The 69,710-nt window shown below is 46.7% G+C and overlaps 4 protein-coding genes across 8 annotated transcripts; 3 read left to right on the top strand and 1 right to left on the bottom strand.

Annotated features, from left to right (window-relative positions):
• Positions 1-16,924: 16,924 nt before the first annotated feature.
• On the top strand, positions 16,925-22,773 carry smu1a (SMU1 DNA replication regulator and spliceosomal factor a). Its single transcript, XM_053879273.1, has 12 exons — positions 16,925-17,036; positions 17,408-17,618; positions 19,084-19,236; positions 19,304-19,414; positions 19,482-19,610; positions 20,796-20,915; positions 20,999-21,115; positions 21,181-21,308; positions 21,372-21,498; positions 21,576-21,743; positions 21,899-22,051; positions 22,123-22,773. The coding sequence occupies exons 1-12, from the start codon at positions 17,011-17,013 to the stop codon at positions 22,219-22,221; spliced, it is 1,542 nt and encodes a 513-aa protein (XP_053735248.1). The 5' UTR covers positions 16,925-17,010; the 3' UTR covers positions 22,222-22,773.
• Positions 22,774-23,739: 966 nt separating this feature from the next.
• Positions 23,740-32,993, top strand: LOC128767311 (probable carboxypeptidase X1). The gene is made up of 13 exons (XM_053879265.1): positions 23,740-24,272; positions 27,657-27,766; positions 27,834-27,973; positions 28,034-28,118; positions 28,189-28,348; positions 28,408-28,499; positions 28,859-28,982; positions 29,587-29,783; positions 29,838-30,017; positions 30,603-30,897; positions 31,238-31,377; positions 31,431-31,533; positions 31,592-32,993. The coding sequence occupies exons 1-13, from the start codon at positions 24,047-24,049 to the stop codon at positions 31,876-31,878; spliced, it is 2,139 nt and encodes a 712-aa protein (XP_053735240.1). The 5' UTR covers positions 23,740-24,046; the 3' UTR covers positions 31,879-32,993.
• elp1 (elongator acetyltransferase complex subunit 1) lies at positions 32,788-41,709 on the bottom strand. Its single transcript, XM_053879264.1, has 36 exons — positions 41,614-41,709; positions 41,017-41,192; positions 40,803-40,955; positions 40,645-40,726; positions 40,504-40,584; positions 40,171-40,256; positions 39,915-40,105; positions 39,734-39,851; positions 39,587-39,671; positions 39,274-39,504; positions 39,038-39,208; positions 38,895-38,973; positions 38,682-38,837; positions 38,350-38,456; positions 38,176-38,279; positions 38,032-38,085; positions 37,855-37,960; positions 37,675-37,790; positions 37,539-37,612; positions 37,393-37,471; positions 36,682-36,761; positions 36,486-36,623; positions 36,339-36,424; positions 36,130-36,278; positions 35,949-36,072; positions 35,709-35,806; positions 35,454-35,655; positions 35,109-35,170; positions 34,609-34,671; positions 34,486-34,546; positions 34,312-34,425; positions 34,141-34,240; positions 33,940-34,067; positions 33,722-33,870; positions 33,143-33,242; positions 32,788-32,903 (listed from the first exon to the last, which is right to left on the bottom strand). Exons 2-36 carry the CDS (start codon positions 41,164-41,166, stop codon positions 32,836-32,838), a joined length of 3,945 nt encoding a protein of 1,314 aa, XP_053735239.1. The 5' UTR covers positions 41,167-41,192; positions 41,614-41,709; the 3' UTR covers positions 32,788-32,835.
• Positions 41,710-42,510: 801 nt separating this feature from the next.
• Positions 42,511-63,026, top strand: arhgef37 (Rho guanine nucleotide exchange factor (GEF) 37). 5 transcript variants are annotated; one of them, XM_053880059.1, is made up of 17 exons: positions 42,511-42,593; positions 43,691-43,775; positions 47,791-47,853; positions 48,152-48,227; positions 50,269-50,705; positions 52,175-52,304; positions 52,434-52,581; positions 52,647-52,846; positions 52,912-53,042; positions 53,600-53,704; positions 54,478-54,591; positions 54,681-54,850; positions 54,915-55,062; positions 55,137-55,265; positions 56,700-56,895; positions 57,829-58,004; positions 60,276-63,026. In XM_053880059.1, exons 5-17 carry the CDS (start codon positions 50,271-50,273, stop codon positions 60,489-60,491), a joined length of 2,298 nt encoding a protein of 765 aa, XP_053736034.1. In that variant the 5' UTR covers positions 42,511-42,593; positions 43,691-43,775; positions 47,791-47,853; positions 48,152-48,227; positions 50,269-50,270; the 3' UTR covers positions 60,492-63,026. The 5 variants fall into 5 exon arrangements, with proteins under 5 accessions (XP_053736034.1, XP_053736033.1, XP_053736032.1 ...); XM_053880058.1 differs by having other exon boundaries at positions 47,984-48,227; XM_053880057.1 differs by having other exon boundaries at positions 47,976-48,227.
• The last annotated feature ends 6,684 nt before the right edge of the window (positions 63,027-69,710 follow it).

Here is a 69,710-nt window from a genome sequence, read left to right as displayed (position 1 = left end):
TGTTAGACGTGGCTCACTATTGGAGCTCATCGTCTCTTTCAAATGTGATATTCCAATTATGTAAACACACAACAGTCAGTCCTCACGGTGCTCACCGGGAGAGAAAGGATCAAAATCCACATGGAAAATTAAATGGCTTGATATGAAAACAAAAGAAAATATTTTAAGAATACAAAACATGCACATAAAGATAAAGCTGTCAAAACAGACTATGATGACGTAGCTGCCCTGTAGGAAAGACAACAACCACAAAAATAAACTGACAGTGTGCTTAACTATAAATAGCTTGATAGAAATACATTTATTGACCAAATGAAATAAACATATAAAAGAACCACTTCTTAAAAAAAGAGGGATAACATAAAGTTGGTTTGCAATTATATATATATATATATATATATATATATATATATATAGTTATAAGATTATTATATAATTATAAAAAGCAATAACACAAACAGAATTCAGTTTCACTGACACCAAGGGCCCCCAGTCCAAAAAAAATAAATAAATAAAATTGGAGTCACCAGACTCAAGAATCTAGATGTGCAGCAATATATAGTTAAAAAAGATGCATGGAAAGCCATGACAAGCTTGTGAGGCAAACTCCAGTTGAAGCAGCCGTCCAGCGGTGCAGTCTCACGTGCGACGGCCTCGCCCTCATTCGGACTCCACGTCCGCAGCAATAAAACGTGTGCTGAGATGAATCACCTCTTCTCTTCCCTTCTATGAAACAGGTTATAAAAACCTGACATTTGGTGCAGCCACATGGCGCCGCGGCGCCCGGCGAGCGCTGACATTGAGAAATGCCACGCTGGTCTGACCAGAGATGCGGCACCTTTTTATAGCGGCTGAAGGAGCTGCTCGACACGTCCTGTCAGTGAGGCGCAGCGCCTGCGGGAGAGAAGTTCCTCCTGGAAATGAGAAGTGAAGCTGGTCTCTTGATGTGAGGAGATGGAGACTGACAGCTGCTCCTCTCTCACCGGAGGATCGCTTTGGGAGTCACACTCCCATTTTTCATTTTTATAGCCCTGAAATGTTGCTCAGACTGGAGACGTGTTTGTTCAGCATGGAGAACAGATTCTTCTGACAGAGCCAGGTCCTCGGTTCTAAACATTTCATTGTTTCATGACCTGGCAGATGGTTGACCTTCACATCTGCGGAGCAGCTTTTTAACCCCCAAATTTGACCTTCTTCATTCATCATTTTTTATTAAAAACCTCATGTAACATCACTGCATCAATGTGTGATTTATTTTCCTCATTCTTGCATAAATCTTTACTTTCAATACAATTATTTTAGTGTTAATATGAACCTCTTTTTTATTTCCATTTGACTGTAACTCATGAGTGAGTTAGTGATTTTAACTTTAAATAGAATGTAATTTTCACTCCAAATACAATGCTTTCTGAACTCTGTTCATAGCTTTTTATTTCCTCATTTGGACCTTGACCTCTGACTTCCATGCATCCTCACAGACGTTTGATACCATTGTGAGAATGTCCCACTACAGGTGACGGAACATCCTCGGTGGGACTCAGCAGACGAGTCAAAGTGAGTCACATCAGATGACTGGTCAACCGTCAGTCTGGTCATGAACAGGCTGCTGGTTCTTCAGCGTCTCCAGAAGAGGAGGAGTGATCATTAAAACGCTGTTTTTACAGAGTGTAAACAGGAGAACATCACAGGGTTGCATCTCTGCCTCGCGCCCCGGAGCAGAGGGTAAACACTGATTAGTCTCCGGCGCTTTGCACATCAAAAGTTTGATCAAAGAAGAGACACGAGATCCAAGCCAAGTCCTGGAGGCTCCCTGAGGTGTGGAGCTTTCATCGCAGCCAGCGCAGATAAACACTGATACCTGCTCAGGTTACAGCTACCTGGACCCGTCGGGACGCTGGCCTACTGAAGATGCTGGAGGTCGCAACATTCTGTTGCATGGACTCTATTATATATTATATGTATAATATATCATATATTATTTTATATATACTATTTATATCATGGTTTTGTCTTTATTTCACTGCTGTTTTCGTTTGTTTTTATATCAACCCATGTTAATACCCAAAATATTGAAAATATATTGGGGAAAAAATCCAGAGGATTTTACCAGAGGATGATGAGCAAATGAACTATAAAAATAAATAAAATGGCATCAAATGAGAGACATGAAATACAAAATATATATATAAATAAATAAATAAATAAACTTTTCTAATCAGAACAAACCTTTGACCATCAAAATGATTTAAAAAACAAAATATGTATAAAATAAGTTTTTAAATGTGATACGCTGAGAATGCGGCAAAGGCAAAATGTGTGCGAATGAAAAAATCGAAATAACAAAGAAATACCATTTAAAACATCTGAACTCTGAATATATCTGAAAAGAAATCTTGACCAAACAGGACGCTGGACAACAAAACACATTAAACTCAAAATAAAACAAAGCAAAACATGTCTAAATTATTGGGGAAAAAGAACAAAAGTTGAAGCTCAGTTTCGGTTAATCATATTGTCGCTGACATAGCAACTTTCCTAGTGTCCAGAAAAGCAATCGGCTTCAGAGTGGAGGAAGGAAACTCCTCCGTCTCACATCAGAGACAAGGAAACCGCGACAGCAACATGTCAGCCGCCACTCACAGGAGAGGAACCCTCCACTCCTGCCAGGAAGTGGCCCTCCAGCGACTGCCTCAGACTCCAGATAACTCCATCACTTCTCCAGTGTGGGGGCGACGGCAACTTTTCTGGGGCGACGTGAGGACGTGCGGCGGCACTCACTAACTTCCCCAGACTCTCATTTCCTGTCTGTGAAGCTAATAATTTGAACGTTCACTGAACTCAGGATTGTTTGAATTGTAAATATTTGTGATGAGACGACTTTCTCCATCAGCAGAGGCAGATAAATAAAGCATTTCCATTTCCACCCCGAAATGATGCAAATATATGCGCCGTAGAATCATTAGCTGGAGCGACGCTGAGAAGTTTGGTGTCTGACATCGACATCGCTTGTTCTTCTGAGGGGAGCTTGTTAGTCTGCGCTGAGATTGACGGCTCACAAGTCCCCAAAACTGGAGTCTGAACACTCAACAAAAACAGACCCGCAGTGGGTGACGCTTGTTAGCGCACATGCTGCTAACACGTAGCTCGGGGTCATTGCTGTCTATCTGAAGGGAAACCTGTGCTGGTGTCCTGAACACATCTGGTGGTTCTGATCCTGCTCTGGTTCACATCTCTGGTATCAGGTCTGACTCCAGTGAGGGGTAGAGGACCGTCTCTGTCCTGTTGGTCCCCTCAATCCAGGACCTTCAGTTCTCTGAACCCCTGGTTCTGTGTTGGTGGAGGGTCCAGATGCATCCTCAGTATCTTGGGGTCTTGTTCAGGAGTGAAGGATGAGGATGTCTTCACTCTTGAGGACCCAGTGGGGAAGAAAGAGCTTAGCCAGGAGACAGAGCTCTCCACTGACTGCTGGGTTTCTCCCCTCGCCTGTGGTGTCCAGCTCCAGTGCAGAAGAGCAAGAGTTTCTCTGTGTGGACTCTCTGAGAGAGAGAAGCTCAGTCATCCAGGAGAGACTCAGAGGAGAACCTCTGCCCAGGAGAAGACAGTTGAGAAGGTCATCTTGTCGACCTGTAGCACCTCCGTTTTCCTATTGGAGAACTGAGTATTCTTCTGGAGAAAGGGAGACTGGATCTCTCTGCTGACGCTGCTGCCCCCACGTCCATACCTGAACCCATGAAATGGATCTTCTACAGTGGTGTGAGTACAAGAGTCTACGACTAGGTTTGCTGTCTTAGAGAGAGAAGCTCAGTCATCCAGGAGAGACTCAGAGGAGAACCTCAGCCAGGAGAAGTTTAATTCACTGTCACACCTCTTTCGTGTGGTGCCAGACTGAGAGGAGGCCCCGGGTCAGACCCAGGACAGCGAGCTGTAGACTTGGAACAGAAACAGTTTGAATCTCTTTGTTTCATCTTCAGCATCTCACACATCTGAGCAGGATGGTTGTCCAGTCAAACTGCATGGTTGATGATGAAGAGCGCTTCGTCTGCGCACAGCGTCAGTGAGTAACACTGGTCTCTGTCCGCACTCTATAAATGCCCCCTAATTTATCTCCAACTCCATTAGAGACGTGCAGAAGTCCATTGATCTGTGTCGGAGGAGCACTTCACGTCTCCCACTCGCAATCGTGTCCTGCATTAGGAGGAAGGTTTCAACACGATCCCAGAGTCACGGAGACTAATGGACTGAAGGTCCGCGCTCTAATCGTGTTCTGGGTGCAGCAGCCGAGGTTTTTCATACGTTCAAACACACTCGTGTCAAGATGCTCAAGCAGGAGCCCTTCACCATCCAGGAGGCCATTCCTCAAGTGTCCGTGGACGATGATGTTTGCAGATGACATGTGTTGTGAGAGGCAGGAGGAGAAGCGAGGACGGAGAAGAGGAGGTGAAGAGGAGAGTGCAGCAGGGTGGAGATGACTGTGACGTCAGAGGAGCAGCAAGCCTGAGGGAGAAGCTTCAGTGGATGTTTGTTCAGAGGAAGCCCCCCCCCAGGACTCGATCCCGGAGTCACCTGAGACACTGTTTGTCACGAGTCTGATGGTGGATATGAGAACCCTGAAGAGCTCTCGGCTTTCAGATAGCATCGGTTTGAGCCGCGAGAGGCAATTTGTCACACTCCTCTGCCGCTTGTGTTTCTGCTTCCAGAGCGATGAGCTTGTTCTTCACCTGAATATTAAGCGTCTCCCTCAGAGAGGGACGCGGTCGCTCTCCAAGTTTCTAGTCAGAAAGTGAACAAGGGTGTCGACAGGAACAATCTGTTCATTAGCAGTCGACGGGGGAAACCACTGAGGGGCTATTAGCTTCTGCACGTCACTGTTTCCAACAAGTTCTGCCTCTTCATCTCATTTACTGCTGATCTGTGCTGCGCGAGATCCCCCTTCTGTTTTTAATCTTTTGTTGTACATCTTTTTTTTTTTTTTTTTAATAGATCACAGCGACATTGAATTACCCAGAATTTTATCTTAAATAGAATTACCAAATGATTTTCTTTATAATCTTTCACTTTATTTTTTTTTTGCTTTGTTATATTAGAATTATATTAATAAAAAATATATATTTCATTGATCCAGTTCACATAAATGTTCTGCACTCTTGTACTTCCAACTTTATTTGTTTTTATTAAGGCCCTTGAACACTGGATCCAAAGTTGCGGCCCGTGGGCTATTTGTGGTCCACAAGATGCAAGATGAAGGTCCTCTGTCATATATGAGATCCTTTGAAAATCCTGTAAAACACCGTAAATGGAAGAGCAACACTAGGGATAAATTCAACTTAATATTACTTCAGCCTTTATTTCATTCATTTTTTTTACATCATGATTTTGATTTTTGTTACATTATTGACTTTTATGATTGTCTTTTTTTTCAGTTCTACGTCATTGTTTAACAATCATCATCTTCAACATTCAATTCTTTTACATCGTCTTCGGCAAAACAAAAATATTTTTTAGTCATTTTTAGTCTTACTACCGCCAGACACATTTTTTAACACAATGTGTCTGTTTACGTTTCATATCATTGTGAGGTTTAAAACAAAACATTTTTAAGCAGCTTGTCATAAACCAGCTGCTTTCAAAACACTCGTTTTGTCAATTTTTTTTCATTTTTTTTTTTATCAACTGAAAAAAAAATTATGATCCATGTTACTGACACACTTGTCAAGTCTTGACAAACGACGACTTGACTTGACAACTCACAACCCTCCTCCTCCCTGGATCCTCTCTGTCATGGAGGGACACTTGCTTCTTGCACGGATGCCAACCGAAGAATATGAGACAGATGGGAGCCAGATAGTGAGTTCAGGTGTCACCTCAGAGCCCGGTGAGTTCATCGGTCCAGTCCATGATTGATGAAGCTCACCCCTCGAAGCAGCGTCTGACCCGGGAACAGTCCAAATGTCACTCGTGTTAATGATTCACCCTGGAAAGGTCAGCGAGAGCGTCGATGTGCTTCTGCCCTGACGGAGATGAAAACATGGGAAAAAAATGGAAGTGAAAATTAGAAGCCCCGAGAAGAGGCTTGGTGTCTGACTGGCGGAGGCTCCGGTCGGTGGCGGGGGACCAGGTCTGGCATGCTTTAACAGCAGTCAGAACAGATCAGTGTTCGGTGTCGACCTGGAGCGCTGGGAAGCTCCGGAACATGAAGAGGAATATGTCTGAGGAGCACTCTGACCCCCCTGTGCTGCAGAGGGAGCTCCTGTTTTGGATGTATTCTACGCTATACTGTCCAGCAGGGGGGACATACCGCCACTGAAGTCATACCCGGAACAGCGCAGTGCAGCTCCTCTACATCTCTGTCACAAAAAAAAATACTATTTTATGATTCATATTTTTCTTTTCATGATTTAAAAACAGAGATTAAAGTATGTGTCTTGCAGCACAGTCACAGAAATGCTGCTTTTTTTCAATTTTTTATGAATAATTTATTCTTGTTAAACCTGGTCAACAATCTGAGCAACTCATGGAGAGTCAGCAGAGGAGTGCGATAAGTGCAGTGCGACCTCATGGAGGCGCTACAGAGCCCACGCCTGTTGCCATCCCTGAAGAGGACTCGTCTGCAGTCTGCCTGGCGAGGTTGAGGTCCTCACAATGTTTTTGTAAAACAGTTACGTTGATGCTGCCGAGCAAATTATTCACTTGACATTCTGAGCGAGCAGCACAACAATCCTCTGAATATATCGAGGACAAAAACAGCACAATCATTCCGGCACTGCGACCCCATCGCCTCCGTCTGTGACGCTGCTGTCAGGCAGGAACCCAAAACGGCTCCATCACGAGGAGTCGGAACACGATGAGAGTCATCCATCTCAGCCGCTACTGGGTCGAGGAGGCAGCAGGCCACATCAGCAGGCCCCACCAAGCTAATGTTCCAAAGACTGCAGGAACACAATTTTCATATTCCTTCTTGTCTTTCCTTTTCTTTTCACTTCAGCAGAGTCAAAGGTGACATGAAATGTACATATGTAAAAAATAATATGGTTTTTCACATAAAACGGATTCAATTGGTATATAATTATGAGGCAAATTTATGATATATTTGTCTGACTATTGTCAGACAGACTAAAAAAACACTCACTTTTTTCATTATCATTCTTGTGTTTATTTTTGAAATCATTTTTTTGTAAAGCTATATATTTCTTCCTAATTTTGGATTCTTTATTGCTGTGTGCTCCAATATGATACTTCTTCATTATTTGTTTCTATGTTTATGTTATGTTTTTTTTAATAAAACAGTGGCTATAAAATATGAAAGCACTGTATTTTTTTCACCAATATTTACTCCATTAAATAAAAGAAAATATGAATATGATTAGTTTAGATTTTCTTTTGAAACAATTCATTTTAATTTATCTATTAAAAGCAAATAAATCCCATTTTCTACAGACATTATGATTAAAAAGATTTGTGTTTAATATGTTTAATGTAGAATACTGTCAGCGATCATCAGATATTTATATCCGTTCACGTTATAACTGTAAGTAAATAAATGAAGTTCAATATCCTCAACTTTTTCGAGGCAATGAAAGATATTAAAAGATATATTTTGACATTTAATATGCTCAGATGCAGCGGTGAATATTAGAGTTCGTAGGAGGCGCGCAGCAGGAAGGAGAACTTTTTTATTAAGAACTTTCTCATCAGATTTGAACTTCCAGCCGTGTTTGGGTTTCACGCCAGAAAATCCTTGAAGTTTCATTCAAAGTTGAGATTGAGGTTTTCACACGTGGCCTCGGCCTTGAAGTCGGCAGAAAACCGGCTCCCGCTGCAGCTTTATGCTTCGCATTAAAGGCTCATCCGCTCGCTGCGTGGGCTTCATTTCTGGTATCAGCTTTTAGCGCTGAATAGAGGTTCACGCGCTCCTCTGACACGGCGCCTATTCAGCCCAGCCATAACCGACGTCAAGTGTTGTGTAACTGCTGCCATGGACACAATTGGAGTCCCACATTCCGCTAAATCATCTAGTGCCTCAAAATGAATCACCCTAATGACTCACGATAATGACTCATTCATAATGATAATAAGTCCGAACCCCATTGCAGTCATTTATTTACCTCTGACTCCTGCGGTTTGTATGACTCACCCAGATGTGTGGGATTTGCCACTTTTGACTCCCAACTTCTTGTTTCTTGTTTGTAGTTCCATTATTTCCTTTAACTTCCTCTCTAGCGAGTCTCATCACGGGGACTCACTTAGATGTGTGGGATTCTGTGATTGCTCCAGTCAGAGTTTCTTCTAGTCAGTCATTCACTCTGCACTATCAGAGGCACCATGACAGCAATGTGCAATTGCATGAGTCCAGCTCACCTTTGGGCTAGTCATTTGTGTGACTCAGGCATAAGTATGGAATTTAGTATTTTTTACATTTTGAAATTCTATCATTTAGTAATCTTCCTCTGTAGAGGAAGACTCAGTTAGATATGTGGGATTCTGTGATGATTTGAGTTCTGACTTTACTGTCTTGACAAAACTTGCATGTGGGTCAGCAATACCACTCAGTTCCTGGTGAACAAGGACACCGTCCCTGCATCTGAAGCTCAGCCAGGACTCACTCAGAGATGTGTGACTCTGTGGTCACTTGGCTTGGGTCCCTTCCAGCTGCTTGAGCCGCTGTGTTATTCAGCGAGTCCGACTCTCTCTCCGTCTAGCGGCGCCACTTGAGGGTCAGTCCAGGTGTCCATCAAAGACACTCACACATCTCCCAGAGATCATAGAGGAAGCATCAGCCCTCTAACAAGGTCCATCAAAACCTCATTAGAATTCATCAAAGGACCATGGAGACACTTCCTCAGATTAAAGAGGCTTCATTTCGTCCCCATGCTGTCGACTTTTGTCATCTTTTGTGACGAGCTGTTTCCCTCAATAGCTGAGCGTGTTGATGGCGCTCGGGTCATCGAGGCGGCGGTGGAGGATTTGTTCTGCTAATTTTATTCCGCCGCTTCATGAATCACTAATCACAACCTTTGTCGCCGTCTCCACCGAATAACAGCGGCTTCATCCGAGGGACGGATCAGACTCAGACGGATTCACTCTGTTATTAAAGGTGTGACCCACATCGGGGTCTCACGTGCGCTCACTCGGGCTCCTCAGGTTCTTGACTGAAGCAGCATTTCTCATGGCTAACTTGGATGGTTTACTTGTTTTACAGGTATGGTGATGTTCATGGCCACCAGGGGGCGACATGATCCTGTGATGTGTTGCTGCTAAAGAGACTTGAGATGAGTCTTATGTCTGAGTCTGAACACATATGGGTTGCCATGTGACTCATAAATCATGATTCATACTGGGCAGATCTTTGATGAATCATACATCTGAGGGCTCCCTGTGACTCGAGCTGCTCGGATCTGACTCACATTATCCCACCTTTTTCAAGAAAACTTGTTCTTCCCCATCAGGAAGTGAGTGAGACTTATGGCGTCATTGAATCCCACACATCTTGTGAGGCCCACTGACACTAGTGGCTGGACAGGAAGTGAGGTGGAATCGTGTGAAGCAGGATTTGCCGTGCAGCTGAACGACTCAAAAGCAGAACAAATTCAATCAAGCAAGTCAGACTCATAATCAGTCAGATGAGTCACACACATCTGGGGGAGTCCCCACAACAGACATTGCTAGACAGGAAGTCAGTCACATTCTCATTTCCTCCCCAATAACTCCACTCAAGTGTGCAGCGTTCGCTTGAGTAAGCACCATATTCACGAGTCATGTCAGCTTGCATGAGTTCTGCTCTGCTCAGTGAGGCCCCCTTGTGGTTACTAAAATTACCAGGTATACACAACATAATAGTAAAAGGTGACTCGACAGTAAAAGCCTGAGGGAGATTTAAATCCTCCTAAAATAACTAAAGAAAGTCACGTTGCATTGTTTTTGCGCGGCATGTCGTATCGTGCGAAATGAATCATCGGTGAAGGCAACTCGTGTCTCCAATTAAAACCACAGGTTTAATCACCAGATTCAGAAGAAAGCTGGTTCCTATAGAGACGGAAGTCCAGCCGCCAAGAAGGAGAGACAAAGGGAGGCAAAGACATTTCATGTATTCTTCTGTGGTCGCCCAGGAGAGAGAAGTCATTAGGGTTTTCAGCATTATCTGAGGGAGAAGCGAGTCTGCTGGTCCCGTGGAGAGTGGGTGTCATGGGCCCATTAGCACGCCTGACGCCAGGCCCTCACGTGGACCTCAGCTGGACTGAGAAGAGAACAGGAGAAGTTTTACCGTTCCACAGACACACAGGCAAATTGAACACGTTGATTTTAGAAGTCCAACACATATGAGTCAGTCCCAGTCAGTCAAGGAGCTCAGGTTAATTTGTGTCCTAGTCAGTGTATGTTAGCAGCTCAACGGGAAGCCTTTCTGACTCATGGACTCGAGTAAGTCCCACATATCTGGGTGAGTCTCTGTCAGTCGAGGAGCTACAACAGAGGTGGGGGAGACAACTGGAATCAAATCGACTCATGTCAAAGTCAGTGTCAGTCAGGCAGTTCAACAGGAAGCCTTTCTGACTCATGGACTCGGATAAGTCCCACACATCTGAGTGAGTCTCTTCACTCATGCATGTAAGTCAAGCAGCCCAATGGTAAGCATGTCTGACTCATGGACTTGGGTAAGTCCCACACATCTGAGTGAGTCTTTGTCAGTCGAGGAGCTACAACAGAGATGGGTGAGACAAATGGAATCAGGTCGACTCATGTCCAAGTCAGTGTCAGTTAGGCAGCTCAATGGGAAACGTGTCTGACTCATGGACTCCAGTAAGTCCCACACATCTGAGTGAGTCTCTGTCAGTCGAGGAGCTACAACAGAGATGGGTGAGACAACTGGAATCAGGTCGAGCCATGTCCAAGTCAGTGTCAGTCAGGCAGCTCAATGGGAAGCGTGTCTGACTCATGGACTTGGGTAAGTCCTACACATCTGAGTGAGTCTCTGTCAGTCGAGGAGCTACAACAGAGGCGGGTGAGACAACTGGAATCAGGTCGAGCCATGTCCAAGTCAGTGTCAGTCAGGCAGCTCAATGGGAAGCGTGTCTGACTCATGGACTTGGGTAAGTCCTACACATCTGAGTGAGTCTCTGTCAGTCGAGGAGCTACAACAGAGGCGGGTGAGACAACTGGAATCAGGTTGACTCATGTCCAAGTCAGTGTCAGTCAGGCAGCTCAATGGGAAGCGTGTCTGACTCATGGACTCAGGTAAGTCCCACACATCTGAGTGAGTCTCTTCACTCGTGCATGTAAGTCAAGCAGCTCAATGGGAAGCGTGTCTGACTCATGGACTTGGGTAAGCCCCGCACATCTGAGTGAGTCTCTGTCAGTCGAAGAGCTACAACAGAGGCGGGTGAGACAACTGGAATCAGGTCGACTCATGTCCAAGTCAGTGTCAGACAGGCAGCTCAATGGGAAGCTTTTCTGACTCATGGACTTGGATAAGTCCCACACATCAGGGTGAGTCCCTTCACTCATGTATTCTGTCCGGCAGCCCGGCCTAAGTCCTCCAGGACCTGCTGGCGTGTCAGACTGTTGGTGGCAACAGTGAGTCCTTTTCCTTCAGCTGTGCAGCTCTTGGTCCGCCCTGACAACATGGATCTGTAACCCTGGCCTGTTTTCCGAAGCCATTTGTGGAGTGACAGAAGATGGATTTGCTTATTATCAGGCGTGTGCATGCCAATGACTGAGTCAGGAGGAATCAATAAATCCTGGAGGAGTGTGAGGTCCATACTAATGCTGGGTCACAGGGAAGACAAGCGAGCGGCGGCTCAAGACCTGAGTTATTAGACAGTAACTAAGGAAATTACCACCTTCAATTGCGGCAAATAGCCTCCCTCTGTCTTCTGTGTTTTGCATAATGCCCTCGCTCCTGCTGGATCGGACGCGTTTGGGAACACAATTAGGTTTTAATTGAGCGCCTGAATAGAAGGATCAGAGGTTTTGTGCGAGGCTGCGCCTCAGCCGCCGTATTGCGGCGGGTGGGAGAACGTTTGCTGGAGAAGCTCACAGGAGGAACTGTTGTTCCACTCTGACCTGACCCTGGAACAAGCCACGGGACTGCTGGACCCCATTAGCCACTTAGCATTGTTAGCCTGTTCATGAGCGTGAGAAGCGTCATATGGAGGCTGAAGTCTCTCAATCCAAGACACCAAGTATTGACTTGCAGAGCTGGAGCTGTAACCAGAGCAGACGCAGGGCTGCACCAGTCAGCTGCGCAGATCTCAATGATAATAAATACAACTCAATGACTGAAGACTTAACTAGTTCCCCTGAGGAAAATAACACTCAAATATATTTCCAAGAACTCACAACTGGTTTGGCACCTCAGCTTGTTTTTTCCATTACAGCCAAATTTCCCTTTTTTTTTTCTACTTTATTTTTAAGATTGCATTTTGAGCTCTGCAGATGGTGTGTTAATATTTGTAAAAACAAAATGTCTTTTTTAAATGCTCAATTCTAAAGATATGTGTAATATTTATATTTATATGAAGTTATTTCTTTGAAGACCCATGTTTTGTTTTTTATGTTTGCAATTGGTGACGTTTTGTGAAGTTCAGTTCCAATTTTTACATTTTTGTTTTTTATGTTTTTATTATTTATTTAGAATTTTTTGCATCATCGCAGTGTCAGTGTTCATGGACTTAGCTTTCATTAGAAACTTACCCACCAACCCGCAACAAACACACTGCTTACGTTGTCATGTTTTTTGGTTTTTTGGGGGGGGGGACTTTTTTACTTAAAATGAAGATCCATGTAATTTAATAACTGTAAAAACCAAATGTCTTTTGATGCCAAGATTTAATTTCTAATTTAAAATGGTGAAAAATAGTTTTTTCTAAACTATATTTAGAAATTAAATATATATAAATATATGTATATTTATATACTTTTTAAAGCTATTTTAGTAGATAGTTAGTTTTTATTGCATTTTTTATTTATTATTCTCACTTTATTTTATTATTTTGTTTTTTGATGTTCAGATCCAGTTTCATGTTTTCTACTGACATCCACCAAATTCATTCACAAGGCTTCAACTTCAGTTTCATCAGAACTTAACCGAACCCATCTGTGAGCTGCAACACTCTTCACTTTGTCATGGCTCTAATTTAAAAGATGAAAAGTTGCCATTATAACCATAACCATTACAATGGTTAGTACCGTTAGCATTGTGGCTGTGCAGTAGTGAACAGTGGTTCCTGGTTGTCAGTTTTCATGTTTTCAGGCTTCAGTTTTCCTAAGTTTGTTGGTCGTGTTGGCGACAGTAAACCACAGATGCCGTGCTTTAATGAATGGACTGCTCAGAATTTTGCATCTCTGTTAGCCTAAAGCAGCTCCATGGACATGGACGCCTGTAAAATCCTCCCAAACTGCTCTTTCCAGGGAGGATAATTGCTTCTGCGGATATTAATGTCGGCCGAAACAGCCCATTTTAGCATCATGATCCATGGAACACATCACGATCTCTGCTTTATGTCCCGCCCAAATGGCTGGGCTCCTCGGAGCCAGCATTCCGACACCAACCCGCACAATTGAATAAGCCCAGATAACGTGAACAGAGGGAGCTCGGCCTCTCCAAAGCATCCACTTGTGTCAGCGCGCTGTGGGTGTTCTTTTTTTTTGGGGGTAAATACAACACAGCCCTGGAAGCCTTTCAGCTGACGAGACACGGCTGCATTCAGCCGGTAAGTGGATCGCTTCTATTTACATTGTCACGCCGGCGTATCTCTCTCATCCAGCCTGCTGACGGATGTGAGTCCACATGGGTGCTGACTGGAACAGGCCCAATCCAATTTCCCCTTCAGTGCTTTATCACCTTGATAACTCCTAATATTAATGGCGCAGAAACAAGCGGGATTCTCCACTCGGCGCCTTCGACGACCATCTTTTTGCTTGTTTTTGTGTCAAGAAGATTAAAGGTATCAATAAAGGTTTCTTCCTTGGCTTTGCGCTAATTCGTCCGCTGGGAACAGCCGGCGTGGAGCGCCGCGGCTCCAAGCAGCCATCAGGGGCAGATCCATCAGGATTTATCGCCCGCGTCCCGGCGCTGCTTCCTCGCCTCCTTCACTACCGTCAATACCTCATGCAGCCAAACAAACACCTTCCACCCACCAGCACTTGTGACGGCGGGCCGCGCGCTGACGCAGGAATCGCCCATTAACACGGAGCGGCGAGCGCTTCTCGCCAGCACATTAATGGCGCCTTTGATGGCGGAGCGGGTCGGAACTGGAGGCGGAGTTTTCGAATGGACGTAAAGCAGGATCATCAAACACATCACACGAGCGGAGAGGCTCTAATTTAATTTGAACCGCTGGGTTAATGACCCACCTGTTGCGGGGAACCTCCACCCTCTCGCTGCAACATTCCGGCTGCAGCTCCAACAACCTTCTTCTTCAGAGCAGAGAGGCTACAGAACAGAAGAACAACCTTCTCTCATCCCAGCTGTTTTATGGCCCTTATCCTCGGAAAGCTCCGCGAGGAATCACAACCATCTCTGTTAACCTTCAGCTGATTTTACTCAACATTCTACTCTAAAATCCTCCTAAACACAAGAGTATGACTGCTGTTGCTGTTGCTTTTTTGCTGCTTGAGTTTATTTATGATTATTTTTTCTTCAACCAGGAGTTTTCTTTTTATATGTAATCTATTTTCCTATGTATGTATCTATTTAGATTTTCTCTTCTACACTCTGTGTAATCTTTTATTTATTTCATTAAAATATGAATAGAATGTAGCACTCTACTTTAAGCTCTCATCTAAAATTCATCATTAGTCTATTCATAACTCTATCGCAATCAACTCCATTCATCATGCTAACAGGAAGCACTATCACAGTCATTAGGAAACACACCTTTGACTTCAGTCTTCAGCGATACATACTGTAAGAAACAGCAGGTTCTGAAACTGATACACAGAAGGTGGCTGGATCCCTGATCAATCATTTGTAAATATTTATCAAGATACCTAAAACAACTGGAGGACGGTTTGTTCACACGCTACGGGGCTAAACATGTTCTTGATCCAGGACAGAGAATCCAACCAAGAAAATAAAGAGAAATGTCACACTGTTGGACATGGTGTGACACTCACAGCTCCACTGGACCGTAATCCTCTCTCACAGGTACAATGCTTATCATCAAGTGTCCAGAACTTGACTTTCGGGGATCAGATATGTACATAAGGCCAGTAGAGGAGCAGGAAGTGATAGGAATCGCCACTCGTCTTTATGCACGCTGCTGCCTCCATTCAGTCTGCGACACGTTCACTGCTCTTCACACCATCTTCTACTCATTAGCCAGTTTTGGGGTGATCCCGGATTATAGAAATAATCTCATCAACAGGTCTTTGGTCCGTTCATGTATTCGCGCCTCGCACACCCACTTGTTGTTGTATTGTTCCCCTTAGTAACTGTAATTGCAAGTCTATACAGGCGCTATACAGGCACTATACAAGCGTCTTGTTTCTCCCCCCACAGTCTGCATCACAGCCTCTCTCTGTCTGTAGTCCAATCCATAACCTGTGTTGCGTTCAGGTCCACGGGAGCGGCAATCTGAAAGTTCAGCCAATGAAAAGCCATCTATGAATCCCGACTCGGGGCTCATTATCCTCGCCGCGTTCTCGGCCAAGCATTTGTGCATCGACACATTTCCATCCGTTCACACTGTGCAGCGCCCACACGCTGCCTCTAAAACATGACTTGCTGCCATGCAAACCAACAATCCTGGGCATTCAAAGTCATAAGACAGAAACCGAATTATATATTAGCCGTGCAGTTGCGTGTGGGTGTCCAGCTTTCTGTGATGAATCCGACACAAACCCCTGTGGCCAAAGTAGCTTTGGGTCAGCTTGGCTTACTTCATGAGCTGATGAATGTGGCTCCACCCTTGTTGCTCTCTGACTCACACATGTTGTTAAAAAAAAAAAAAAAGCATTTTGCTGTTGTAGCTATCGACACTCACGGCGCGGTGAGCCGGCCGCCTCCCATTCCTTTGTGTTTTGTCTCAAAGGAAGCAGAGAAGATTACATTCTTTTATGACGCTGTCATTCAAGCGTTTCCTTGGTCCGTAGTGGTTTGCCAAACAGTGTGCGCTTTGTCACGCCGGAAGACGAGGAAATTACTCTGACGTCTCCCTCGGGGGTCGATGCTAATTTATTCAGAGGGACTCCAGTGCTGCCCAGCGCCTCTCAAGTCCCCCTGCTCCTCCTCATCTCTCCCGATATATATGGGCTCTATCCGCAAAGGCAAACAAGGCCCAGCCAGCAAGCTTCTTCGCTCCAATTGCATTTCCAATATGGCCGTGCTCACGCTGGGATTGTCTCATGATGGACCAAAACAATCTCAGGGCCGGTCGAGGCTGCGGAGCGGAGTGGCTCTGCACTGAGCCTGATCATCATTCTAACCTTGAAAGACCTTCACTAGCAGAGGGAGAAGACATCAGCCACTGAGACAAGGCTGGGCGACCAGTGCCCCCTGTTGGCTGGCTGCTGGTAATGCAGTAAACAAACCTGCTTACCTGGAGAACACGTTGTTATTGTGGCATTTATTACAAGACAAAACAAGATTACCAACAAAAAATAGGACAAAAGAAAAAGACAGGAAGCTGGTGTTGAGTCATCAATTGTCAGGCTTAATTTCACAGTTGATTCATGTATTATATTGTCACTTGTTATTATCAATCACGTCTTACAATCATAATAATCTACAAGTACGAGTATAGTGGTCAAGTCAGTTCATTGAGTAATTACTTCCTGATGTTAAATTATTTTACCTAAAAATTCAAACAAGACAAAAAAATTATCAATTTACACATGAAATACAGGCAAAAAAAGTCTTATAATAATTGTAGTTGTTATTTTATTTTATTTCTACTCCTCGAGTTTGGACCTTTATTTTGAAATGCCATTGCTCCAATTTGACTGTACATCCGGGGTCGTGGCTGCGCTGCGCGTGTGAAACTCGTTCATTCAGCTGTTGATTTCGGTGAAATAATCATGTCCCTGGAAATAGAGTCAGCAGAGTGAGTTGGAATTGTTTGTCACTGTATAACTAAGTGGTTGCTTTCGTCAGTATGTGTCTCATTTCTATGTTTTGGTGCCAGTTTGACCCGGTGAGGCCTCCAGCAGTCGAGTCTGCAGCGTTAGCTGATGCTAAGCTAACAAGCTACATTTTTCACAATAGTGTCGGTTCGCCATTAGTTTTTCAAATATACCCAGATTTGTGTTCGATATTACACGGGGTTTCATCGACATGTAACGGTTAACTAATATTTACATATATGGGTCAATATAGCGCCTGGTATTTTGGTGGTACACAGCGTTAGCCTGCTCGATACTAACAGTGTTGCTGGTCTGCAGTAAACGTACTTCAAGCGTATCTTCCTCTCTCCAGCGTGATCCGTCTGATAATGCAGTACCTGAAGGAGAACAACCTGCAGCGCACCCTGTCCTGCCTCCAGGAGGAGACCACCGTGTCCCTCAACACCGTGGACAGCATCGATAGCTTTGTGGCGGACATCAACAGCGGCCACTGGGACACTGTCCTGCAAGCCATCCAGTCCCTCAAACTGCCCGATAAAACGTTGATAGATCTCTACGAACAGGTCAGTTTTGTGATCAATATGCTTGTTCAACTCTCCTCACAATTCACTTATCTGTAGGTGGTTTTCTTTGGTTGTGCTTTTTACTGTGGATCCCTATGCTTTGCTTTAAAGTGTATTATGGTACTGGGAATAAGAGAAGAGGTAGAAAGTCATACTCCATCTGTAGTCCATTGAATGTTAAGGTGTCGCCGACATCTACATCGACCAAAGCACACGTAGAAGAAGCAGAGTGTTCATTCAATAGAATTTGGTTTCTATATACTACTGTAGAATACATTGTGATTCTGACAAGGTCCTCAGAAGTGGGTCAAACACAGCAGCCATCTTGTGACGTCACTATAGGTACCAAATACTGGTGCGCTTTTCACTGAAGCAGTGGAGGAAGTGGCAATATCAGCCAATAATGAGGGATGTAAACCAAGGACTTGTTTTTATTCAGACCATGTTGCTGTGGAAGCGACGACTCTATTGCGAGAGGATGAAGTGTCTGAACGGCTCAGAGATATCTGGGCTACACGAACTGAATGCTAGTGTAAATGTAATGTAAAACTCTCTTAAGAGGGGTTAGCAGTACAAAACACACAGTGCGTTTGTGTAATCCTGCAAAGCAGCCAACACAGATGGTTGCCACTCGTCCCTCATTCTTTAAAGTTGCTTCAGGATCCATCTCTGCTGACGTCACAAAGCCTTGGTTCCGGTTCTTGCTCTGTGCAAAACTGCTCAGAGTTGTACACTTATTTAGTGTTGTAATTCTGCAGAACTACCTTTGTAGACCACACACGATCATCTCATGCTGCATATTTATGCATTGTTCCTGTGGCGTGTCGGTGACGCTTAAAAGCCACGAATCAAATCATACAGTATCTCTTCAATCCAATAAGAATTGAGTTACATTGTGCTGATCATTGACAGATTCAAACCATTATTCAAAAGCTAATGTCATGATTCCTGAACTCTATTTATTGTGGGTCTGCTTTAGCTTCGTCTTAACCTGCTATGTCTTCTTTCACTACATCTTTTGGTTGTCTTCTCCCTCTTCATCCCGCAAACCAGCTCTCCTCCCTAACTTTGCCTCCAAACGTCTCCACGTGTCCCTCTGAGAGACTCATTTTTGATCTTGTCCTTTCTACTCGAACCTGATGACAGCTTCAGTGTCTTCATCTCTGACTCCCCTTCAAAAGTTGCATGTGTTATGTGGAGTCTATTCCTTTTTGGCTGCTAACATAAGTTTGCCTCATTCTTCATGGTCTCACATGAGTGTACTCTTCTATTGGAAGCAATGATGATGAGCTGACTGACATTTCGTCAGATTTGTTGTAAATTACTGTAGTTAATTCACCTAAATGGAATTGTTAGTCAGATTCAGAGGTGAAATTTTAAAGTTTGAAAGAGATTGTTTGACATTGATCATTAATAGTTTCTGTGCTATTTTTTTAATCATTGTCTGACTGAAAATTGCTGGCAGGTGGTGCTGGAGCTCATCGAGCTGCGAGAACTGGGCGCCGCTCGATCCCTCCTGCGACAGACGGACCCCATGATCATGCTGAAACAGACCCAACAGGACAGATACATTCACCTGGAGAACCTGCTGGCGCGATCCTACTTCGACCCCCGAGAAGTGAGCGGGATGCTGTCCATGTTGATGATGTGGACTTGTTTTCCTGAGCTTTATTTTCCACCCTCAGGCTTACCCCGACGGCAGCAGCAAGGAGAAACGCCGCGCTGCCATCGCTCAGGCCCTGGCTGGTGAGGTCAGCGTGGTGCCGCCGTCCCGTCTCATGGCGCTGCTGGGACAGGTGACAGATCATACCTGTGGTCTCGTGTACTTCTGGCACTTTTTTGATGAGCGTGCTCTTCTCTCAGTCCCTCAAGTGGCAGCAGCATCAGGGACTCCTGCCCCCTGGCATGACCATCGACTTGTTCCGAGGCAAGGCTGCCGTCAAAGACGTGGAAGAAGAGCGCTTCCCTACGCAGCTCAGCAGACACATCAAGGTACGCAGTTCAAAAGCTGAAGCTTGGCCCTGTGTGCCTCAGAAGAGATGAGAAGGTCTTTAACTGCTCTTTCTCTGTGCAGCTGTTTGAAACCAATCTTACAGAAGCGTGCTGCTTAATGAATCTTATCTTGATTTGTAATCCCTGCACACGAGGATATGTTCAACTGAACTGCTCTCAACTCTGCTTCCCAAATGCCTATGCAAGCTAGTGAGCGCGTCAGAGCTTCACAGGAACTAGGGATGGGCGATAACTTATGGTACACGACATGCCGCCAAACACAATCTCCACGATGACAATTCTGCATCTCACGATAGGTTCGATAAACACGCGGCTCACTCGCTGCATTGGACCTGCATACGTGAACATGACAAGATCGCGGCCGCGCTCTCCAGCTCTGTGGCGTTTGACAGCCGACCCCGGGGTGTGACAGTTGTGGAGAGTAAGGTGGACTTTGGTTCACCATCGTGAATTTTTAATACAGGGAACCTTTGATAATGACAGTAGTCGACAGAGTCTCTCGATCCGTGTTTATTTCATTAGATGGAGTGGTCCTCATAGGTTCTCTGACGCAGTTGTCTGCCTTGGTTCACATCAACACATGCAGCTTTCCCGCTGTGCTGGCACCTCGGCGAAACACAGTGGTGAAAACAGTTGGATATTGGACAGAGCTCTGCTCTGGTATTGGTGGCTGCGTTCTCTTCCACGTCCCCATTAGGGTTCACTGATCGAGGACACACTCTCACAGGCAGCGCTAATGCTACGACCCGGCATCAGTTAGGGACCGTCAACAAATTCTAAAGCGGTCAAATTCTTCAATAAGTCAATGAAAAACAACCATTTTAGGAGAGAGAATTGTAAAAAGGTTTTTCATCACACAAGACAAAGGACTGACAGTTTGTATAATGATTTTGAGAATGGAATATGACTCTATGGTCAACTGTTAAGAGACATGAGATGCAGCAGACAGACGGCTCAATAAGTTTAATCATAAAACAGTTCCAAGAGAGACTGTAGTGTGTCCAACATATGGAATAGAATGAAAAGGTATCTATCCTGATAAATATCGTTATCGGCGAAATTACAACATTTATCGCGATACGTTTTTTTGGTCCAAATCACCCATTACTAGCAGGAACAGTTCACTCTGAAGTGTTGCAGCTCATGTGGTTTTTCCTCTCACAGTTTGGACAGAAGTCCCATGTAGAGTGCTCCAGATTCTCTCCGGATGGTCAGTACTTGGTCACCGGCTCGGTGGATGGCTTCATCGAGGTGTGGAACTTCACCACAGGAAAGATCAGAAAGGTACATGACCAGTGCAGGAGTGATATCAGGAAACCATGTGGGGAGAGAGGCAGATTGAAAGCAAGTTGATGTTGCTCCTGCAGGATCTGAAGTACCAGGCCCAGGACAACTTCATGATGATGGACGATGCCGTGCTGTGCATGTGCTTCAGCCGGGACACGGAAATGTTGGCCACTGGCGCTCAAGACGGGAAAATCAAGGTAGATGAAGGAGACGTGGTGCCTTCACTCCAGCATGCGTGTCACCAGACCACATTCCCCCGCAGGTGTGGAAGATCCAGAGCGGTCAGTGTCTGCGGAGGTTTGAGCGAGCCCACAGTAAAGGAGTCACCTGCCTCAGCTTCTGTAAGGACAGCAGTCAGCTGCTCAGCGCCTCCTTCGACCAGACCATCAGGTGAGCCCTCGACAACTCCCTCCACCCCTCTGTCAGTCTGATCCGAACCCTTCCGCTCCTCAGAATCCACGGACTCAAGTCTGGGAAAACCCTCAAGGAGTTCCGCGGCCACTCCTCGTTCGTCAACGAAGCCACGTTCACACCAGACGGTCACCACATCATCAGCGCCTCCTCGGACGGCACAGTGAAGGTGCTCACCAGGACCCAGCTCTCCCTCCCCCTCCTCACCGCTCCTCACTCACATGCTTTCCTCTGCGCCTGGGACAGGTGTGGAACATGAAGACCACCGAGTGCTCCAACACCTACAAGCCTCTGGGCACGTCGGCAGGCACCGACATCACCGTCAACAACGTGATTCTGCTGCCCAAGAACCCGGAGCATTTTGTCGTGTGTAACCGGTCCAACACGGTGGTCATCATGAACATGCAGGGACAGGTGAGCTCCTGTGAGCTTTGCTCTCTCTCGACTCTGCTTGCTACGTGGGCTGGTGGTGCGACCGAAGGCTTGTGTGTTTTTAAAAAGTCCAGTTATGTAACGCAGGTGAGCGGCTGCTCTCGCACAGCTTTGATGCCGTCGGCTTTATTTTCCAGATCGTGAGAAGCTTCAGCTCCGGTAAGAGGGAGGGCGGTGACTTTGTGTGCTGCACTCTGTCACCCCGCGGCGAGTGGATCTACTGTGTGGGCGAGGACTTTGTGCTCTACTGCTTCAGCACAGTCACCGGCAAGCTGGAGAGAACGCTGACGGTGAGTCCCCTCGCCCCGCCTCTGCTTTCTGCACCTGCCCTCCCATGGAACTCACATGCTCTCCTCGCCAGGTCCACGAGAAGGACGTGATCGGCATCGCCCACCACCCACACCAGAACCTGATCGGCACCTACAGCGAGGACGGCCTGCTGAAGCTCTGGAAGCCTTAAACCCAGCCTTCCATCCTGGACTCTGCTAGGCTTGTTTTTTTTTTTTAATTCCATTTTATACACGTCTGTGTGCTCTATTTTGTGTTCCAGCTTCACAAATCTAGACATTTCAACAATTTGGATTTTCATCTCTGTTACAAGACACATGAGGCTTTCTCACATTCTACTGGTCCAAGTCTGAAAAGTTTCGACCGCAGAGGTTCTACAAATTTGTCCCTGCATTAACAGTTTGGTTGCTAACTTGACGGTAACAAAAGCCCATCTGACATTAGCTAACTGACGCGTCCAAGTCGTCGTGTATTCCGCCGGCTCTCACGCAAGGTCGTCACATTTTTCTCACTGGTTTCGACGCATCACCTGGATGTTGACGGTGAAATCCGCTCGGATGGATCAGTCATCCGTTCACACATATTCCAAATGTACTTCCTGTTTTGCTCTGTTGGAGGACGTCTCCAGAGGAGCTCCCCACTGGCCTGAGTCGGTGGCCACCAGATTTGTTTTGATTTGTAAATATATTTTCTACAACAGTTCCTGACTTTTTGTAATTAAAAATTGTCTGTCAATGTTGGGGTCATGAGGGCACATTCTTCCAGGGTTTGTGGTGTGTAGACCCAGAGGAAGCCTTGTGTGAATGATGTGTCCGAATTGTGTGACGATCATGGCAAGCCTCTTCTGTGAAGGCCACCGAAACACTGTGGAGGCAGATGTCTCCGGTCAGCTGGGATCTGGAGACTGCATCGTCATGGATCTACTGGACCTGGACTGGAGTCCACTGAGACTGAACATCCTGATCCGATGAGACAGATACCAGGCGAGACGTGGACCTCAGCATAGAGCTGTCCCCTGACTTCTTGCCCCAAGGACTGCTGTCACTGCTCAGAGTCGAGGTCCTGAGCTCCGTCAAACGCGGTTGGTGCTTCCTCCCTGGGTTTCAGGCCTGAGGCCCTTCCATTTCCAGACGGGGAACTACGGGTCTCCCTTGTATTGCTGCCTGTGTCACACCAGATTGCCAGGTTCTGCTCTTCATTCCCATCGTGTCCATGCCTGAGAGTACGCGTCGCAGGTCGGATCCAGTAAAACCACAGAGCTAGTTTGAATCCAGGAGCAACGTTTGTGCCGTTTTAGTGGATCATGCGTGACGGTTCAGAGTTATGAGCTCGCTAGCGAGTTTACGTAACGTAGTAAGACTGTTTGTCCACTAGATGTCAGCAAACATGGTCCTAACCCGTGGCGTTTCTGCCGATAGTCTTTTCAAATTAAAGGTCCAGAGGTTAAATATGTTTTGATATTATATATATATATATATATATGAACGTTGAAATTCAAATTAGGAGGGTAAATAGAAAACATTTTTTATGTTAATCAGAATCAGAGAAACTTTATTAAATTGTGTATATTGCACTGAAGCAGATGCAACTCGCGATTAATGGCAAATTAATCCCACATTGTGTATCTGCTGTAAATGTAACTCAAAAGAGAGACAATTGTTTACTCAAACAACCCACCATAATAGTGTCAAGAACATTCTTTAGAATAACCTCAGAATCACTGAACACCACTCTGGTGTTGAGAACACGCATCTTTAAGTTACATTTAGAGCATTTTTAACTCTTTTAAAGCTTTCATGGGATTAACCGAGGTGTTCATCGATTGACAAACCTCATTCAACTGTCCGGACATCTTCCGCCTCTCTCTTCCAGGAGCCGCTTGCTCCTCTCTTATTGTGTGTTTCCTGACAGGAAGCAGTTGCGGCGGCTGCCTGCTTCACAGAGGATCAGAGCAGCAGGTCAGCGAGTCTGCGGACCGTGAGAGTCGCTCCTGCACCATGGCTGAGCACTTCACCCTGCTGTCACTCCTCATCTGCGGATCCCTGGTCTTTATTTCAGCAGATGATGGCGTCACTCCTGCAGCTTCTTCACCGGTGAGTGGAAGCAGTGCTGAGAACTGCAGCCGCTCTACAACAGACACTCCAAGAACAACTCGGAGACCTGTGGAAGGAGCTGCTGGTGACCTTCCCAGGAGTGAGGAAGGCGAGGGACCAGTCCAGCTGGGTGAGTCTGGGTCTGCTCTCATTGTTGCCATGAGGAAAGGCTTGGACCAGTGAGGGATGTGAGCGGTTTGACATCAGAGGCACAACTCCACAGGTGATACTGTTGAACTCCTCGGCATCTGTCTATAGGGTTATAACGCACTGTAAGATGTGTGTTGTTGGCGCCAAGGTTCCGTCATTTGAACTTGGTTCACTTAAAGAAAAATACAACATTACGAAAAAAGCTCATTGAACATAAGAAGGTAAAAGAAAGCAGAGAAAAGCTTAATATTATTAGGCAATTAACACCATTGTGATAAGCTTCTGTATTTTGCGTGGAAGAAAAAATCTTTTAAAAAATGGAGTGAAGAAAAGCAGATATCTTTTCAAGAAGAAAAAGTCCAGATTAGAAAGAAAAGTCTGAATTGTCTCTTAGCAGTGCGACCCCCACGTTGCTAGTGGCGAGGTTTGTGGAAAACTATTCTCAACCGAATCTCAGAACAGGTTTGTTCTGCTATTATTGACTTCAGAGGGGAAAAAATCTACAAAACAAGAAATGTATCCAAAAAAATGAACGCCGGAAATTAAAATCAACTTCAGACAAACGATTTAAAGAATCAGAAAACCTGCTAAAAAGTCGCAAACAATCCCAGCGTAAAGGAGAAAATGATTGGCAGAATCACGTCAATGCTAATGGCTAACATTTCTGATATTAAATTACAGCCTCATAAAACACTTTTTAGTGAGGAAAAAAACATTGCTTTCTAAATCTGGTGCTGACTCTAATAAATGGAGTAAACTGAAAGAAAAAAGTGACCGTCAAACAACAACATTAGGATTAAGTTACCGGTTGTTTTTGCCAGTGGTAGCAAATATTCACCCGCCACTTCCAACTCACCCAACACGTGTCAAAAGCGTCCTGTCCATCACGGATCATGGGTGATGGATGGATCAGTATCGGACTGAAACTGTCGCTGCGGCTGCCAGTGTGTTGAAAGGGTTAACGGTCCACATCCTCTAATCTCAGAGGCTCAGCGGACTCAGCACAGACTCGCTCTCTGTTCGTGTCTGCGGTCAGAGTCGCTGTCCGAGCCTTGGGGGAGCCCTGTGTTCCTCAGTGATGGAGTCCAGATGTTGGTGCCAAGCCTCCAGGAGACCCCCACCTGAGGAGGTCCGGCTCTGAGTTGAGCTGTGCAGAAGTGTTTCCTTCATTGTTATTGATTTTTTTTTCATTTTTTTTATATTAATAGTCATTTCTGCCTATTCTCTATTTTGTATCAAACACTATCATCATTATTTTATTCAGCAGCATTATATTTATTCTTGATATTTCACACGTTTTGTTGGTGCCTCCTGTCTGCTGGACTTGAGGCGAACATGATTTTAAAACACTGCCGACTGGACGCTGGTGTTAGAGCGTCTGCTACCTGGTTTCTTCATTTAGATCTGTAGAGTTGAGTCTAGCTTTCAGCTTTCCATCTCCTGACTTGATCACTGGAGGAACATGTTCTCATACGAGAGGGAAACTTCCAGCTGTGGTTCCCTGCAGCATTTTTCAGGCATGACGACTGGATTCCTCTTGATTCAGTCCAACTAGTCAGATTATAATCTGCCTGTTTCACTCTGCCTGCTGAGACAGTCTGTATTCTGTAGAAAAGAGGCTCGTGAGGAGCGTCAAAGCCTCCAAGAAACCAGACACGGTTCTGAAGAAACCCAAGAGTGTTGTCCAGAAGGTCAAAAAAACCCCGGTCAGAAGGAGCCAATCAGAGCCGGGCGGCCCACGTAGGTACCCTGCGCCGGAGGTGAACGTACGGTCTGTTGACTTCTCACACTGTAGAGGCAAATAGTTTTGTGTGCTTCCGAGGACTTTCCCAGAGACTCCCGTGAATCTCTCCATGAAGGAACACCAAAACAACTTGCTGATGAGCAAATCACGCGAGACCATGCTAGCATGGATGTTAGCTCTGCTCAGGTGCTAACATTTAATGTGTAATCCGCTGTAGTCCAGAGGCATCTAGTAGTCTGCCAGGAGTCTACACTCATATCAGCAAGGCTTCTTCTCGTGCACCCTGCAGCCTGACTGGGATGCAGTTGTATTCAACTGTGCCGCCTCCCCAGACCTTCCTCACTGTCTCCTCCAGGCTGGTCCCCTTGCTGCCTTTACCTTCAGCATCTCCTCCTTTTGGTCGAACTACAGAGAAAATCCTGTAGCAACCACCACAGTTTTAAAAGCTAGCTAGCCCCTTGTGACAATACAGCCGAGGCTAATGGGATGGATCTCATTTTGGCGGCCTCCTCGGGGTGGTTCTGTTGCAGACCAAAACTGCATGTTGTTCCCTTCAAAGATGGTACAGAAGGCCCTGGATGGCTGTCTCCCCAACGTTCTGTGGCCATTGTGGGCCAGAAAACCCAACGTTATCCAACTGCAACCAGTACGCAATGGAATGCCCCTGATCCCGGTAAACACACCGGAAGGGGAATGGCGGCGTTTGCAAGACACCCACATGGGCGTTCTTAGGTCGTGACCGCTGCAGCTGGACCTTTCTCAGAAAACCACTCATCACGGTCCTCAGCTCCACTTTTATTGCACTCCTGGACTCAAATGTGTTGGCGACACAAGGACCTCGTGTACCCCCTGTACATCACTTGCCCTTGTCGTATGTCTGTGTGTCTGGGAACCAGTGAGTCTTGGACACCGCTTCCTGAAACTTCATTTATCGGTTCTCTGATCTCTTGTTTCGACTGTTTTTGTTTCAACTGTTGTCCCTTAAACCTGCTGCGAGTTCTGGGGCAAGGCTATAGCTTGATCTTCAGCCTGGCAGGCAGAAGCAGCGTGAACCAGACTGAACCCTTCAGACAAGGAGAGTCTGTCCCGAGCTACAGTTTGAGCCGCATTTCTTTCTGGAAGCAGCCCAAGCTTCAACACCTCGCTCAGAAATCCTATGGCTCTGCTACATGGAGTTAAGTAGCTGCTCTTCCTGAGCTGCTGAGCTGCCGGCTTCCATCGTTGCTGAGTCCCTCCCTACTGCAGCGACGGTGACATTATACTAGGTACAACCTTGAGTCGTGTTCCTCAAAACTCAAAGATGGCGGAGCTTAACTTTGAAGCGAGCAACAACACCACCATGGTGCTGTGGCTCGGTGCTACTGGAATGGTTCTGACGTTCTGCCTCAAAGTTCCACTAATGTTCCTGCTCATGTTGCACTTGGAACCAACAATGTCTCTTCAAGTAGAAACACTGGCATATCTCCTTTGAGCAAGGCACTCAAGGCCTCCACTAACCTGAGATTGGTAAACATGTTTGATCGGAAGACAAACACTGCTCCTGTCCTCAGACTAACCACTAACCCCTGCAGCTTTTTTCCAAGCTTCTCTCCATCACCAGCTGTTTTCGCCTGCCACTAGAATGTCCGCCGCTGGGTTTGGAGTCACTGAAGGTCAAAGACAGGCAGCTGCGGGCGTCGTCCTACAAGCGACGAGGTCTTGGTCCTCACCGTGGCCGACTCAACATCCAGGTAGAAACAGTTGACAGCTGGTGCTGTCCAACCTTCGCGCACTGAGTGCCGTGTGTGTGCGGTGCAGTCTGGGATCGAGGACGGGGACATCTACGACGGAGCCTGGTGTGCTCAGCACAGAGACACGAAGCAGTGGCTGGAGGTGGACGCCTTGCGCCTGACTCGCTTCACCGGAGTCATCCTGCAGGGCCGCAATTCCATCTGGAGGTACTGCTTGGTCTTCGCTAGCATCGCAACTTCTAAACATCGTAAAACTGTCGCCTACAGCTGGGACGTGGTTCACACCTACAAGGTCCAGTTCAGTAACGACTCCCTGGTCTGGATGCCGAGCATGAACGGAACCAAAGAAGCTGTAATTCCAGATCAGTTTTCCTTCCGTCTTCCGGCTTTGCTCTCTAACTAAACTCGGGGGTGTGTCACAGATGTACGAGGGAAACCAGGACGCAGAGACGCCGGTCCTTGCCTTGTTCAACACCTCCACCGTGGCCCGGTACATCCGCATCAACCCGCAGAGCTGGTACCAGAACGGGACGCAGGGCGGCGTGTGCCTGCGGGCCGAGGTACTGGGCTGCGTGGTTCCAGGTATGACAGACACATCCGTCCTCTCTGCCGGGCAACTCAAACCTGTTGTCTCCTCAAAGATCCACAGAACATGAACCCATGGCAGACGGAACCCACCCAATCCAGGGACAAGCTGGACTTCAGACACCACAACTACACAGAGATGAGGAAGGTGAGGTGCCCACACTCAACATGGCGTCTGGAGTGTAGAACCAATGGGAGGAAATCCGAGCACATGCCAGGCAAACATTCCTCAGTGACTGAGAGTGGATATTTCCAGCTGGTCACAGGGCCTCTGTGCGGTCAGTTTCCACTCTGACCAGAGCAAATATTTTCGGAGGTTTGGCTCCTGTGAGGCCGCGTTCACACTGAGCCGCCACTATCAGCCGTCTGTTGTCCCGCGGCAGAGGGAGAGCCCTGCATTCCACACGCTTGGTGATGTGTGGAGCAGCTACGGTGTCACTCATGGCGCCACAACTGATGACAGGATGAGCACACACTCTGGGTAACAAGCGCCATTCTCTCGTCCAGCTGATGAAGTCTGTGACCGAGCAGTGCCCGGACATCATGCGCGTCTACAGCATCGGGAAGAGCTACAAAGGCCTGAAGCTGTACGTCATGGAGATTTCTGACAACCCAGGGAAGCACGAGCTGGGTGAGTGCCTGTCGCTGCCCCAGCGACTCTGAAGTCTGCAGATGTTGCGCAGGTCAGTGAACGCATCACCAGTCTCCGTCAGAGGAGCAGAGACTGTTCTGCTGAAGTTGCATCCTCTGACAGTTCTTTCATGCCATTTCAAGCCAGGACCCCACTGAAGCTCCGTCTCCACATTCACCAGTCTCTGAAGCACCACTTCTCCTCATAAACACTTGTGTGAGTGAGGTGTTACATTCTCAGAGCCTCAGAAGGAGCGGAGACAGAGGGATTCTGAAGCCAGATCACATCAGCTGTCTTAGTTCAGATCTACTCTGACCCGCCAGTTCTACCCACACATGAGGACCGCTCATTGCCATAACCCTTTCCCCAGCCTCGAAACCTGACCATCCAAAACACATGGTTAACCTCAACCAGGACTCTGAACCACAATGAAACTTAGTTATAATGACCCAGTTTTTCAAGTTTTCATCCTCAAAATGAGGTTTGGACGTGTGTCATCCAGCCAAATGGTCCCCACAAAGCCAATCTATAGCTAAACCAGGGACACACACACATGCAGACCCCCTCGCTGGTTGCTGACAGGCGGGTTTTTCTCCCCCTGCAGGCGAGCCAGAGTTCCGCTACGTGGCCGGGATGCACGGGAACGAGGTTCTGGGTCGCGAGCTGCTCCTCAATCTGATGCAGTACTTGTGTCAGGAGTACAAGCAGGGGAACCAGCGGGTGGTGCAGCTGGTCACTCAGACCCGGATCCACCTGCTGCCCTCCATGAACCCGGACGGCTACGAGATGGCGTACAAGAAGGTGAGCGTCAGGCGCCGAGCTCCTTCCGTCCCCGCTGTAACTCTCTCTCTGCAGGGCTCCGAGCTGTCCGGCTGGGCGCTGGGCCGCTACAGCTACGACGGCATCGACATGAACCACAACTTCGCCGACCTCAACTCGGTCATGTGGACCGCCATCGAGCTGGAGACGGACCGCTCCAAACTCATCAACCACTACTTTCCCATCCCGGAGCAGTACACCTCCGAGGACGCCTTCGTGAGTCCGTTGAGTGATGGTGGAAATGTAGAAACAAAGTTACTTGACGGTTTGATATCAAAATGTGAAAAAAGACGGACATCAATTTCAAGAAATGTTAAAAATAAAATTATTTGATATCAGTACAAAAGAGGAAGCGAAAAAATAATAATAGCAACAACACTTCATATTTAAATAAATACAACCAAGAATATTATCACCCAAAAAAAATCCAGGATCTATGAAACTGAATAATTATGTTAACAAATACTATACTAATTACAAATAGTATACATTTGGTAAATTTTAATATACATAAAAATGTCTAAATCAATTAATAACCTCAGAAAAAATAAAATTGAATCTATAATTTATACAATAAAATATATAACTTAAAATAGGCGTTAAAATAAAACAAAATAAAATTAAGAAATGTGCCTTCAGCCAAAAAATTTTTTTTTATTTTCCAAAATGAATAAGTAAATAAAATAAAAATGTCTCCTGAATGTTTTTATGATTTTAGCTTTCATTTCTAATTATCAACTCCATGTTCATCTCCAGGCAACATGAGTTCTGGGTAGTATTAAAACATGCTTTGACCTCCAGGTGGCGTCAGAGACGCGAGCGGTCATCAACTGGATGCAGAGCATCCCCTTCGTCCTCAGCGCGAACCTCCACGGCGGCGAGGTGGTGGTGACGTACCCGTACGACATGACCCGGGACTGGGCGCCACGCGAGCACACGCCCACCGCAGACGAAAGCTTCTTCCGCTGGCTGGCGACGGCGTACGCCAGCACCAACCAGGTGATGTCCAACCCTGACCGCCGGCCGTGCCACAACAAGGACTTCCTGCGCTACAACAACATCATCAACGGCGCCGACTGGCACAACGTCCCGGGAAGTAAGAAGGCATTCGTCTCGCACCATAACATTACGACCACCTGCCTCTAGCTGCTTCACCTTTGCAGAAACAATGACGGAGCGGCGCATGAAAGTTGGCTAACATGGTGGAAGGCAGGTGGTCATAATGTTCTGACAAGTCGATGTATTGGATGCTACTTCAACAAAACCAAAATATAACTTTCTAGAAATATTTTTGTTTATAATTACAATTAAGTTTTTTTTTTACAAGAAAGACTTTTTAGCAGATAAATACTCCTCAGTAAAGGGAATCTGTAACCACACGCTTCTCCAGTGCTGTTTCCTTCGGACTCCAGTCACGACTGAGTGTGTCCCCGCAGGTATGAACGACTTCAGCTACCTGCACACCAACTGCTTCGAGGTGACGGTGGAACTGTCATGTGACAAGTTCCCTCACGCCAGCGAGCTTCCTGTGGAGTGGGAGAACAACCGCGAGTCTCTGCTGGTGTACATGGAGCAGGTAAGGCCCCCGAGGACACGCTGCCGTTCCCACTCAGCAGCTGCGTGTCGCAGGTCCATCGAGGGATCAAAGGGGTGATCCGGGACAGAGACTCGGAGGCTGGAATCCCCGACGCCGTGGTCAAAGTGGACGACATCGACCACCACATTCGCTCGGGTGAGTCTTCCGTCGACGTCTGCGTGCTCCACCATCTACTTCCTGTTGCTCTGCGCAGCTGCTGGGGGCGACTACTGGCGGCTGCTGAATCCTGGCGAGTACAGAGTGACGGCGAGCGCCGAGGGCTACCTGCCGTCCTCCCGGACCTGCCAGGTCATGTACGACCACTTCCCCACCATCTGCGACTTCCGGCTCACCAGGACGCCCAAACAGACTCTGCTGCTGAAGAAAGGGAAGGCGCCCAAAGACCTGCAGCTGCGGCTGCGACAGCTGCGCCTGCGCAAACTCCGCGTCACCACCAAAGCTATCAACCAGAGACGAGCCGCCACCAAGAAGATGAGATGATCGGGCGACCGACCTCCTCGGGCTGCGTCCACACGACGACGGAAACATTCAAGATGAATCAAAATCTCAGCAGTGTTTGGACACTAACCCCCGAGTCGGTCTCCATGCTGGCAGCACAATTAGCCAATTTCAAGTTGGTCCACCAGAGGGCTCCCTCCCGCAGAAAACACTTGTGTTCTCCTTAGTGACTCACACCACAGTGAGTCCTCCTGACTTGCATTGCCAGGAAGGAAACCACAACAGAATCCCACACCTCTGACTGAGCCCCAATGAGTCAAGATGCTAGTGAGTTTGAGATGATATAATTATGATTCATGTGAGTCCTCTAGATCAAGTCTCTGAGTCTCACTGACTCCAGGCGCTAGACAAAAACATATTTGGATCATTTGCTGGAGGAATCCTTCACACTTGAGTTACTTAAGATGTTAACTCACTAAGGACTCGCTGAATGGAACACATGTGAATGACTCTAGTTGGCAGACAGGAGGAAAACCAGACTCATTCAACACTGAATCCCACGTCTAAGTCCCTGTGAGTCAAGACGTCAGTATGTCTGAAGAACAAGTGAGTCCTGCAGTACAACCTTCAAATCTAATAAATCCTTGAAAAAAAATAAGTCCAACACGAAAAAAAATAAGTCCAACATCCAGGTGAGTCTCAGCAACTCCAGTCAGAAAATGATTTTAATCTTTTAGTGGATGAATCCCACACACTCAAGTGACTCTCAAGATGTTATGGAGTCAATGAGTCTAACTCAAGGACTCACTGATGGAATCCTACACACCTGGGTCAGTTCCAGGAAAATGAGTCGGCAGATGGAAAGTGAGTCACAGGAAGGAAGTCAAACAAAGCGTCACTGCTCATGTGGACGTCACATGACAGGGTCAGCTGAAGCAAGAAGCGAAGGACAAACTCTGTACTAGAAACCACCTTTATTACGACACACATGCAACAAAGCTACTGCAGGACGACGAGCTTCCATCTGACAGAGCTCCTCATCTTCGGTGGAGTCGGCACGTCGGCGTCTGTGAACACAAACGTTTGAGAGTCCATTGTCTCGCATATATTAAAGTCGTGAATAAATCTGACACTATTGTTCTCCAAACTAGTCAGGGATGGTGCATTCAGGAGCTGTCTGGAAATGAGAGCTTGCTCATGAACTTGCTTCGTCCAGAAATGCCTAGGTTTCTGACAGCACCTGAAGGCATCGTCCCTGCTCTGTTGACTGAAGGTAACACATGAGAGTCTGTGAGGAGACTCTGACCTTGAGCAGGCTGCTGCTGCTGCTGCTGCTGCTGCTGCTGCTGCTGCTGCTGCTGGAGGGACGCTGCGATGCTGTTGGCCGTGGACTGAGGTCCAGTCAGCTGCAGAAAGGAACGTTCACGAGGGTCAACACGGCTCCACATTTTGGTTCTCAAAGACAGACTTTTTGTCAGTTTGCGATTGTTGAGGTCCTCCGACTCCATTTGGTTTCTCCTCTCCAAAAATTGATTCTTCTTTTACATGTTTATTGGACCTTTCACCCATTTCTTTTTCAAGGTTAACTATCTTTTTCTCACTTTTAGACAGTTAAAAATTGATTTTTTGGGGGTGAACGTTTAATCCAAAAACTGATGTAGCAACAGTCAAATTTCTGTCTTTTTCTTCTGGAAACTTTTATTTACGTCTGCAGCCAGGCAAGTTAGCAACCTCTGTGACTGACAGGGTGGGAACAGGCTGAAGGTTCGGATTAGAAGCCGGATCAGCACTTCCCTCATCTCGCGGTGCTTACAAACTTACTATTCTGACAGACTGGCTTCCAGACTTCATGTTCTTTGATCCAGTTATAAATCAGAATGTTTACCGGCGCTTGTTTGCCGGCACCTTCGGGCCAGACCTCGGGGATCGCCGCCTCCATCGTCTTCAGCGCTTCCCCGTACAGCTGCTGGAGCTTCTCGGCCTGACGGTCGAACTGGAAGAGGACCAGAGTCCTCAGGAGCGAGTGGACCTCCTCTGTGGACACAAAACTCCTCAATAAACCTGCCTGGGCCTCTCTGCTGCCCCCTCCCCCGTGGTTGTTACCTCTCATCTTGTCCACGTTGCTGATGATCTCACCCAGAGCGAACATCAGGGCTCGGTCCTCCAGAGGACCTCCCTCCTTCAGGCTCAGCTTCTTCCTCTCTGCCTTCCGTCGGTTCTTCGAGCTCCTCCTGCAGCCGCAGCAGAGGATGAAGGTCAACACATGCAGCCTCTCATCGTGCTCGCCGGTGTAATGTGTCTTACGAGGAGATGCGCGAGTTGCTGTGCGAGTACTTGGTGCCGCTCATCACACTGCTGGCCTCAGAGTACAGTTCGGCGTCGGGACAGTCCGGAGCGTCGTCGTCTGGGGGAGAGTCTAGTCGTCATAGCGACCACACTATCACACTCAACATCAACAAAGGTCGTGACCCTCACCCAGCATGTTGAGTCGGGCCTTCTCCTTCTGCTCGCGGACCAGCGCCAGTCGGGTTCTGTGGCGCGTGAAGGTGGACGTCTGCGTCTCCAGGAACTGCGTCTGTGTGACGACGGCTGTGGACAGAACCAAAGATCAGTTTGGCGTCGGACCCGAGCGGACCGCCGGACGCTCACCCTCCAGCAGGGAGGGCTTCAGGTTGGTCTCGCTGATGTCCTGGCGGTCGTGCATGTGGATCTGAGGACGGAGAGGAAGATGAAAAACACAACCAAACAAAGGCGCAGGTTCTGAGTCTTTACCAGACGGAGAGCTTCCTCCCAGGCTGCACCAGTGATCAGAGCCAAGATGGCCTCCTCACAGTCCTGCAGGGACACAGTTTCATCCGCTTTACTGACCAGATTTAACCTCACATCTGAAGACACAAGATGGCTGCTGGGACGAGTCTGCCCCGGACACTCTGAACAGACCCTCGAGTCCAAACAGGGGCCCAGAAGAACACTGAGGTGTGCCACAGCAGCCGCCGTGTTGGAGCTCAACTGTAAACTTGTGATGAAGTTATTGTCACTCAGAACTGAACTGACTGAACTGAAATCAGATTGCGCCCCTGTGTGGTCTCAAGTCTAAAACACAGGAAATAAAACTGTACCAATAAATGTAGCAGAATTTACTGAACACATTTATTATTCATACTTAACATAACATCAGTGTTTACAATTAGTTACATTTTAATATAAGAATTAATATAAGTATTTGCCCTTGTCAGTCAATTAAAACACAACTGACTGTTTTTCACACTTACTTTGGCGTATTGGTCCAACAGCAGAGCTGCTTCAGAATACCGTCGTTGTTCCATCAACTTCTCTGAAAGAATAAAATAAAAATAAATAAATAAATAAATAAAACAAGAAAAAAGTTCATTTCAAAAAGAAAATACATTCAGTTGATGGTTGTTATCAACAAATACTCATTTTGCTAATCTGGTTAGCTCTCTGCTACACATCGACATGTTGATCTCTGAGCTTTAACATTTAAAATGATGTTACATTTCATAATCAGGGTGAAATGACTGTTGTCGCTGTAAAATAAAGCGCCACCTGGCGGTCGCCGTGAGTATTCACGTGACCGCTCAGACGTCATCAGTTACCTGCCAGATCTCTGGCCAGCAGAGACACCTGCTCTGGTGGCAGCTTCATCTCCTGCGCCACACACACGGCGTTCCTCCAGCTGGAGCAGCCGGTGAAGGCCTGCAGCGCCACCATCAGCTCTCCACATCGCCATAGCAACAGGCCGGCCTGCTCCACCTGCTGCTGCTCCACCAGGTGCTCGGCGTAGGCGCAGCTCAGCGTCTGTGAGCGGGACAGCATGAGGGTGGGACACCAACGCTGCCCACCGCTGGTACCTTGTAGTGCGAGGCGTCGCCGCCGTAGATCCTCAGAGCTTCAGCGTAGAGCTTCTGGTCCTTCACCAGCTGCAGAGCCTCCAGGAAGTGCCCGTCCCCTGAAGGAGACAAGCCAGATGGGAGCACTGGTCAGCACTGAGGGACAGCAGTGGCGCGTGGTATGTCCAGTGTGAATTTGGTTTATGAAACTGAGAAGCTGCAGTGATATTGAGTGGAACGTGTCGGCGGTGTCTTCCTCACCGCACTTGCTGATGTGGCTCAGAGCTTTCCTGTAGCGCTTGAGGTGCTTGTCGATGGTGTAGCGCTGGTAGTTCTGCTCCAGGGTCTTCAGCGTGTTCAGGAAGGGCAGGTACTCTTTGGGGTCCTGCAGCATCAGAGGGTCAGTGGCACTGTGCTGGAGCTCAGGGACTGACCTGCAGACCTTCTGCGACTTCTCGGCCACCATCAGCACCAGGTCAAAGTCGTACGTGCCCAGCGAGTACTCGTACAGGTCGTTGACATTGACGAGGAACAGGAGATACTTCAGCGCCTCCTCGGCGCTCACGGCTCCAGGTCGGGTCGGAGGGTGGGCTGGGGGTGACCGCAGAGTTCAGGTTCTGATGGGACCCGATCGGAGCAGGAGCGCCTCACCTCGAAGCTCGTGGACCTTCTGCAGTGCCACCTCCAGCTCTGGAACCGTCTTCTTCACGTGAGCGGTCAGGATGGACAGACAGAACCTGGACCAGAGCAGAGAGAGTTTGGACCCGGTTCCGGTCAGAACCAAGGGGCGTCACTGACTTGTCGGGATCCATAGATTCCATGGTGGTCCGCAGAGAGTCGCAAACCAGGTCCACTTTCTTCAGGCCGGGTCCGACCCTGGGCGGGACGGCGGCCCCCTGGGGACGCGGGTACATGCCCAGGGTGGTGTCGTCCTCCCTGCAGAGAGACGGTGGAGGTCAGGGGTGAGCAGCCGAGCGCAGCGCGCCAGTCTTACTTGAGCTCGGTGAGGAAGAGGTTGATGGAGGTGATGGAGTCCAGCTGGGTGAGGAAGGCCTCAGTGTTCTCCAGGAAAACCTGCAAGCGTGCAACACAACAATGAACAACAAACTCAGCTGCCAAACCACTTCCAACGACAACAAAATATAACAATAAAGTGAAGAGTTAATTTTGTATTTTTATATTAAAATAATCACGTTTATTAATTTTTGCGGTATGATTTTAATTATCAATTTATAACTTATAAACTAAATGTTTTTAGACACTTTCAATAACTACGATTGGAATCAATTGGAAATCATTTTTCTTGTATCATAGCGTATTCAGTTTTCTTGTAAAATATTTTTTATTGAACTAATTAAACTAACTAACTGTTAAACTATTGGTCAAATTATTTACTGAATTAGCCCATCAGGTTTCAGGTTAAAATAGTTTTATCAAAAATATGAGTTTACCTCTTTTTAAAAAGTTAACAAGTAGTTCCATTCTAGTTTGCCTGGGTTGAAACGACTGCACACACTGGGATTGTTGTGCTAATGTGGCAATGTGAGCGACTTACACTGCCACCTATAGGTCTGGCATGTGTACTACGTTACTCTCTGGCTGCATTTAAAAATCACTTTTGGTGCAGGTCACTTCTAATTCCAGTGAAGGAAGGGCGGCGCCCCCAGCCCCTATATGAGGTCTGTGTGTTTCTGTCGGGGCAGACCTTGGGGTTGTGGTCGTAGATGAGGTTCAGGTCCACTCTCAGCTTCCGCATGCACTCGAAGGCTTCTCTGAACTTCAAGCTGTGAATAGAAGACAAGACCATCCTGTCACTGAAGCTTGGAACTCAGAGTGGAGGGTGAAACTCACGCGTCCAGCCACATCCTGAGCTGAGCCAGGACCAGAGCTCTGTGATGAACCGTCTCCAAGTTCCCACGAGGCATCTGCACACAAACACTAGTCTGAGTTTCTGTCAGTCCTCAAGGGTCCGGCTGGTCGCTCTGACCTGCAGGACCACTCTGGTGTCCTGAGGAACCACAGTGACGATCCTGGATCCTCGCTCCACGCGCCGCAGCGTCTCGTCCGTCTGACCTCCGTCGGACGTCAGCGCCGCCCGCAGCTCTGTGGAAAACAGTTCCGATGGTCACACCCGTTGCCGTGGAGACCGCCTCTGGGTATAAACTACCTTTGAGACTGAGCGTGCTCAAGTCCAGGCAGCGGCACGTGTGCGCGTGTGTAGTGAGGACCAGGAAGTTGCAGCTCACAGCGAAGGATGACACGTTGGACGCCAGCTGGAGACAGAACAGACCTCCGTCACTCTCATGAGGTCACACCACCCTGAATGAAGGAGGGAACCGCTCACCTCCGTGTCTCCAGCGAACAGGTGGGATCTGTCCGTCAGACCCAGCAGGTGCTCCTGAACACAATAGCCTTCCATCATCATCATCAGAGGAGGAGGAGGAGCACAGAGGAGCTCTAACGTGGAGGAGATACTGAGGAGGCTCACCTCGCCCTGGATGCTGCAGAGTGCCGTCTGCACACAGGGAACGGGGAAGTTGACTCTGCAGCCGCTGGAGTCCTGCCAGGGGCTCACTGAAGGTCTGGGACAGTCTGGAGGAACATCACCAGTGTAAGTGGCTGTCCATGTGAGTGAGTGGGACCGTGGAGACGACTGACTGACCCCACAGCAGTTTCTTAAGTTCTCCATTCTCCAGCTGAAGAGCCACGGTGCTGGTCTGAGAGCAGTGAACCATGCTGACCACCACTCCGTCCACGTCCACCTCCGACCTGGACAGTAGAATCACTCAGACAGTGATGGTGATGATGATGAAGATGGTGACAGTGATGATGACAAAGATGAAGATGAAGGTGGTGACGGCAGTGATGATGATGGAGATGCAAATGATGATGATGAAGGTGGTGATGATGATGATGACAATGATGATGATGATGATGATGATGATGAAGGTGGTCTGATAATGAATGATGGAGTCAGACAGCAGGCTGCTTCACCTCACACAGAGTTCCTCTGAGGTGTCCTCAGCTGGACCAAGCACCAGCAGAGTGGATGAGCCCGGCAGTTGACCCGGTCTGACGCCCACGAACTGTTCCTCCCGCAGCCACAGAAGCTGACGGAGCTCTAGCGGCTCCTGCTGGTCGACAGCGACTCTGCAAGTGAAAGAAAAGCATCGCGGTGTGAACAAAAACAAGTTTCAAGTTTGTTACCTGAAGGTCTTCTGGAGCACAAGAGCTGGAGACGTTGTCCTGAATCCATCAGCTCCTTGATCCGGCTGCTCTCCTGAACCTGCTCACGACAAACACTCAGACCACAGTTGCGCTCACGCAGGGCGGTTGTCATGGAAACACACCTTGGCTGTAGATGGACAGAAGTCCACCAGATGTGAACGCAGCGAGCTGATTGGTCTTCTCAGCTTTATGGAGGAAGGTCACCTGGTTGACTGGTGAGGTCAGCTGCAGCTGGAAGGAACACATGGGCGGAGGAACCATGCCGCGCCTGAAGGTGGTCACCAGGACCTTATCTGAGGAGGACGTTGTGATCACCACCTCGTCTTCCTGAGTCGCCACCTCCACAAGCTCCACTCACCCCCGTTGATCACGGCCACGTTGGCGAGGTCGCTGGCATCCCGCCCCGGACTCCTCTCTGTGCTCCACCCCCAGTCGTAGGAGACGCAGGTCCAGCCGCGGGTCACCACGTGAAGACGTAGGGGGCGCTCTGGGTCCCAGCTCACACTGACGGGGGCCTTCAGAGGGTCGCAGCCAAAGTCTAGAGTCTGCTTCAGGTACCAGTGGTAGTTTCCCACCATCCACAGCTGCACTGCTCACAAGAGGAGAACATTCCGCTCGGATCAGCCGAGCTCCTGAACTTCTGGCTCCAGAGGGGCACGAGATGAACTCACAGCAAGTGCTGACGGGTCCCTCCTTGGTGTCCTCCACCCACACGGCTAACACGGTCGAGTCGCTGTTCCACATCAGCTCCTTCACCTGAAAGCAGTCAAATCATCAGAAGACATGGGCTCAGCCACGCTCCCCAGCACCGGACCTACTCTGGCCTGGCTGCAGGGCAGTGTGAAGTCTCCGTGCAGCAGCCCGTTCTTCTCCATGAACACCACGCTGTACTTGTTGGGGTGGCGCTGCGTGCTCGCCAGCACGCTACCCGACGGCCTGCAGCAGCAGAGGAAAACCTTAACTCCTCCACAGATCATCTCAACTGCAGTGGTCACTTACTTCCAGCACAGCGACTGCTCCAGCCCACTGACAGGTTCACTGGTGGCCTGCAGGACCCCCTCTCTGTTCCAGACTCGAACCTTCCGGGCGCCGGTCTGAGGACAGACCACGCTGACGGCAAACAGCTGACCGTCTCCTCTCCAGGTGACCCTGGGCCGCCCGTCATCCCAGTCCGGAGCGGGCTTCACCTCCTGCAGAGGACCATCGAGGTTAGAACCTTCAGGTTCGACCGAATGCTCAGAGGTGACTCCCAGACCTGGATCTTCCGCTGAGCCGCCTGTTTCCCCTCGGAACCATGGAACTGTGTCTCCTTCTTTCCCCAGCCCACTGTGATGAACTTCCCTGGAACCACAGGTACGCAAGAGTCATGTGACCTCGGGACCTCACAAGCTTCATCTGACAGTCTGTAATAAATGTCTCTGTGCCTCACTTCCAGAATATCTGTTGTTGCTAGACTTGTCTGTCTACCATAATGGGTGAGACAGTCACACATTCATGACTTCTGTTTTCTCACGTTAGAAGACAGGAGTCTCTCTGAACTAACATGTGAAGCTCTCAGCTTTCTGAAGCAGCTGCTTCCTCCTCTTACCTTCTCCAAAGTCGTCCTGGTGGATGCTGACTTCAGTGATGGGCTCGAAGTGTTTGGTCATCATAATGATGGACTCCTGACCTTCAGACAGAAGCACGCTGACTCAGCACCTGAGCGTCAGTTTGACCTTGAGTCACCGACCTGTGGTGAGAACCACCAGCTCTTCATCAGGACTCCAGCTCATGGACGTGAGGCCGCTGTCCACGCTGCCCACACACTCCAGCTGAGCAGCACCAGACACAACTTCGGTCAGAAGAACTCCGCAGTGAGACGTGAGAACACGCTCGTCCTTCGCCCACCTGACAGGTGTTGAAGTTGAAGAGGAGGACGTCACCACCGGCCGTGGCTAAACAGGCGGACTCCAGTTCGGCGAGGTCCTGAAGTCCCACCACCACCCCGGAACCATCTTCAGGGAGGAACTCGCTGGCTGTCAGAGAGGCTTCACTCACCACCTGCAGGAACCAGTGGGTCAGACTTGCACAGAGAAGCTTCCCATGACTTCAGCCGTCTCACCTGGCCAGTGTGAGGGTTGAACTCAGAGATGGAGTACTGCGAGGCGACGAGCAGGGTTCCAGTGTCCACCCGGACAGCTAAACACTGAGGAGCTCCTGGACTCTGCAGCTCAGAGCTGCGCAGGCTCCTGAGCAACTTCAGGTTCCTCATCCTTCCTCAGCATGAGCAGGAAAAACCTACACGCGAGATCAAGAAAACTCAAAGAGATAAGTTTCATATCATATGGAGAAGAAATGTTGAAGATGGAGCTCCCAGGAATAGGGAGAAGAGGAAGACAACCAATGAGGGTCATGGATGTAGAGGATGAGCTCGTGAAGATGAGACCAGAATGATGAAACGGGTGAAGGAGGAGGACTAAGTAGGGCAGTAAAACGAAGGCTCTGTTAGCATTTAGCCTCAGTTCTACCGGCCTCTTTCACCTATCGTGGCAGCTGGAATCACACTTTCTGTAGCTCAAGAAATCCTCGTACAATCCGAACCAAGAGGCAGAAGGACGAACTACTACGAACTACGTGATATGTTTACAGCTATCTGACAATCGTCTTTAAACTACTACGCACATGTTTTAATGAAGTGTAAACACATTATACAACTTACCAGTCGAGACACCGAAGTTAATCCTGCAGTTACGATGGAGCAAAAACAAAATACATGTGGCGCTGTCAGGGTGGTAACCTTTCACCTATGACGTCAATATAAGTAGCAATGTCGCCATCTGCTGGTGTGGAGGGGAAAAGCACCCTAAATTTGAAACGTCGAGAAAGCACATATAATAATAATAGTAATAATGATACAAATGACACAAAAAGACAGAAAAATGGGATGTAGGTGGAAGGGTTTATACCTCAGTAAGTGTTTTAAGTATAATTAAATCCGAATATTTGCAATTTTGGTGCAGCTTTATTTATTGCTTCATTTGATGCTGAATATTCATTAAGTGGATTTGTTTGTTTGTGCGCTTATACTCCAGATGAATCATAATAAACACGTTGTTGACTAGATTCCATTAATGCATATAAATATATGTATTTTAGGTACTACAAGATACACTTTATTATAATATTTGCTTTTTTTTTTTTACAATTACAGTATTCCATTTTAAATGTGGCTAAAATCTAAGACTTTTTTACTCGTCAGTGATTGGGCATCTAAAGACCTGAAGACCTTCACTGCTTAATATGATTGGAATTAATATAACTATAATCACGTAATATATATATAATAATCACAAGTAAAATGGTCTTCCGACCAATAAAAATAATGTATGATAAGACTCTCTCCCTTTTTTTAATTTTATGATGTAGATATATGGTCGATACATCGATACAGTTCTGCTACAAGCGAATTTATTCGAAAGATGGAAACCTGTTTCAAAACATTCGTCCTTGTGGTGCTGGGCATTTATTGCGTTGAAATGACGGATATGGATTTTTTTTTTCCCTTTTATTTTGTAATAAATCTATGCTAGCGGAAGTAATTAACCACAGTCGCAGCTTTACGCGCTCCTCACTGACAACAGGTGAGTTCAGTGTCACTACTGACTCCGAAGCGCGTTCGTGACGGACGACAGACGCCAGGTAAAGGTTTTCGAGCGCATTTCCGAGCGTTACTTTGATCATCATAGACGCGCTTTACAAAACCGAGCACTAAGACGAAAGAAACCAGCGTGTGTTGTTGATTTATGTGGCTCCGTTGTGGACAGTGTGGCACCTCTTGCGCTGGAAAACCCGTTTTAAACACATCAGAAACGAGTCGTGTTGATTTAGAGGACGTCATGAAATGTGGATCGAAAACGTGTTGAGTGTTTACCCCTTTTCAGTGTTTTATTCACCTTGTAAACAGTGATGATGTCACGATATGTGGCGCGAATTTAGTATTTTCGATTAGATTGCGTTCATTTGTCCCTATCATTCTAAGTCGAACTCACATTGTTGGTATTATTTATTTACTGGCATATAGGTTATTGTTTCAGTTCAGATTTTTGATTTGACACTGCTGGTTCTGCTTACAAACAGACGCCTCTCGATATCAAAATAGAGGCTTGAAATAAACAATAAACCTTCAAAATATATCTGTATAGTTCTGTAACTAGAAACAAGATCTTTCCTGTAGTGTTTTGGAATACTTTTTTTTTTGCCGTCCAACATCCGAACCCAGGAGTAGAAGACATCCATACAAAACGCATACAACACATACATACAACAACTGAACATATTTTCTGCCCATTTCTCATTGTTTTCCAAATTCCATATCACATTTTATTTTATTTTATTTTATTTTATTTTTAGGGCCAGAAATGCCTTTTTCACAGGGAAACACTAACAGGGGAAACGTGACGGCAACAAGAGTCTGAACAGGATATGAGAGATCAATCTCTTTTCTTGGAGACTCTTCTCACTTTCCCTTAAGCATTTCTGTGGTTCACCACTGACTCGGCTTTTCAACTTGAAGCGCACACGTGAAGTTTCTAGAATGACTGAAAACTGAAAAAAGTTTGACGCGAGTATTGAGTTAGTTTTTGGCCCTACTTTAAATCAGTTCATGTTTCGAGCTCATTCCTCTTTGGAACCCCAACACCAGCTGCCAACACAGGTCCATTTACAGTAAAGCTACATATATGACCTGTGTGCCTTCAGACGCATTCCGGCTGACCTTCTTCAATTCTTCATTTCAGAGAGCATCGATCCTTGGATCCCCACAATGCTCAGTCCAGTCGCGCCTCCAGTGTGTGACGGAGACCCCATCAGCAGTCGATGAAGGTAGTTCGATTATTGTTGTTACATCAACAATTCAATTCAGGAAGACTTTTCTTTGCCTGCTGTTTATCACTTCATCTGGTAAAATCTTTGATCTGTCGGATATCATCAATCACATCTGACATTTTAAAAATTTCGTTTAATTATCTGCACTTCTGGGTACAGTCGAACCTTCCGCACCAAACCGACGCAGCCGACTGTAAAAACAGTGAACAATCTGTTTAGTGAGTCGCTGAAATGCGACAGCGAATGCATTCATAGCAATGTTGCTAGCTGAACCTGAAGTGAAGTGAGATGAGAGTGAGGGATGCAGTGTCGCATTTCAGTCTGTTATCTCAGGAAGTCATCTGCCCCGACTGAGCGTGTTCTTTGATACATAAAAATGACAAAGATGTTGCGCCATCTCTGCAGCGGTGATGAAGTCACGCACACACAACAGCCAAATGATTATTGTTGTTATTATTATTACAAGTATTATGACTAGCAGTAGAAGATGTCTTTGATTCAGGGAACAGGAGGTAGGAATGAGATGTCAGTCTATTATTTGAGGCCAATTGCCACATGACTTTCATCTGCCTCACTTTACCAGCAGCCTCAGCAACAGGGCTGTTGTCACGGCAGCCCTGTTGTGACGCTCACAGAGATCCCTGTTTTGCCGGTGACAGAGCACCACAGTGTGTGTTGTGTGACTGCAAACCGTAGCGTGGTGCATTTACCCAAGATTCACTCAACAGTTTTGTTTGTTGGTGAAGCCAGTGGTTTGTATACCTACTATAGTACTAAGTATAAATAAAACAAAAAAATATAACTGTAGTGACATTGACAGTAATGTCTTTTGGATTGAAGTATTCACCAGAGCAGGGTGTGGGTGCAGGACTCTCTGGTCTTCAGAGGTTTTTGAGGGGATTTTCAGATGCAGTTTTAGACCTTGAAAAGTCTAGACCTTAGTTTCAAGTCTCCATTAAGAATCTTCTGTCAAGTTTTGTTACGTGCTCAAACCCTCATCAGGGAGATCAGATGTGTTTGAGGAAAAGCATATAAAAACACCTGGTGTGTGTCTGTAACCACAGCTTGTGTTGCGTGTTCAAGAAGGCGGCTATCATTCGTTCAGGGAAATGAAGGTTTCACTTGTGGGAATCCAGACACCACACAGTTCGTGAGACGATGTAGCTTGGGGAAAACCGCAGGTGATGATACATTTGAATCTGCTGTGCTAGAACTGCAGGGGAAGACTGCCACCTTCAAGGTCATTGGGGGGCAAAATGTTGTTTTGAAAATGTCTGGAATCTTTGTTTAGATAAAGAGCCGGCAAACTTTTACAAGATATTAACATTTAGAGATGCTCCATCAGGATTTTTGCTGCCGATACCAATCGCATCGATTGACAGTGAATTTGTAATGAAAATGATGAGACCTTCATTGCACATGTTGTGAAAAAAATGAACTTTAGTTAATTCAGACACATTTTTATATAACTCTTCAAGGTGGCAAAAATAGAAAAATCTTGCTGAATGCCGCAACTATTCTGTCAGAAGCACCAGTGAAAAACATTTAATTTGATGTGAGACGTCACTGGTGAATCTCTAGAGACTGTGCTGTGTCCGTGAAATATTTATATACTGTAGTGAGACAGAGAGCACTGCATTTATGAAAGTTACAAATCCTCCATCTTTTGCTCCTCCAGTACAAATGGTGTCACGCCTGGGATGGAAACTCTCAGTTTTAGACTCCATTGCAGATCGATCAGTGTTGTTAGAACATGTACAATATTGGTTTAATCTTGTTGTTTCTACTTTATTTTCAAGTTTAGTTTCCTCATCACAAAACCTGTGTCCAACTGCATTTCCTCATGAATCGTCCCATCGGTTGTGTCATCACCCTGCGTGCTTGTTTCCAATGTTGTGGTCTTTATGAAAGTTTGGTTTCACTCTAAACAAGCGTGGTTTATTCTCACGACAGCCTTGATGGAGCAGTGTATCCAGCGTGTCTCAGATTACCTCCTCGCTGCAGTACATCGGGTAAAACAAGTCAACCGAGCTGTTTCCTTGTCCTGGATCTGTGGTAATCCTGAAATAAGTCTTTGCCGATTGCTTGAGAAGTCAGAGGGAGGACCTGGACTCACTCGGCACTGACTTAGTTGTGATGTTTGCTCAGAGAGGGCAGGAGGTTGTCAGGGGTTACTTGGGTTCACAACTGGCTGAGCGTCACTTTTTACAGTTGGCTTCTCCACATCAGCTCCTCGAGGTTCTCGGCAGGAATGAAGGTGCGGATTTGCTTTGTCTAATATATTATGTAGTTAGAGTCTACACTCCTGACCACACCACCGGTCACGGCAAGAGCCCAGCTGAGCTGTCTGTCCACAAAGGTGTTGCACTCATGGCAGGAAGTTGCATCACTTCAGTGAAGTAAAAAGTGAAGTACCGTAAAACCTTTGAGTCTGAGGCTCAGCCAACGAAGGAGACTCGGAGAAGTGGGTCAGCACTTCTGAGATCCTCCACCCGTTTTTCTTGGGAAATTGAAGAGAACTGGAAGTTGTTTTGTTTCCAAACACCAAACAAGACCTCGAGTACAAGTTACACAGCAAAATATCGCGAAAATCCACTCTGGCCAGTGAAGATCTTGGGATCCCCCTGCATTGTTTGCCAGTGACTGGTCAGATGAGGCTGTCGTCATCCAGCCTCAGATTGAGATTACTCATGACGGTGAGGAAGCTGGTTGTCAACACACGTGGCCTCTCCTGACGTCGACGCCCTTCTCGGGACAGTGCAGCAACGCTGCCGCTCTTCCACTCTTTCAGTCCGTCATTCCGAGATAAGCTTTTTGGGAAATAGTTCTAGTGGAGCGTGAGGTGTCATCAAAGTGCTGGCGGTGCTGTTACTCAACATTGGGCCAACTGTGTGGATCAACACCAGTCAGCTGATGGAGGAATCCTGCTGGGCAACATTCCTGTCTGAGCTCAAATCTGATGACTCGGGATAACACGGTCTTGTCCTCCTTCCTTAGTCACTGCCTAATTTGAGACCTGCTGCTGAACCGGATTCAGACCGCGGTTTCATGCTGAAAGCTAAATGCTGTGAGGATGTTTATGGACTCCCTCCTCCCCAGATGAACATCTGGCTCTGCCCGGTCTTCTTCGTATGTTGCTCCTCTTCTTCTCATTTTCTCATCTCATATAGTGTTTGTATGTAATTCCAGGCTGACATACTTCCCCTCTGCATTCCCCATTACTAAGTCTTTTTTTCCTCATCCATGTTAGAAAACATGTCAAGCTCCCATCATGTGACTTCCTCGTCCCCCCATTCATACTTGTCGGAGATCAGATTGAGAAGCAGCTGAAATGAAGCCTCAGTTCTGCTGTTGTCTGGATGTGCTTGGATCACCTCACTACTCGAGAAGATGCCACCTCAGTTGTCTTCTCTCGTGGAAGTAACGGTTCTCTTACATGACTGACTCAGGCCTTTGTGTCATGACAGAGCTGCTGACCAGATTTACGGGTCAAGCGTGTGAGAGGGGTCATGGAAGGTCAGCTTCTGTTGGGATATGGAAGGACCAGCCACTGAGCTTCAAAGGGACAAGGGACTTGACTCGTTCAAGCCATGTTAAGGCTCCATCCAAGACCGTGTTGATCATGTCCAAAGTTCCATGCCAGTACTGTGTCGAAAAGTGGATCGGTCTGTGCCGCAAACTTAGACCGACACGATTCAGGGGAAGATGTCTGCTGTTGCCAAGTTTACTATCTCTTTCCTCCTCACCCGGCCTCCTTGTCTCTACTGTAAATATTTGTTCCTCCCGCACCGGGACTCTCCGGGGACCAGCTTCCTTAAATCTCCCTTTTATTTCCTCTTGAGAAGACTCCCAAAAGCTTTCGGCCATAATTCTGCCCTTGCGCTGTCTCACCAGAGTCGGTCTGCAGTCAGAGGACGATGTGTCGCCCCACGGAGCTTTTGTTTCCTGCGGGAGGAAAACTTCAATCACATCAGCACCCCCTCCTCATTGGCCCATTCTCTGTCCCTTAAAGGTCCCGCTTGCTGTCGTCTGATTGGTGGATCATCACGTCGGGACCACTTCTCAGCCAGTCCTGGTGAGCTTCCTGTTTCCACCAGCTGCTGCAGTCAATCAGCTTATTCAACAGTGTGTGTGTGTGTGTGTGTGTGTGTGTGTGTGTGTGTGTGTGGCCCCCTTTATCCCCCCACCTTTACACAGAACTGCAGGCCCACCCCATTTCCACTCCCATCCCCCCCTTCCTCACACACTCCTGCCCTGCTGTGCACTCCAGCACTCACTTGTGAAAATGCGCTGGCACTCTTGCAGCACATGGGACTCTGCTGCGTGTGTGTGAGTCAGCGAACAAAGTTAGTCGTGTGTTTTCTGCGCCGCAGCGGCAGACAGTCTCCTCTGCGGCACACTCGGACCTCACCGAAGCGCAGTCACGGAGCGACCGCAGCGCCTGCACAGGTAAGCTGTTGAGCATGCGCTGCCTCTGTCACTCATGTTTGTATGAGGTTGTGTTTATGTTTTGGCTCCGTGATCCACCAGATGTTTTAGCTGTGAAGAGTCACAGCAGACATGAGCAGAGACTTGATCATTCATTACAAATATGAACCAGCTCAGGCTCGAGTCCTTACATTTGAGTTTTGTGAATCGACATTAGAGTTTAAAATCCTCAATGGATAATGACCATTGGAGGCTGCTGTTGCTGCACTGATGTAGTTGTTGTTGTGACTCATAAATGACTTCAACTTTGCCTCTCATGCTCTTAGCGTTTTCATTTTTGGTCCCAAACTAAATTTTGCATTTGTGTTTCAATAATTAAAAAAAGGTTATCCTGAATATTTACTGAGTTGTTTATTTGATACCAGTTTGTTTTATTTTGACTTTCTTTTTTGTGATATCATTTCTAATGCTTAATATTTTTGCTGCTTCGGTAGCAGTTCCTATTAATGTTATTAATAGCAAGCATATTACATTAGTTTTATTTAATATGCTTTGTCAAACACTTATTTATTGAAGTATGACAAGTAACATTTCCCCGTATGTCACATATATTTTCTACCTCGTGGCATTTCTCATGAAATCCAAAATTGAAAATAAATGGTCTGACGTCACAGGAGTGACGCCTATAGTCTGAACCACGTCCACGTCTGGCCGACCCGTGACATTTGGCCCACGAGCCTTCAGTTTGACTCACACTGTGATAGAACTTTCAACACATCTTGAGCTCAGCGGTGTTAAAGAAGAGAGTGCAGGCAGGTGGAGACAGCTCTGACCTCAAAGCAGCAGCAACTGTGAAAGACTGATATGTTTAGAGACTCTGGAGTCAGAGATGAAGGTACTGAAGTTCTCATTGGAAGAAGGAACGAGATCAGGTGCTCATGTGGAGAAGACAGAGGCAACTCAGGGCTTCTTCACACAGAAAAGCAGATGAAAATGGAAGATGGAGCCCAGGAAGTCATGAACCAGTGGTCATTGTTGTCTGCAGGATGTTTCGACTTTAGTCCTGTTCGATCTGTTTGATCTTAGCAGTGGACAGCACAGGTTCACGGCCCCGGGGTGATGTGTATTGTGATGGACCTCTGGGCAGGGTTAGACCACGTGCTGAGCCGCCGGCGGGAAGGCGGCGAGCTGCTTATGGAGCGGATAATGCTGCCACCACTGTGACAATTAGCTGTGACATGGCTGGAATCATCTGCACTGACTGGTTATTACGAGCCTGGCTGAGATGACAGCCTGCTATTAGACTGGTGACGGTGCGTCAGGAGCAATTTCTCTCAGCCAGGAGCGTCGCCAGGATCAGGAATCTCACGAGTCACAACTCATAAACATCATGGACCTGAAGCAGGCATCTGCTGCTCCATCACTGACTGGTCTTTTTACCGACCCGTTTATCATTCCTCATTCTAATCCACCACTCGTCTGGACCATATGGTCCCCAAAAGGATCAAGTCCAAATGGCAACTCAAGTCTTAAGCTCCTTGTTGCTGGGCCGATTTGGATGTTGAAGTTTCAATATATTAAAAATAAAAAAAATATATATATGAATATGTGTAAAAAGTATGTATATATATATATATATATATATATATATATATATATATATATATATATATGTATATATGTATATATGTATATATATATATATATATATATATATATATATATGTATATATGTATATATATATATAGGAAAAGAAATGAAGACCTATTTGTAAATAGACCGGCAAAAAAGTTATTTAAATCAATTAGTAAAAACAGTTAAAAGAAATTAGAAGACAAATGAACTGTGTATAAAATCATCATAAGGATACATAATATGAAAAATGAATATAAGGCAAATGAAAAGATTGGAGGTCAAGAAAGCAAACTTGACATGATATTAAACGCAGCAAAATGTCAGTCAGTCTTAAATATTTGTCTCATTTCTTATTTCCGATCTTCTCCTTTGACTCGGTATGTAAATGACAGTCGCACGTGTGATGACAGGATTTCTGCTCCACAGAGATGGAGGTTCCCCAGATGCCCCAGACAACCTCCTCCTTCACTCTTCCTCTCAGCAAATCGCCCTCCTCCGCTCTTCCTCCGCTTAAAGTCGTGAGGAAGATCTCGAGGAACCAACTCATGATGGAGAACGTTCAGGAGAAGAAGGACGAGGAGGCAGAGGAAGACCAGGCCACGGCCAGCGTGTCAGCGGAGGAACCGGCCGGCAGCTCGACGCTTCAGGCACAGGACAGTTTCTCAGAGGACAGTTTGGTGCCTGAGGAGCCGTCGTTGGAGGAGACCAGCAAGAAGAAGGAGGAAGAGGAAGCTGCAGCCAGAGCGATGAAAGCCCAGAGACAAGCCATGGCCATCGACGAGCTGGTCCAGTCTGAGAGGAACTACCTGCACATGCTGCAGATCAGCACGGTCAGCATCAGGAGCAACCTGCAGAAGATCCAGGTAGGAGGAGCCAGCGTGCTCTGGACCAGCTTTTCACCTGTTTTAAACCTCCAATTGTGGATGAAGCTGAGGCGTCTTTAATGTTTCGGTTAGTGGCTCGAGACGAAGGAATGTAACCAGGTCAGGAGTCGTGCTGAAGACGTCACTGAGAAGAAGCGACAGTAGTGTGCAGGAAAGACTTGTTTTGGTTGGGAAACAGTGGAACGCGGCTCAGATTTGGACAGAATGGTTCCATTGTTGGACACTGTGTCCAATTGTTCGACGCCCACCAGCCCACTGAATCTGAATAAACTAGGGAGCAGCTCATGCAGCGTGATCTCATATCTGAGCCAGACTTGTTCTGAGAGGAGCACGAAGGTGTTTGAGGGACACAGTGATGTTAGGTGGAGGTGAAAATAGTGCTGTGTTTGTTCATGCTATTTCTTCTGGGATTCTTTTAATCGTTCAAGAGAAATCCACTGCCTCTGAAAGTCGAGTGTGGAAGTAGAATTTGATATGATTGAGAGATGAAAGGTGCCATAAGGTTTTCTAAAGAAAGATAAGCAAAATATACAACAGCTGGCCAGTTCTCAGCTCAGGAGGCAACACAAAGTCGATGATAGAATAGAGCAGTGTTTTTCAATCTGGTGCCATGGGAAAATGATCCAATTTCACTTCATTTGTCTGGAGACAGAGGTGGGCGATATGATGCCATGAGGTGAGGAGATCACATGATTTGCTGACATTCTTTCTATCCACTCTACTGTAGAGCTACAGTGTGTTGATGCGCTGATCTGTCCGTCAGTCAAAGCAGCGCTGCTGTGGTACGCGACACTCCTCTTCCCACACACTCACAGCCAAGAAGCCGCTCACATGCGCAACTTCCAGCTGTTTTTAAACCTGATGCGCCTCTAACTTGACCACACACTTTCACCACAGAACCACGGAGTGAGGGAGGGATCCTTGTCAGACCCGCGACGACGCCAAAGACTATCTGCACCGCAGAGCCAACAGAGCTAATGGCTAACTCACTTCACAACTCACTTCAAAATAAATTGTGAGAAGAGAAAACAATGTTGTTCAAGTATGTGTCTGGAAAACTGACCACAGCACAGGCTGATTTTTTTGGGGGTGAGGGTGGGGGGGGAATTAAAACTGAATGCAGAAGGAGAAGAGGATAATATGACAGATTAAAGTGGACTGTATGTGTTAAATATAGAAATAATCTAGGTGAAATATGAACCTAATATTCGATTGAAAGAAAAAGAAAGTCATTCATTGAGGGAAATCAAGTGGATTTGGGAAAAAATGCTGGTGGTTGAGAGAAGCTGCTCTCAGAACAGTTGCTGATGCAAAACAAGAAGGTCGAAAAGAAGTGTCAATTTTTGGGAAGAAGTGAAAAATGGACTGCAACGACCTGTTGAATGAAACTTGTCTGTCAGTCAGGTTTTGCCGACAAGTCACAGTGACAGTGAGATGTGTGTCCACAGCCTCCTCTGGCCAACCTGAGCCGCATGTTCCTCTACATCCAAGAAGTGATGGACGTGTCAGGTCGACTGCTGAGTCTTCTGGACCAGAAGCAGGTCCGATCTGGGGACCCGCTCTTCCTGAAGACGCTCTGTAAGCGACGCTCTCTCTATCTGCTATCTGTCGCTGAACCATCCCAGTAGCTCTAAGGTTCTTCACGCTGAGGTTTCTGGAGGACCATCCTTCTTCTGGTTGTTGAAGCCGTCTTTGTTCCTCCGGCAGGTGACACCTTCCTCCACCTGTCCTCAGACCTTGAGGCGGCATACAAAGAGTACCTGGCCAACTACAGCCAGGTGACTGTGATTGAGAACAGCTACAAGCAGAAGGAGCAGCTCTGGAATGACATCATAAAGATCATCAAGTCCTCTGCGTGAGTCCGTCAGACCTGTACGTGTGTGTCGTGGTCCAGGTGCTGACCCGCTCTCACCCCCACAGGCCTGAAGTCAACGCCACCTCTCTGAGCTTCTTCCTGGTGATGCCGGTGCAGAGGATCGCCCGCTACCCGCTCCTCCTGCAGACCATCCAGAAGCACACGGAGCCCTCCCACCCGGCGTACTCGCTCCTGGAGGAGACGGCTCACACCTCCATCGCCTTGAACTACCGCATCAACGAGTATAAGCGCTTCAGAGAAGTCGGTGAGGCCTTCACGTTCTCCATCCTGAGCACCGACACAGACGTAATCCTGTGCCTCTCTGTCCAGCTGACAAGTACAAGAAGAGCGAAAGTCTGAGCATCAGGGACAAAATCAACCGACTCAACACGCACAGCATCGCCAAGAAGACGGCGCGGATCAGCCAGTACCTCAAACACGAGACAGGGATGGTTCCAAAGGTTAGGGGTCTTTTTGTGGCAGCAGCTAGAAGTGGTGTTATATGGATTTTGATTTTTTGATTTGTAGCTGTATCGTAGCTATGTATAATTTGGTGAATTTGAATAAAACCGAAGGAATGAAAGTTTTGATTCTAATCTTAATTCTAAGAGAGAAACTATTTTAATAGTATTTTGAGTTTGCCATTCCCTTCAGAACACTGTCCTCACCTCGTAAAACAGCACCGTCGCTGGTGATCGTTTCCTCTTTAGATAAAGCTGGATCTCACCAACACTGCGGTTGCCTCCTTGTAATGGCACCGTGATCCACATGAAACCTCCCGAACACACCTGTTAGTGCAGTTAATGTGTAACCAGCAGGAAATATGAAAACCTCACTCGCCTGTTTGCTTTGATCCAACAAATATGCCATTGTTGCCATGGAAACTGTTCAGCGCGCCCCAAAAACATCCTGAACCGAACATGAAGCTGCCGCTCTCATAGACCCATAATTTTTTCCTCATTACTGAACCAAGCTGCGTTTCACCTAAGAACTCTGATTTTCTGATTTGCCTCTCCAGCTGGTGGACGAAGAGTTCGACGCCCTGGAGGGATTCTTCTACGTCCTGGAGCACGGGATCCTGCTGCTTCTGGAGAACGTGGAGATGTACCTGCGCCACCTACAGGTGAGTGTCAGGTGCCAAGAAGAAAGACAGAAATGAGGTGCCGCATGAAAGGCAAACTGTTTTGCTAAAAATGAACCATAAAGTGACCATATGCATTTCATTCAAATGCATGCCAAATTATTTTTTAGACTTCTTTAATATGAAATGTTTTAAGAGGCGACGTTTAATGCTTATTTTAGTAATAACTAATAACTAACATGCACAACAGATTTAAAAAAGTCGTACCTTTAGCACAAATGCTCGTCACTGGCGAGAGCTAAGTGTTGCATGATGATCGGCGGGTGGGGTTCCTTGCTTCCCTCAGGTTTTCCCTCATATTCTCGACTTCTGCTCTCGAGGCTCTGAAGACGCTTGTAACCCTCCACATGACTCATCAAGAGGCGACTGCTTAAAATATCCTCAATGTTCCACTTGTAGCTGCAAGTCCACCTCAAGAGTCTGTGTACCTTTCCAGCCCTAATTTATCCTCCACGGAAACTTCCTCTGTTCCGGCTCAAAACCAGCCGAACCCGCCGCGTGTTTTCTGCTGTCACCGACCAGATGGTTTTTCCAGTCTCGCTCCATGCCTGGGCTCAGTCAGTCCTCAGGTCCTCAACTTTCAACGCTACTTAATAGCAAAGTTTGAGTTGGCAAGGCACACCCTGGGGGCCAGTGTGGCTCTCTGACAGCAGCCATCTGGTCCTCACAGGCTCTATGAGCAGTTGGAAACAATGATGGTGAAGATGTTGTGCTTGGGTCTTTCCATGACACGTCGCTGTTGTCTGCGTCCTCAGAGCTTCCTGGCCTGTAAAACAGAGCAGTTTGACTTCGACATGGACGGAGAGAAGGAGCCCATCTGCTATAAAGAGATCACCACCGCACTGCTGCAGTGGGTCCTTCCTTCCTTTGTAAGTGCTCTTTCTTAACAATGAAGATTTGGCGATAGGAGAGAAGTCTTGTCCTGATGTAACATATCCCTCGTGGGCTTCATCTTCAGGAGAAGAGACTGAGGACTTTGATCCACAAGCCTCTTTGTTGTCTCCGTGACCTCCTGGTGGGCCCGAGGAACCTGATCAGGAAGAGATTGGACAAGCTGCTGGACTACGAGCTGATCGAAGCCAAGTCTTCTCTGAGCTACGAGGAGCAGGCAGTGGCCAACAACTACAAGTGAGTGTCCTTCACAGCCGACCTAGTTGGTCCTTCAGAGACGTGGCTGACTTCTGTCCTGCAGGACTCTCAACACACTCCTGCTGAATGAGCTGCCTCAGTTCAACGGCTTGGCTCTGCAGATGATCTGGAGCATGCTGGGGACCTTCAGCTGCCTCCACAGGGACCTGGCCTCAGACATGGAGCAGCTCTTCCTGGGCTTCGCCCAACAGGTCCGTATGGTCGAAACGTTTGAGATCTTATTTCGGTTTGTACCACTGGTTTGCAACTCTCTTTTCTCCCTCAGCTTCCACACAGCGCAGTGGAACCGGCGGTCTTCTGGGAGTGGGCCGAGTCTGCAGTGCTGGAAGGAGCCAGGAGGCTGGAGACGCTCTGCAGAAGTGTGGAGGAGACACTCAACGCTCCCGTGGCTCAGGTGACTCCAGTCTACCCTGCTGCTTGGTAGCGGCTTCACAAAATGAGATGAGACAATCGTGAGGCTTCATATCGACAGGGACAGTTCTGTGGAGGCTTCTTCTGTTTCAGTTTTTTTATTTTTATTCATTTCATTCTATATTACTATTATTACTAATATTTTTTATTTGAGCTTTTCATTTTATTTTCCTATTTCATTCCTTTTTTCTTTTAGTATTCTACATTAAAAATCTGTCCGAATGTAAATTCTGTTGTTCTGAATCTCTCCCACAGTGTCTGTCTTTTCTCTCATTTTTCTATGGAAAAAAGTTTTTCTTTTTGTTGTTCTTGAAATTCCTTTTAGAATTCTCACAATTCAACCTATTTTTCCTTCCATTGACATCTCATTTTTTTACAACATCGAAATCACAAGTATATATTTCAATTTTGTTTTGAATTATTTTTCCCTCACAATACATAGGTCCATTGTCCCAAAATTGTTTTCCAAACGGCGTCTCACGTCTCCCTAAATGCTCATTGACTATATGTTTGGATTTTTTTACTGCTCAATCCATGTTTTTCTTATTTTGAAATGCTTTTCCCTGTTCCACTCCTCCTTCACACATAGTTGTTTGAACTTGGACTGAGGTTATTTTTCACTCCTGTTGCTGATTCCTTCTTCACTGTCACTGGGACCCAGGTCTGCTGACTTGGAGCCAGCGTGGCTGCTACTGGTGGTTCGGTGTGACTCCTGGGAGCAGTGACGGAAAGGCCCCAAGATCAGTGTAGTTAGTGTAGATGAACCAGGTGAACTGAAGGTGAAACTCCTCCCCTGGTGTTTCCTGCCTGACAGCTTGTGCTTAATCAGGTTACACGCATTCAAATGCAACATTTGATGGACGAGTCACGCAGCGCTCCTTTGTTCGAGTGAGTCGCGGAATCTGCCGTGCCACTGTGATGAACTTGTGTGAGAGAATGAAACCCGTTCCCCTGGATGCAGCTCCACTGAGGGGAAATGCTGCTCCAGGTCCTTCCTGCTTCTGAGACATACCTCACTGCACCGTCTGAGGTCTGAAGTGGATGACCTGCCGGTGCCAATATGAAAACCCAGGTCACCTTTTACAAGTCTCCCACTGTCTACCAAGAGTGTTCAATCATTTTAATAGCCACACGTCAAGATTAATGTCCAAAATACTGGCCTCAGGACCACCTCGCTGTCTGGACGACAAACGGAGAAACAGAGACTCCTTGTGGCGACTGCAGTTATTACCTGAGAACTTCAACTATTTTTTTGTTCTTGTCATTTTTAGTAATTGTGAGCTTGTGAGTTTGAGCTGGGGTTAGAGAAACTGATAAATAATCTCAGTTTAGTGTTTCTTTTTTTAATTGAAATCATTTTAATTGCTCCATGATTTAATGATCTATATTTTTCTGTGTATTTTCCCAACCTCTTCAGACTCTGAGTCCGTCGTCGCAGCGTCGCCTGAAGCAGCTGATGGACAAACACGGCTCTGGAAAGATCTACCAGGTGACGGTGGCGGTGGCGGGCACTCGGGACCTGGACCTGACTCTGAACAAGGGGGAGCTGGTGGCCGTCATCAGTGAGATGGACACTCGCGGGGACAAGAGGAGGTGGCTGGTGGACGCTGGAGGTCAGAGACGTGTCAGACGGTGTTGGTGAAACAACATAGATGTATCTGCCAGAGACTCGTTTGGAAGCACCTGTGGAGGCTGTGGCTTCATAGAGTTGCTCAGTGATTTAGGAGTCCTGCTCTGAATCAGCTGTGATTATCAAAAACTCTCACTATTATTATTGGCGTTAAATGTATGGTGGAAGGGGCGGGCTCGCCACTGCTTGTCACACGGTTGTGGCGTGGCGCCATCTGGTGGTCGTTTGTGGTTACTGCAATAAACGGCCTTTTCAATATAATATATGTATATTAGGGGGTGTGATTCGATTAAAAAATGTGATTAATTAATCTCAATTAATCGCAGTTTAAAGGCATAAGAATGTTTGCCTCCAGAAGCCACGTTTTTCAATTTGAATGAATTTGGTATATTACTGAATCAAATGATGGACCCATACATACATTTAAACGACAAAATATTGTTTATTTTGCGTCAGTTTGACAATAGCATAATAAATCACGATGGTGGCTATATTCAAGTTTTTATATCAACTTATTTAAACTAAAGCTCTTTTAATGTCTATATATAGATAGATAGATGGATGTAATAACAAAGTGTTTCATAACAGATGTTCTTGAACATGTTTCTTTATTAAAAAACTGTATGTGTATTTTGCTTTTTATTCCAATATTTAAAATGTGGTAATAAAATGTGTTGTAGACTGTATTTCTTTTTCAGCTATCACATTTCTTTTATTACATTGTATTACACAGGGAAATATTTCTCACTAGTTTCAACTAAATTTAGTTTCCTGAATCTCCCCCCCGCATGAATCTATATTGTAAATAAATATTTTTGGTATTTTATTTGACTAATTTCTCTTAGACAAGCTGATGTGTAGCTTCTTAGCTCGACGCGGCCTCGAGTTCTGATGGGACCTCTCTCTCTGTGCTCAGGCCGCAGAGGCTACGCTCCGTCCTCCAAGCTGATTCGCTATCACCAGCCGTCTGATGACCCGCCCCCCTCGCCACACCTGACCTTCCCTGATGGCGCCCCCGGCCTGAGGAGACACTCGTACACTGTATACACAGAATACAGACCCTCCAGCGTCAGCACGCTGCCGCTCTTCCAGGTGAGACGCTGACTTCATGTTGTGTGGGTTTGTTCTCACCCACGGTGCAGGTGTGTGGCGTGCTGTGTCCAAGTCTCTGTGTGTGTGTGTGTGTGAGAGAGAGAGAGCGAGAGAGGTGTGTTCCCTGTGTAAATTTAGTAAATGAGAGGGTCTTGTTGTGTGTCGGAACAGCTGATTGATCGATGCGACAGTGTGTCACGCTGACGACTCATCAATCCATCAGAGGGTGCAAGTGTGTGTGTCACGGCGTGTGTTTGTGTGTGAGGTGTTTGCTTGATGCCTTCCTGTGCTAGTGGTCCTCTCTATACGGCATGTGTGTATCCGATGGGGTTGGAGGGGGCATGTTCCGCCATACTTGTAAGTACTAAGCCTGGACAAGCCTCCTTCGTGTGAGGATGCTTTACTTTATGGGGACAGTTTGGCCTGTCCTCTCAAGGTTAGAGGGTCAAAGCCTCAGTAAATGTCATTATAACTGGGTTTCAGTTTTGGTCAGAGTCCTGGTTCAGGTTGGCCATGTGTTTTGGATGGTTAGGTTTAGAGGGAGAGAGGCTGGGGAAAGGGCTATGGCTATGAGCGGTCCTCACAATGTCCTCACAAGGAAATACAAGTGTGTGTGTATGCGAGAGAGTGCTGCGTGACATAGTTTCACCACCTGTATTCTCCACTCTTGTGCGGGTTGGTATGCAATCCTTGTGTGTAGATATGGGATAGCAAATACTCACAGAGACACACAATAATGTTGGTATTTTATATATCCATCCATCCAACCAACAGTACCTGCATGTTGCGTAAATCTACAGTAAATGATATACACTATCTTTATGTTTCTGTGTGTGTGTGTCTGTTAACCTGTGTTTATTTTGTTGTGTTTGTAATTTGCTTCTCATGAACCTGTGTGTGTTTGTGTGTCTGTGTGTTGCTGGTCTCCCTCTGTTGTCAGTCATGCATGTGTGTGTTGGTGTCGGCATCATGTGTGAGGCTGTGTGAAGGACATTAAATAGCTGTGTGTGTTTCCCGTGTGTGTTTCAACACTGCTTATGTTTTATAGATTTTTTTATGTATTGCGGCTTTATCAGTCGGAGAACATCCTTCTGTGTGAGCGTCAGTGTGTGCGCGTCTGTGTGTGTGTTATTAATGGAAAGGTCCATAATTAGCTCTTTAACCTTGTAACTGGGTTACTGTGTTAAAGGTTGAGTTAATTTATGCTGCACTGCAGGCTAGATAGTGTGTTTGTGTGTGTGTGTGTGTGTGTGTGTGTCAGTCAGTGTGTGAGTGCGCGCGCACGTGTTTGATTTACTAAACCATCGGCACATCTCAGTGTCACGACTTGTAAATTCACAGGTGCTTTATGATGTTGTGTTCATGGGTGAGTGTGTGTGTGTGCCATATAGAGCCTGTGCAGCACCACACTTAAAGTGAGTGATGACCTCTACCCCCCCCCCAACTCACCCCCACCCCTCCAGCTGACCCTGAGTCTGCCCACATAAAGAACACACAACTGGCTGTAATAAACCTGCACACGAATGCCACGACACAAACGTGTCCATGTTTCTGTCACATGCAACTGTGCAGCTCCTTGTCTTGTTAGATAAAGATAGACGTTCAGGTAAACATGCATTAGGTCCTGCTTGTCAACGACACCTGGCCTGTTGCGTCTCTAAATATTTATTCATAAGTAAATTGTTTTTATTTCTATATTCGTTATTTCTATTGATTGTCTATTTAATTGGGATTTTTTACTATCCATTGTTTCTAAAAAAAAATTTTTTTCTCTTTTGCCTTTTTATTTTATTTATTTCATGTATCTTTTGCTAGAAAATAATATTTTTCCTGTTTTAATATTATTTTCCTTTTTTTAGAACCAACATTAATAATTATTTAATAATAACATAATTCATAATTAAATACTATTATTAATGGCATTTTTATTTCATTTATGGAGTTTCTTTTCAATTTTATTTTGATTTTTTTTCTGGATTTTTTTTTTTTAGCATTTTTGTAATTCATTTCTTATGTTATGAATGCCTTCATGTTTAAAAAAAAAAAAAAAGAAACTAAATTGAATTACATGAATTAATAAATGTAAAGAATATTCCATTAAATGTTCCTTTAAGCATTAAGACAGAATTATTTAAAATAATTAGATAACTGCTTTTTGTTGATTTATTTTTGCTTATTTCCCAAATGCATTTCATAATGTCAATATTTATGTTGAAACAAAATCTTGTTTTTGCTAATTGTTGATTCCTATGTCACCACCATTTCGCTCAGGTGTTCGCCGCCTACGACTTCACAGCAAGAGGGAACCACGAGGTCTCGCTGCACGCCGGCGAAGCCGTCCGAGTCCTGGAGCCACACGACAAGAGAGGGAACCGTGAGTGGAGTCTGGTGGAGGCGCGAGGCAGCCAGCGAGGCTACGTGCCGTCCAACTACCTCACCACGGCACCCACAAGCCTGGCGCCGCCTGGCTTCAGGTCCTTCAGCTGACCCCGCCCCCCTCCCGTTTCTGTATGAAGCATTTTTTTAACAGTTTGACTCGCTGGAACCTTTAGCTTAACAAGTGCCGTGTTGGTGTCTTTGGTGACATCATCAGAGGGCGCCACACGTACAGAGCTTTTGAGAAAATAATCGTTTCATTTGCACGTGTGCCAAACTGGTCGTCCCTGAGACCAACTCAGAGCTAACAGTCACAGAAATCTAGCGCTAGCTGTGAATCTGAAGGAGCAGATAATCAAACAATGGAGCAGGCGAACAATGCTCATGCTCATGCAAGCAGAAGTGTGTGTGTGTCCTTTGTGTTGTCAGAGAGTGTGTAACTGTTGTGTGTTTGTGTGGCATTTGTTGTCGTGTGTGTGTTTGTTTCTCTGTTGTTGTTCATTTGCATATGAGTGTGTGTGTGTCGTCTTCCTCCTCACCTGGAGGCTGCAGCTCCACAATGAGGACTGACAGGAACACGGTGCTCTCATCATCTCCAACTGTGTAATGTGATGTAAATGTAAAATGTCTGCCAGCCAGGGGAGGGGGAGGATGGGGTGTGGGGGGGGTACGTCTACTGAACTTGTGGCTGTAGACGAGGTGTGTGTGTGAGAGAGAAAGAGAGAGAGACAAGGATGTTTAGTCTCCACTCCCCTCCTGCTGCCAGAATCAGCTCCTGCCAGAATCCAGTCTCAGAGTGACCAGCGTCTCCATCTCAGCCCCAGAGCGCAGCCAGGACTCAGAGGGTCGAGTCAAGTTGCAGCTGGAATGAGTTTTGGATGCATTCAAACTGCTCACCCATATAATAAAGCATCACCAGACTGGAGGTAAACTACAGTAGTAGTAGTGTTTAGTGATAATGACTTATTATATGTATCAGTTATTACTTGTGTTTTTCTGTCACTCACGCACGAACAAATGTGCTGACTGAATTTAAGAACTTAAACCTCATAATTCAAATGGAAAGACTTTGCTGTCAAACCTTGGCACCGTGGACGGGAAAGCAGAAATTCAGACTGAGAAGTTGAGATTGTGACTTCAAGGTCAGAACTCCTGTTTCGAAAACAGGAGGAGAAAATGCGGCAGAGAATGCTGAGACTCGCCAACTGAGAATCCTGACTCAGAATAAGCTAATCCTGACTTGAAGAGAGAGAAAGCCAGAGTCGTTTGATCCATGGAAGAGTAAGTTCCTCATTCAAAATGGAGAAATCCAGACTGAAACTCCTAATCTTGTGGGGATTCTTGTCAGTTTCTTCTGTATTTTCCAGTAGTTTGCCTGGTTATTGACTTGTTTAGATGAACAGAACACAAGGACTTAAGTGACACACACCTAGAGGCTCTGATGGAGATGAGAGGTCGAGGCCTCGTGACTCCAGCATCAGAAACATTGTAAAAACCGCTGCGACTTTCCTCCATCTTGTGAGTTTGTGCTGAATCAGCGAGCGGCGTGAGGCGGAGAACCAGAGCAGCTCAGCTGGAGATTAGCTGTTCCATCAGTCTGAATGTCAGGACGTGGGAGAGCAGCAGGGGGGAGAGTGAGGGAGAGTGTGTCCGTGTGTGGGAGTGTGTTTGGCTGAGAGGTTCTGTGCTGGAGTGTTTGTTTCTCTCAGAGTGTGTTTGTGCGTCTCTCTCTGTGTGAGAGTCTGGTGTGGTCCTATGTGTTGTGAGTTGGTGTGTGTGAGAGCGCTGGCTGCTGCTTTATATTCTCCAAAATGCCAAAAGTGAACTGAAGGTTGGTGAGGAGGAGCAAAATTTGGAATCCTTTCACCGACCTTCCAGAAGTTCGAGTCAAACCGAGCTCGGAGCGAGTCGCGACATTTAAGCGCACATTTTTATGCCTTTCTGGAGTTGAATTATGTATCAGCTGGCTCTGCTACAGCGCCCCCTACAGGCAGCCAACATGAAGGAGCTCATTATTGCGAAAGCGGCCTTGCGACCAGGACTTTTCACACACTTGTGTTCAAGACTGACTACAGTTTTAGTGGTCATAATGTTTCCTCTGAGACTGACATGTTATTGTTGACCAGTGGAGGGAGCTGTCAGTATTATACCTGCAGCCAGCAAGCTCGCTCTTGGACGCCCTGTTAATAGCTGTGATTGTTTAACCGGCTTCAGCGCGTTAATAATTTATTGTGTTCTAGTTTGTTTGTAACTTATTTGACGCCGTGGGCCGCGCGTGCGCCTGAGCGAGTCTGTGAAGTGTTGCCAAACATGTGTCTGACACTCCCCGGTGTGCCTGCGGCAGATGGAGGATCATGTGACCAAGTAAAGTGAGATCCATGACAACTTCCTGTCTTTTGTTTGGTTTGATGCATGTGGACGTTCAGCGCAGTCCTCGCTGGACGAGTGTCTGTTGAGGGAAAGAGAGTTTCTGGTTTAGTACTAAATTGTTCCATAAAGGCAATGGGTGCAGGTTTTTGTTCCAAGCCAAAATTGAGACAACAAAAAATCTGAAATAAAAAGAGACTCCCATCATCTTGCTCAGTGTTTTATGGGCTCCTGTCCGGGGAGGTTCGGGGTCCAGGATAAGCCTCAGCACAAGCACATGGTGTGGCCCAAAGGAAGAGGTAGGGTCCAGTCCGGCTTCAGAGCAGGTCGCTTCCTGTGATTCCGCCCGGCAACAAACCTTTCCCAGAAGTCAGCGGGAATCTGTGGCGACAGCAGTTTCCCCTCAAACAGGTTTTGTTTTCTCAGTGTCTGCAGATGTTTCATCCGAGAAAATGCTGACGCTCCGCACTCAGCTGCTCGCTGGGCTTCTCATCTCCAGCTGCCCATCACGCCGTTAGCTGCTGCGCGTGTCGCTATCTCCTCTCTTCATATGGCTAGCTGGTCTGCATGTCGCTAGTTGCTAGCTACTCACTGCACTTCACATCACATCTCTAGCTGCCCATCACGCCGCTAGCTACTGCGCGTGTCGCTATCTCCTCTCGTCATATGGCTAGCTGGTCTGCATGTCGCTAGCTGCTAGCTACTCACTGCACTTCACATCACATCTCTAGCTGCCCATCACGCCGCTAGCTACTGCGCATGTCGCTATCTCCTCTCTTCATATGGCTAGCTGGTCTGCATCTCGCTAGCTGCTAGCTACTCACTGCACTTCACATCACATCTCTAGCTGCCCATCACGCCGCTAGCTACTGCGCGTGTCGCTATCTCCTCTCTTCTTATGGCTAGCTGGTCTGCATTTCGCTAGCTGCTCACTGCACTTCACATCACATCTCTAGCTGCCCATCACGCCGCTAGCTACTGCGCGTGTCGCTATCTCCTCTCTTCATATGGCTAGCTGGTCTGCAAGTCGCTAGCTACTCACTGCACTTCACATCACATCTCTAGCTGCCCATCACGCCGCTAGCTACTGCACGTGTCGCTATCTCCTCTCTTCATCTTGCTGCTCTATTCGCTAGCTGCTAGCTGTTCGACGTTTCTAAGGCTTTAGAAGTGACATCAATGTGAGTTAAGTGTAGTGATGGGTAGGTGAAACCGTATCACAGGGTTGATGAAACGGTGTTCTAATTTTTACAGGCCACTAGATGGCGCTCTTGGTTTAGACATGATGTGGAGTTTCATGCGCGCCACGGGGAGTGGGAGGAGCCGTGGCAACCTGCCTCATCTGATATCAAAATATATTCTCTGACCATGGAACTGACCAGGGAGTAACTTTCAAGAATGAAGGAGAAAAGGGCACCAGAGGGGGGCGCTGTTCTCCAGCAGGGAAATAGGATGATGAGGATGAGGATGGTGATGGTGAGAGGTCATCTTCCACTGGTCTCACAACATAATGTACGGACCATCATCATCACCACCACCATCCTCTCGCTCTCTGAGGCATGTTGCAGTCTGAGCAAAAAAGATGCTGCAGCGCGACTGAATCTCGACAGCCACATGGTGCAAGAGCTGATTGCTGATGACGTCATTCGTTTTGCCTTGATGGAGTGGCGCATCGGTGCATGAGTGCTCAGTCTGCCTGAGTGTGTATGTGTGTGTGTGAGAGTGTGTGTGCGCGCCCACGCAGCGAACATCAGCAGCGACCACAACCGAGCTATAAATATCTCCTCCTCCAGCGAAGCCGAGCTAAAAATAGCAGCAGCGCCGCCGTCTAGTGGACGACAAAGGAACTGCCACCAGCTGCTTTTGTGTTCTGCTCCTCGGTCACGTGACTGAAGCACTTTTTTTTTTTTGTTCTGGATGGAAACGAGCTGAAGAGCGAAAGTTCAGTCCCCAGATTTGCCCTACAACTGCGGAGTGGGCACATTTGACTCCAGGTCTGTCCAATCAGCTCCGCTCTAGTCCAGAAGAGCATCTGCGGCTCTCCAAAGGTCACGACGCGGCGACTTCACTGCAGGTCTGTAACACACACGCGTCAGTCATCATGTTCTCATTCTCACGTTTTGCACTGAACCAAATGAATGATCAGGATTTTATTCTCACAAAGACTTGCTTCCTGTTCTCCTCGTGATCCTGTAAAGGCATTCGGTACTCGTGCGACGCTGCTTGACCTCTGACCTCTGAGACAGAAGGTGACGTCATCCCAACATTTATTTCTGAGACGACAAATGATTCACTTTTACGTTCTGCTTCCTGCTGATGATGAATGATGACATTTGTGTGAGCTCCGACACCTCTGGGCCGCTGTGAGCAACATTCACTCCATCACTGTCGCTCGCCGCGCTCACACCAGTGCTCTCCACACCCGAACTGACACCCAGCAGATCCAGGAGTCAGAGCGGGCCGGGTGCCTTGGCTCCGTCTGAAACATTCAGACTCAAGTTAAGCAGGAAGTGGCCAGAAAGGACTTGTGAATCCCACATCAGACCCAAGTGAGTCTGACAGGAAGTGGGCAAGACTCAATGAACATCCAAATGAGCCCCAGCAGCAACGCGCTCAGCTCTCAGACTCCACAATAAAAGCCTCCTTTGAAACTCCATTGTTTGTTTACACGCACTTATTCTGAAATACATGAACAGGAGGTCACATCAGCTAAAATGTTGCCTGATGCTTCTGTGTTAATAAATTCAGGAAACAATCGAAAAAGAAGATTAAGAGACATCATTTTAGGATGGACTCAAGCGAGTCACTTGGCAGGACTCGTACCTCCGGACGACTCGAGTCATTCCGGCGCAGGTGTCTGTGGTGAGCATCAATGAGATATTATAAACCAGACAAAGACAGTCGAGATGTTTTCGAGGCTGCAGTCGATCCTGTCACAACAGAACATGTGAAGTGTGTTTTTGGGATGACAGCTGAAGCACACTCACACACACACCAAACATCCCTGAGGACACACAGCAACTGCTGCGCTGACATGGCTCTCTTCCCTCTCACTGATTTTCATTCCTCTGTCCTGGCGGGAACGTTGGAGTGACGCTCTTCATCCCTTGCTATTCACAGTGTGATTCACTCAGAACCTCATGTTCTTGTTGTTTATTCATTTATTTTGCTAAATATTTTCATTTTTTTAGTTTTCTCATTTCTCATGTATCCTTTTATTTTTGCTTAATAAATTCATAATTTTCTTTGACTAGCATCAACATGCTATTAAAGATGTTTGCTTTTCTCTTCATAACATTTGTTATTCGTGTGCCTTGTTGATATAACAATTGTTGCCACTGTTTTCATGAGAAAAGTGTGATTTTAATTTGTCATTTTATATTGTGCTACTGAAAGCAACGTGACATTCCTGTTCACGAGTGAGGTTTCATGAAACAGTGTCCTGATTTTCTGAGGCCACCAGATGGCACTCTCCGATAGCTAGAGTTGAATAAACCCTGACATGGTCTTAAAGCCAAGAGCGCCCCCGACTGAGGGCTCACAGTTTCACAAAACCTCATTGACCCAGCACTACTGTTAGGTGGGGGTCGGGGGTGGGGTGTTTATGAAGCAGGTGTCCTGGTTCTGCTACAGATGGAGAGTAGAATGTTGCTGCTGCTGCTGCTCCGAGTCGACTCCAGCTCCCCCGAGACCCTCGGCCTTCTCTCCTCACTTGGACATGTGACACGCAGACGCCACCTCATTTTTAGCATCGCTGGCTCTGTGTGTCCGTGTGTGTGTCTGTGTGGGTGATGTGTGTGTGGACTCACACATCTCTCCGCTGGTAGATGGAAATATAGAATCCTCCAGCGTGATGCGTTCAAGTGCAGACGGAGGAGTTGGTTGTAAATAAACAAGGAAACTGATACACAACCAAAGCTCATGCACACACACCCTCCAGAGAGCAAATCTGTGTGATGTGGTGATTATATTTAGGCTGCAGACACACACACACGCACACACACACACACAAGCGTCACTCTTCATTAGCTAGCTAAGTGCTGCAGCTGCCGTGAATCCCACCAGGAAACTGGGCCGAGTCGGAGCCGACGTTTGTTGTGTTATCTGATGTTATTTGTTGCCAAAATAAGTCGTCTGTTGTCTTGTTTGTTTTACTGGCACAAGTCCTGACTCGGATTTCAGAGACACGTTGGAGCTACAGGAACTCTTAATTTCATCATTATTATTTAATCTGCCACTCTAATAATAATTATTATTAGATTATTATTTGTATATCCCATGGCTGACTTTATAATATGCTTTTGATTTGAATATATTTCTGAGCTTCATTTTAGATTAGACATTTGGAAATGATCAAGTGTTTGACATTGGATCATGACAAATAATTTGAACAAGAAATCCGTTTATTAATTGGGTATATTTACATCCCTATTATAAAAACACCATTAATATTAAATGGATAGCATGTATCTCGTCGTCATGACGTGATCTTATCTGTGATCGATTGGTCATGTCTTAGTTGGTTCGTCGCGCACATCTACAAGTTAATAAAGCGAAGTGAACTCTTCTTTTCAAGCTGCAATTAAAGAATGTTTTGTATCGTCGGAGTGAAAACAAGCCTCAGTCTGGCCACTTTCTCAAACATCATGACCAAGGCTCCTGTCCTGAGTCATCGACAGCGCTGGCGTTAGTTAGCTATGACGTTTTAGCTCACGGTTCTAATGAGCTCAAGCCAGCCTTGCAGGCGTTTTGTGGTCCAAAACGAAGCTGATGTTTTCATATTGACGCTTATTTCTGATCTTTGAAGCTACTGTTTTGCCAGTGTCAAACCCTCATGAGTGATTTTATTTTGTTTTATTGCGTGTTTTAACTGCTAGCTCCCTATGTGGAAATCTCCCTAACAATGTCAAGAGTTAGCTCACTTAAGTCTTAATTCTATCTATCTATCTATCTATCTATCTATCTATCTATCTATCTATCTATCTATATATACATGTTAGTCATGAGAATAATTCATTCATTTTAGTCAGTCAGTTTCGATTGTTTCAGCCTGTTATAAATGTGTGGCAAACAGCGCCTTCTTCACTGATGAAGCTTCATGAAGCAGTGTTGTAATTTACACAGCCCAGTAGTTGGCGCTCTGTGCTCTGTAATTTGAACAACTGTCATTTTGTCAACATGACTTTCATACTGTAGCGCCCCCTGCTGAGTGGTGAAGATAAAGCTTCATCAACCTGTCACTGTATTGGTGAGTAATGTGTCTGAGTTGTCTCCAAAACTTGCTGTCAGCTCCAGGTGAGAATTATTTAGTGAGATTTGGCTACAGACTTGGCACAGGCGAGGTGAACAACTGCTGTGAGCCGGGATCCGAATTCCCGGGAGCCGGTCCCGGTTTAATCTGCCAGTTTGTCGAGCGGATAATGACACAGCTGAAGATGAAACAAACGAGTTGTTTTGTGCATCTACGACAGCACCATCGCACAATGAGGAGTAAAATGATGACAAAAGTTGTGAGTTCATACTTTACTGCGCTGGAAATTACGACTGAGATTTTCCTGGCAGAGTCGGAATGCTCAACAGCTCTAGAGGGACTCGACACATGGCTGGCTGATGCCAAGTCGAAAACACAGTTACAGTGTAGGTGGCCAATTTCAAATCAATCAGAAAATTAAAAACTGTTCAAGTGTTGGAAAAAAACATTTTGGAAAATGTGCATCATAAAAAGTTCAATGTAGAATAAAAAATAAAACGATTAGTAGCAGAAGTTGACTCCAAAAAAAAGTAAACAGAATAATGGGCATGTATTGCTGACTTCACCTTGATCATCAAAATACGAAACAAGAAAGTTGAGTTGTTGAGCGCATTTGAATTAAACATTACGTAGTTCACTTCAAAAACGTGAGGGTTAGCTTCTGAAAAAAAAGCGTCCTAAAAAGGTTTTGTCACATTCCACTTGTGCTCCTGTTTCAGTCCGACTCTCCTCTCGGCAGGTTCTGAGGCGGCAGGCGAAGCCCCAGTTTCTCTGAAAGTCACCGTCAGAAATGGCCCTCGCTCTTCCAGGTGAGTCTTCTCCTGTGATTTGTTATCTGTCAGCCGTCACTCCGCGCGAAGACAACAAGGCAATAACTGGAGGTCAGCACCTCCCATCTCCTCCCTCACGCTGGCTGACCTCCCCCCTCACCTGGTGCCACATCTCGATACAGAAATACTGAAACAGAGAGAAAAGATAATTGCTGATCTGTCTTCAAAGAGAGGAGTGAGGTGTGGGCGGAGCGGCGAGATGTTTCGGGGGGGAGGGGTAGGTGAGATTAGGTGGTTGAGATGGTTGGAGCCTGGACTAGGACTTCCTGGGTCGAAATCACAGTCAAGAGAGCTGGTCTTTGTTGCCTGAACAGAGCTGTTGAAGGTCACACGGAGGTCAAACTGTGGTCCAGGTGAGGAGGGAGGGTCACTGGAGTTCTTGTGGAGCTGCCACCATCATGAGGTGTGTGTCCTTGTCTGTGAAAAGACAAACTGTCTGAGATTGGGTGGAGCACCAATGACAGACCCTTGTAGGACACCGTGGCGCAGCTTCACTGGAGGTGTGAGCATAAAGAGATGGCTAGGATCTGGTGAAAGAATCTTTATTTGCTTCCACTTTTCACACGCTTGTGCAGCTGTCAAGTATTTGACATGCAAAAGATAAAAACATGGTTCTATATTATTATTCTATATTATATTCTAAAGCCTCACACAGAACCGTGGGCTGTAGCTTGTAGGTGCAATGACAGCAGGAACCCGCCGACTGAGCCAGTGTCGGGTGCAGCGCCCCCTAGCGGGGAAGACCTCAGACAAAAATACAGGCTCTGCACCCTCACTTCCATGGTTTTCTGGACAGGAACTGGGTCCGCTGCTAAGGTTACTCTCTGATTTTGTGGCACTGCTGATCTTTGCCAGTCTTCCGGGTGACTGGACAGCTGGTTA

This window comes from Synchiropus splendidus, chromosome 11, assembly GCF_027744825.2.
Source record: "Synchiropus splendidus isolate RoL2022-P1 chromosome 11, RoL_Sspl_1.0, whole genome shotgun sequence".
Taxonomy (NCBI): domain Eukaryota; kingdom Metazoa; phylum Chordata; class Actinopteri; order Syngnathiformes; family Callionymidae; genus Synchiropus; species Synchiropus splendidus.
The sequence above is the reverse complement of the archived record's forward strand: the minus strand, read 5'-3'. Positions and strand labels throughout refer to the sequence as shown.

Coding starts and splice junctions, on each gene's coding strand:
- LOC128767311 (XM_053879265.1), top strand. CDS start 24,047: ATGGCTGAGCACTTCACCCTGCTGTCACTCCTCATCTGCGGATCCCTG. Junction 28,119..28,188: donor TGAACGGAACCAAAGAAGCT/GTAATTCCAGAT, acceptor GGTGTGTCACAG/ATGTACGAGGGAAACCAGGA. Junction 31,378..31,430: donor TGCTGGTGTACATGGAGCAG/GTAAGGCCCCCG, acceptor TGCGTGTCGCAG/GTCCATCGAGGGATCAAAGG.
- smu1a (XM_053879273.1), top strand. CDS start 17,011: ATGTCCCTGGAAATAGAGTCAGCAGA. Junction 17,619..19,083: donor TGATAGATCTCTACGAACAG/GTCAGTTTTGTG, acceptor AATTGCTGGCAG/GTGGTGCTGGAGCTCATCGA. Junction 21,116..21,180: donor CTCAAGACGGGAAAATCAAG/GTAGATGAAGGA, acceptor ATTCCCCCGCAG/GTGTGGAAGATCCAGAGCGG.
- elp1 (XM_053879264.1), bottom strand. CDS start 41,166: ATGAGGAACCTGAAGTTGCTCAGGAGCCTGCGCAGCTCTGAGCTGCAG. Junction 34,672..35,108: donor TGTTGGACCAATACGCCAAA/GTAAGTGTGAAA, acceptor GTGTCCCTGCAG/GACTGTGAGGAGGCCATCTT. Junction 33,871..33,939: donor CAACGTGGACAAGATGAGAG/GTAACAACCACG, acceptor TTGTGTCCACAG/AGGAGGTCCACTCGCTCCTG.
- arhgef37 (XM_053880059.1), top strand. CDS start 50,271: ATGGAGGTTCCCCAGATGCCCCAGACAACCTCCTCCTTCACTCTTCCT. Junction 52,582..52,646: donor AAGATCATCAAGTCCTCTGC/GTGAGTCCGTCA, acceptor TCACCCCCACAG/GCCTGAAGTCAACGCCACCT. Junction 55,063..55,136: donor TCCTGGGCTTCGCCCAACAG/GTCCGTATGGTC, acceptor TTTCTCCCTCAG/CTTCCACACAGCGCAGTGGA.